We start from the raw sequence: 66,274 nt of genomic DNA on the forward strand, positions 1-66,274 counted from the left end.
GGAGGGAAGCGGATTGTTGGATGGGGGCGGTAAACTTGGGGGGTATTTCTGGAGAGAGATGAGAGGACTGGCTGGATAGACAGGAATGAAAGGAAAGGGGAAACAAAGATCAGATAATGGGGCCCAGGTGTGTGGGGGAGGGGAAGTGGGTCTAGGGGTTCTTGGGAAAGGGACTCTAGGATGAGTGAGGAAGAGAGCTGAAGAGAAAGATGAGTGATTCAGAAGTGGTGGCTGACAGAGATGGGAGAACGGTATACCCAGAATGGGAATTGGAATAAAGAGAGGCGAAGGAAAGAATGGGTGAGAGAGAAAAGGGAGTTGGTGACTATAAAGGCCCTTCTATGTCTAATCTGTGATGATAGGAAAAGAAATGTGAAAGGGGAAAAAGGACTTAGCTAGGGAAAGGGAAGCAAACTGAAGGAATGAAGATGGGGGTGGTATGGTGAACTGGGGCTGAGAAAGCTTAATGACAGATGAGCTTTGTATAAGGTTCACAAAATGATCTTTGGTGAGGTGCATAGTGCTGCCTACCGGAATACACTCTATATTCGGAATATACCAAATTGACCTTTGAAATTTGATTGTACTTTGTAAATTCGAGCAGTTATTATACTGTAGCATTTTTAACTTGAGCAATTTATTTTCCCCCTTTCCTTCCTTTTGTGTGTGCTTATTTTGTAAATGAATTATATGCCTAGGGTACCTTTAGGGTCCTTTAGTGGTAAGCCCCAGAGAAAATTAGCAATCAGAATAAAGAAAGTGGGTGGGGCATTAGTTGGCCATGTTGGAAGAAGAGAGAGAAATCAAAACTGAAAGCCTATTTGGAAATAGAAAGGGTATAAAAATAATAGTGAATTAAAATAACATTAGTTGGATATGATTTATAATACAATCATCCACAGTGCTAAATAACAGTTGGGATGTCATCTATACTTCACTGTGTGATTAAAGATGTTGGAACATAATTTTTATTTGAAGTAGTTTGCTATATATAGTAGAAATTATGCAGGACAGTGAATCAGAACGTTTGTATTCTAGTTCTATTTCTGCCACTAACTCATCTTTGTGTTTTTTTGAGGAAGTTACTATCTCTCTGAGTCTCCCGCTTTCTCATCTGAAAAAATAGATATAATAACCCCAACTCTTACTACTTTGTAAGATTGTTATGAGTATTAAATGAGATAGAAGTGAAGATGAAGTACTATACAAATATAAATTATTAGAACTTTTCATTTGCTGGTCTCATCATTGTTTTCTTGGGATTAGGTATCTACTTAGATTACTATTTTGATGGCTCACACTTGTGTTCAATATGCATATTTGGCCAACTGTGTTCTTCCCACAAAAACACTATCTTGGTTTAGTTAAGTCTGAGTTCAATTGTAATGAGAGTTCACCAAAAATTTTGGGGAACATTGGGTGGTAAAGCAAGTAATACAAATGGAATGTACTTGTTATCAATATGACTGCTATTGGTAATACATGCAGATTTTTCTGGTAAGTTTTATTGTAAATATCTTGTCTTAAATTCCCCAAATTGGATAAATTGCTATTTATTGATGGAGTGATGGCATATGATGGTTGCCTGATGAGGACATACACAGAACAGGTTTCTTACTATGAACTCTTGTCAAATTTTGTTTCTATTTTAGCTTTTGTGCTCTTTGCCTGCAACAGTGTCTGAAACCCAAGAAACCTGTGTGTGGAGTCTGTCGAAGTGCTTTATCTCCAGGAATCAGAGCTATGGACTTAGAAAAGCAAATTGAAGCAACAGAGGCAACCTGTAGTGGCTGCAAGAAAAATGTATGTGCAACAATCAATATGGAAGCATAAAGATGCATTCAACTTGTATTGTGCCTTTTTGAAATTCAGTTAATAAATAAGTGAGGGAGTTTATTCTAAGTGGTTACTAAGCTGTTCAATAATAATAAAATCTGATATAAAGCATTTGAAGGTTTAACACGGTACTTTCTACAGACTTGTGAGTTTAGGCAGTATGAGAATTTTATCCCCATTTTATGAGAGAAAAGACAACTAAATGGTCAAAGAGATTAAGTTGGCAGGTCAATCAGTAAACCTTTTTAAAGCACCTACTATGTGTGCTGCATTGTGCTAAGGGCTGGGGATTCAAAAAAGAGCCAAAAGACAACCCTGAGGCCTTAAGGAGCTCACAGCTTAATAGGGGAGAAAACAAGCTATATATGAAATACAAAGAAGATAATTAAAAGAAGGCTCTGGAGTTGAACATTAAGGGTCTTTTGTTGAACATTAAGAAAGGCTTTCTGTAAAAGATGGGATTTTAGTTGGCCTTAAAGGAAGCCAGTAAGAGGAGATGAGGAAGAATAGCATTCCAAACTTGGGGGATAGTCAGAGAAAATGCCCAGAGTTGAGAGAGAAAGAATGTCTTATTTGTGGAATATCCAGGAGGCCAGTGTCACTGGATTGAAGAGGACATGTTGGGAAGTAAGATGTTAAAAGACTGAAAATGTAAGGGTAATGAAGGACTTTGAATGCTTGATCCTGGAGGCAATAGGGAGCCACTGGAATTTATTGAGTAATGGAGTGATAGTAGTTGGACTTTTGCATTAGGAAAATCACTTTAGTGGCTGAATGGAGAATGGATTGGAATGAAAAGAGACTTAAGACAGGCAGATCCACCAATAGGCTATTCCACTAGCCCAGGTGTGAGATGATGAAGAGTACTCTGCATCAGAGTGGTGGCAGTATATCATAGGACAGAACCAAACTACATCCTTAACATAAATAAGGGTGTATTTGAGTGATGATTTAGAGATGAAATTGACAGGTCTTGGCAATACTATCAGGAGGGAGAGGTAGTAAAAAGGCAGAGGGACTGGGAATAGGGAAGGTAAGAAGGAGGTGCAGTTTAGAGAGAAAGATAAGTTCTATTTTGGACTTGTTGAGTTTAAGATGCCTACTAGATATCCAGTTGGAGACATCTGAAAGTTAGTTGGAGATGCAAGATTGGAGGTTAGCAAAGAGGCTGGGACTGAGAATCATCAGCATAGAAATAATAATTAAATCCATGGGAGTGGATGAAATTTCCAAGGAGTATAGAGGGAGAAGAGAAGAGGGCCCAAAACTGAGTCCTGAAAGATACCTATGGTTAGAGGGGCATGTTCTGGAAGAGGATCCAGCAAAGGAAACAGAAGGAATACCCAGGGTTAGGCAGCTAAGCTAGTAAGTGTGAATGGGAATTTTGACCCTCTTGCCTTACTCCAAAGGCTAACACTTTTGTGTTGCTTGCTTCTTGTTTTTATGGAGTAAAAAGAATAGTGGATTTGGAATTCATAGCTTTTGACTGATTTTGGGAAAGTCATTGTATGGATACGAGTTACTTTCCTCACCTGTAAAATAGGAATAATAACTCAGACTATATCACAGTGCTTTAATAAGGAAAATATTTTTAAGTGGAAAATTGTATAAATTTGAGTTATTATGCAAACAATAATAAAGATTTGAGGATCAATATCAGGCAAAAGAAAGTATAATAGTTGGACATCTGAAGAGATGCTAATACTTAACTTTTTTAAAAAGGACATCATGCCCATTTTGCAGAATCTACAAATTTAACTAGTTGATAATCATAAATTATAGTTAATTACATATGAAATCCAGATTTCAGATATTTTAGTGGAGCCTGAAGATGTAGTGGAAAGTACATTGAATTGAATATTAGAGTCAGAATTTGGATTTAAATCCCTAACTACTATTTACTACCTGTGTAACTTTGAGCAATATATTTAATCTTTTTTTGAATCATAGTTTCAGCATTTGTAAATGGAAGATTGTACTTATTAATTGCTTAAGTTTCTTCTCAGCTCTGAATCTTTAGTTCTCAGTTCTTTACAATCAAATATTCTCAAATCTCTGTAGGCTTTAAATATATTTCTGCTTTATGTAATGACCAGACTTTATAGAAAGGGCAATTCATAATTGAGTCTTAAAATTTCTAGATCTGTTGTTTGACAATCTGCATATTAATGTTACAAGCTTGTATATACTCCATCTTAAGTCCTATCAGATTTAGAAATCAAACTAAAATCGTGTTTAGTGGCCAAGTTTAAGTGGAAAAGTTAACAGAAGATTTACTGAGTCCAGAATGTGTATCTACAAGGCAAAGACCTTACCATAAGTTAAAAAATGACCTTTTGAACAGCCTCTTTAAGTTAATATTGTCATGGAATTATTTATTATGGAAGCTAAATTCTTCAGTCCAGTAAAGTGTTTTGATTAACTGAACCTTTTTAACAAATTAAAATCCACTGGCTAGCATAATCCCAGAATTTTAGAGATGGAAAGACTCGAAAAAATAAATATCTAGTCTAACTTCCTCATATTGCAAAGGAGAAAAACAGCCTCCAGAGAGGCTAGAAAACTTGCAGGTCACACAACTAACTCCTGGAACCTGGACAGACATTAGTTTAGAGGACAATCTACACAGATAGAGAAAAGATCTCATAGGCCTTTATCATTAGCTCCAGTTCTTGGATTTCTTCTCTATTCTACAGTCTTAATAATCTGTCCTCACTTTCCTGTCTACCCTATTAACAGCTGTTTCCAGCACTTCTCTTTAATCTCTTTCTTCTGCCATTTCCACTGCTGGAGGAAATCATGTTGTTCCACTCAAAATGGCCCAGGTTCAAATTCCAGTTCTCACACATTACCAGTGTGTTCTTAGGCAAGTTATTTAACATTTCTGGGCCTTCATTTTCTCATCTATAAAAACAAAGGACTTAGAATAGATGACCTTTTAGATCCCTTCCAGCTCTTAAGTCTGTGCTCCTCTGATTTTAAACCTCAACTAGGCCCTCATTGCTTTACTTTATAATGTAAACTTTTTAAGAACTGCCGTTATTTCATTCTTTGTATTTGTATATCTAGCACCTAAAAGAGTATCTGGAACATAATATAGGTTCTTAATAAATATTTGTCAGCTAATTGATATTATACCATCACTTATTTGTCTTCTTAGTCCTCAAATTCCATTGCCTTCTCCCACTCTTAGGTACCTTATACACTATTTGAATTTCCTCAGAATTTGACAGTAAACTTGTCTTTCCTGACCTATCCTTTTTCCAGTTTTGGAGAAAGAGGCACCTTCTTGCTAAAGCTAACCTTTCCACCAATATTCTCACTCTGTTCCTCTTTTCTGGAGCCTTCCCTTCAGCCCATAACCAGATCTTTTTATCTTTAAAAAAAAAAAATCCTAACTTTTTAAGCTATCTCAAGCTAATTTTCTATCTTCTTACAACTAAACTTCTAGGAGTAGCCTATACAATTATAGACTGGTAGCAACATCAACAAAGAGAAAATATTAAAAGGGGCAATAGAGCTTTTTTTTTTTTTTTAAATCCTTACCTTTCGTCTTGGAATCAATACTATATTAGTTCCAAGGCAGAAGAGTGGTAAGGGCTAGACAATGGGGGTCAAGTGACTTGCCCAGGGTCACACAGCTGGGAAGTATCTGAGGCCAGATTTGAATCTAGGACCTCCTGTCTCTAGGCCTGGCTCTCAATCCACTGAGCTACCCAGCTGCCCCAATAGAGCTTTCTGTTGATGTTGTTACCAGTCTATAACCCTTCTCCTTCACTACTTATAGCCAGACAATTGCTAAGTCATACTGATTTGTAAAATATCTTGTTTATGTCTCCCCTTTCTCACTCCCACTACAGCCAATTTTGTTCAATTTTCTATCACTTCTCACCTAAAGTATTATTGCTTAACTGATCTTCTTACCTTTAGTCTCTCCCTTTTCACATTCATTCTTTACTTGGATGCCTATATAATCTTTAACTGGTCACTTTTCCCCACTCAAAAACCTTAAAGTAACTTCTCATTTGTTCCTGAATTAAAATATAGGTCCCAAGTTCTGGCATGGGAAAAATGTCATCTGGTTCTAACCTACCTTTCTAGCATTACTACTTCACACATACTTTATTCTAGCAATACTAGCTTATCCTTATTCTTTGTTTGCCCTCTCTGGTCTCTATATAGCTACAGCCATCTTCCTAAAACAATTCCTCCCTTCCATTTTCATCTATTGAAATCTCTTCCCTTTCTAACTCTGGGGCCTGACTTTGCTCAGTCATACCTCTGTGGTAGCTCTCAGTCTGTAGATTTCTTTCTACTACCATCTTACCTTGAGAACATAGTCTGTGGCATGACCTTTCCTAAACCTCTTAAATTATCACCCCCCCAAAATATCTAGAATAGATTTCTTCCTCCTTATTCTCCCTTCCCCCCCCCTCCCCATATGTATTGAATTCCTTCCCTTCAAGGCCTACTTTGAGTGCCAACTCCTCCATGAAGCATCCCTGATGTTATACATATATACATATATGAAAATGATCCTGCCCTCCTCAAATCTTGAGGATTTTGCCTGGGCCTTTCCCTTATTACTCCCTTATATCATAATTATATGTGTATGTCTTTCTCCCCATTCGTTCTTAAGCTCTTTTACAATGGGGTTTATATCAGTATGTAGCACAATTTTTCACATTGTGGTTAATGATTGTTGAGCAAATGAATTGAATATAACTCTTTCCTGACTTTCACTCATTTAACACAGTGCTTTATGCTATATGTTTTAGTATAAGCTATATATTTGGTCCTCTTCTAGCTAGCCTTGACTTTTCAGGGGCTTTCATAGACAATGACACAACCAATTCAACCTGAGCTAGAAATAAGATTTTTCTGAAAAGAGGAGACTTAAGCTTAGTTAAATCAATTTCTATCTCTTGGTATTACTTTCTTCTACATACATTGTATTTGTTAAATTCTAACTATCCTAGCTCTTTTGTAAAGTGATTCTAGGATGGGCATCTCCAGTTGGCCAGTAACTTGAGGATTGTGAAGAAGCTAAGGCAAAAGACTTGTGTCAGACACCTTTATTTTTGACTTTTTGACTCCAATCGATTTCTCCTTTCTCTGTCTATAAGACCTCAATCCCTTGGACAAAGCAGGGATTCTTTCCCCTCTTTTAAACATTCTAACTAGCTCTTTCATATTGATTCTCTAGCTGGTTCTGTCAAAAATGCGTAACCATGTGGCTTCCTGTTCCAAGTATCAGAGCTACCTAATGGAAGGTGTTAAGGCTACTACTAAGGATATGGCACATCAGCCAAGGTAAATGTTACCACTCAACTACTCTTTTCCTTGTAGTTTCCATAAGTCTTATACTCTAATTGAGAATCATTTGAAAATGAACCAAAGGTGTTAAGACACTTAATAACTTCAAGAAGGGAGAAGTGTAAGCATTTTATTAGTTTTAGCTGGTTGATGTTTGTATTTTTTTTATTACTGGACTGGGAATTAGTCATGGGTTCTAGCTTTGTCTCTGTCACTAACTAGTTGACTGACCCTAACTAAGCAAGTTAGGCCCTTGGTAAATGTAAATGAGGGAGGAGGGGGCTAGATAATTTAATATTTTATGAGTTTGTTTAAGTACCTGTTAGGGTTTGCAAAATACTTTCCTCATTACAGGTCTTTGAGGTAGGTAATGCCAGTATTTTAATCCTTATTTTGTAGATTGAAGAACTGAGACTTAGAGAAATTAGGTTGCTTAACTTGGATTTGAAGCCAGATTTCCTCACTTCAAGCATAGCACTTTTTTCTATTATACCATTCTCCTTCTCAAATCATCTTTGTCATGTCACAGTAAATGAATTGTATAGCACATGATTTTTCTGAAATGCTTAGCATAGTTTCACATAATAATAGATATTTGATGTGGAGGCAGTGAAGTAGATCCATGGGTTGAGAGCAGGCCTAGAGATAGGAGTTTCTGGGTTCAAATTTGGCTTTAGACTTTTCCTAGTTGTGTGTCCCTGGGCAAGTCAACTTAATCCCCATTGCCTAGACCTTCCTACTCTGCAGCCTTAGAACTAATACACAGTATTGATACTAAGATGAAAGGTAATGGTTTTAACAGTAAATAAATATTTGTTGAAATGTAGCTTAGTTTTCTAATTGTGTGGTTATTGATTTGTATAGGTGATTTTTCTCCCCCTCTCTAGGAATATTCCTAACAGATTCACCTTTCCATGCCCTTATTGTCCTGAGAAGAACTTTGATCAAGAAGGACTAGGTGAACACTGCAAAATATACCACAGCACGGACACTAAATCAGTGGTAATATGGATTTTCTTTAAACTTAATTTTTCTTTATACAGAAGGTACCCAGTATGAATATTTAGATTGATGATAAGAGATAATTTAGAGGACACTACTTGACCAGCCTATTATGCCTTTGAATTTTTTCGAATATATCCAGATTTTCTCCATCTTACTGGCAACATAAATTAGTTTTTCCTTATAATAATTGGCAATTTGTCTCTTTAATTGAATGATGTCACCAGCTTTATTCTGGATTCACAATGGAGTAGTTTCCCTGAACAGTAGCTGTTTTGGGGGCTCTCCTTTGCTAGCACTTTCCCTCTCCTATCAATGTCCTCCACCTTTTTCTTTTCCTCATACCCTGTCTATATTTCAAGGCCCAACTCTTATCCCTTGTCTGTGAAGACTTCTGAAGCTATCACGATGTACAATGCTTATTTTTAATTTATTTTTTGGTATAGTGCTTTCTTGTTCCTATGACTTCAGTACATACTTCCTGTATACTTAACTTGGCAGCTTGTTATCTAGAACCTGATAGCATTTCTTGTATTATTTGTCTTGTGTTGCTACTTAATCATCAAGCATTCATTAAGCATCCATTATGTACTAGATGTGCTGGATGTTGAAAATAAAAGGTGTGTTAATCATGTTTTGGTGTGATGACTGTTTAGATTTTGGAAATTACATTTTGAGAGGCTTATATAATTCAGCACTGAGAAGAGCACTGGATTGGGAGTCAATCAGTAAACCTAGTTTCCCCATGTAGAAAATGGGTGGTTAAAACTAGATAAATAAGATCCTTTCACACTCATTTTCTAAAATTTTGTGATTCTTTTTGTTTTTCTCTTGGTTTAAAGGTCTGTCCAATTTGTGCCTCAATGCCCTGGGGGGATCCTAATTACCGGAGTGCTAATTTCATGGATCACATTCAGCGCAGACATCAATTTTCCTATGACACTTTTGTGGTGAGTGATACTTCCAAGCTGGAAATTTTTCCTGCCGAATTAGCTATACTCTTGTGAGGAAAACAATCAGGAAATCCATCAGGATTGTTACATGTTTAATATTTTCCCCCTAAGTATTCCATTAATGTCTCTGTTTTTAAGAACTATATTTCATATAGTATATTACTTCATGTGTTAAATTTGTCTTTCATTCCAAATGGTGCAGTTTTAAAATGTTGTGAATCAGGCTAGCTCTAAGAAATAGTAGTGCCTGAAATTATAATCACTTACTAGGATGAAAAAAAAATAGTAAAAAAAAAAGTTTGATTTACCCTTGATTTTTCTCAATTGTCTTTTGATGTGATCCAATATCTTTTGATATGTAAGGCTTCTACTCATTTTACATCTGAAAGTGGACATTGCTGCTATGGTCTGGAAGAATTTAGCCTACCTTAAGTGTGATTAATTGGTTTTAATTGGAAACCATATTTGTCTTCCCAGAGACCCAAATTAGGAAATCTAGGAACTTAACATATTGTCAACAAGGGCCAAAGAAAGAGTTAAAAAAATAACCCAGAGGATCTGGAAGTGGTTTTGTTATATTTTGATTATCTTAAAAGAAGAAAGGGAAGAGAATGTTTTAAAAAAAAACTAAAGAAGAGAGATGAGATGAGGTAATTTAAAAGAACGACAAGAAGAAGATTGTGGGAGGGGATGGGGCATTACTTGAATGTCACTTCTTTCTGAATCAGAGGAGAGAGTAGAATATACAAAGCTTAATATAGAAATAGATTGAACTTAGAGGAGAAAAAAGTAGTGAAGTAGAAAATAAGTGGTAGATTCAGGGAGGGATTAGTCCTAAGCAAAACAAATTATTTGACTTCAGGAGAGTAGATTGTAAAGATGGCTTTAAAAGGAAAGAATGGTTAAAAAAAAAGAACCAAACAAAAAGCCCAGTGATTTGGGCTGTAGGAGAGAAGAAGGGCAGGGGAGAAGCAGATAACTTCAAACTACAGCATGGGTGCTGAGCATACTCCTTTCCACCCTCTTTTTTGGTTAAAGAGATGAGCAGTGGGCAAGGCAAAAAGAGAAAGTCTAGAGTGTAAAATGGAGGGAGATACACAATTAATTAATAAATTGATTCCGTTGAACTCAACTATAAAATGGAAGAGAATAGCAGAATGACTCAGAAAATAGAATTCAGTGATAGATTCTTTATAAGAAATATACTCAAAGCATAAAGATTCATATTTAGGTTAAAATAGGGGATTAGAGAAAAATCTAACACTGTAGCTGGTATCAAGAAGAACTTAATAATCATGGTTTCAGGCAAGGCAACAGCAAAAGTTATATTATGTTTAAAGGCACCATGAATTAGTATCAGAAGTTAAAATGTATGCACTTAATGACATGTCATCGAAATACTTGAAAGAAAAGTTAAGTGACTTACTGGGAGAAATACAGAGTAAAAACCAAAGGTTTGGAGACCTCATTGTTCCCCTTTCAAAGCTAGACAAATCTGACTAAAAAAAGGCAAGAAAGAAATTATGGACTTGGACAGATTTTATTTAATTAAATTAAATTAATTTAAACTAAATTTTTACATACACTGATTCTCTGTGGTATGATTCATGAATAGGAGAAAGTATATATAATCCTTAGCATGATAGCATTACAAAAATTGTACTAGGACAAAAACCTCACAGACATGCAGAAAAAATTTTATCCAATTAAATCCAAAAAGACAACAGCACATTTCAATAAAGGGTCATTGAAGAAAGATTAAAAATTAACTGCACACTGAATAAATTAATCCTGAGGAATTGATGGATTAAAGAACAAATTATAGAAATAGTAAATGATTTCATCAAAGATAATGACAACCTAAAGATTTTAGATGCATCCAAAAGACTTTTTTAGCTCTAAATACTCTCATCAAGAAAAGAGAGAACATATTAATGAATTGGGCATACAACTTAAAAAAAACAAACCTAGAAATTAATAAATAAAAAAAAATTAAGCCCTCCAGTTAATTACTAAAATAGAAATTCTGAAAATCAAAAAAAGAAAATTAAAAGCAAAAAATCCATCAAAATAATAATATTAGAAGCTTTTAAAAATTTAATTACTAAATTTTATTTTTTAAAAAGGAGGAACTTGATATATGCAAATTTACCTTTAGTTGTATCATAGCACTACATGTTAATAACTGTTAGGTCCTAATGATAGGATAAGCACAGCAGAGACAGGGCAATGAAAAAAATCATTGAAGGGGGCAGCTGGGTAACTCAGTGCATTGAGAGCCAGGCCTTGATGGGAGGTCCTAGGTTCAAATCTGGCCTTAGACACTTCCCAGCTGTGTGACCTTGGGCAAGTCACTTGACCCCCATTGCCTACCCTTACCGCTCTTCTGCCTTGGAACCGATCCTCAGTATTGATTCTAAGATGGAAGGTAAGGGTTTATTTAAAAAAAAAAAAAAAAGCATTGAAAATAGGAGTCAAGAAACTTTGATTTGAGCCCCAGCTTTTCTACTTTGTTAATGTTTTTACTCTTTCTCTCCAAGACTCAGTTTCCTCATCTGTAAAATGGGGACAATTATACTTTTACCACTTCATGAGGTTGCTGTGAGGAAAACACTGTGTAAATGGTAAATTACGATAGATCTGTAAATTACTTGTATTTCAGTAATTAATAAAATTCCTGATGGATTCCTTTCTTGCCTAAAATTAGAAATGAGCCATGCTGATGTTACTAATTCTAGAAAAACTTTGCTGTTAGTGCCCTGCAACACTTAATGAATGCTTGTTAATTGGTTAATTCCATTCTTAAATTTCATTTGCCCTCTTAAGAGGAAAATTTGTACTTAACTAAGTATAATTTACGTCCATCCTCCCATCCCTCATCACTACATGATCATCACCAATTGTTGCTGAGATTTCATGTTGCACAATACTCTGTTTATGTCCTCAGGATTATGACGTGGATGAAGATGACATGATGAACCAGGCTTTGCTACGTTCCTTAATAGATAAATGAACTCAAAATTTGTTTCAGAGTTTTTTTGGATTATTTTTCCCATCCTAAGGTTTACATAGAAGAACTAGAAGCAACATTATCTTTTTTTTTTTTTTTAAACCCTTACCTTGTGTTGTAGCATCAACTCTTAAGACTGAAGGGCAAGGGCCAGGCAACAAAGAGGGTTAAGAGAATTGCCCAGGGTCACACAGCTAGGAAGTGTCTGAGGCCAGATTTGAACCCAGGACCTCTTGACTCCAGGCCTGGTGTTCTATCTACCATTTTCCTAACTGCCCCTAGCAGTATCTTTTTTTATGGGCATGGTTACAGCAAGGATCATGGTCAGAACCCCCTTTTTTCGTGGCCTTTGAAACTCTTGACTCCATCTTAGCTCCCTCTTTTTTGGGCAGGTTTTGGTATCTTGCACTTCTAATTTCTGCTCTACAGTGATAACTGTAGATATGTAGATAACTGGTATATTTTTTCTTTTCCCTCTCTTGCTTTTATTTTCATCCCTTCTAGTATTTACTGGTTACTTCCTATAAGCTGGTCACATTGTAAGTTGTAGCAAAACAGAGATAGCGAAAAGTCTAACTTCTTTATTTTCTTGTCCATGGAGCTATGATAAAGCACTGAATGTTTCATCAGACTTTGAACTAGGATGGCTTATAGAATTTGGCCTTATTTGCCTAAGGCTGGGATTAATTTTCCAGTAAAGTTCTTGAAAACCCTTTTAAGAGTGTTTAGTAGGGTTTATAGTGTTGTGAATGATAATTTTTTATTACATTTCCATACTACCCAAGCACACCTAGAATTCCAACTGATTCATAGTCTTAAATTTAATGCCTATTTGGTACTGCTTAGTACCAAGTACTGGGTACTGGTTAGTAATTGACCTCTTTTATGGGCATAAATAAATGTTTCTAGGATTGAATAGTAAAATTCTTAATCCTTGCAAATAGAAAGAAACATCTTTTTTTGAGGCCTGGTATTTTTTAGGTGTCTCACCTGATGTTTACCTTCCTTATATGGGGTCTTGTTACTTTCTTGGCCTATAGACCATGTAGCAAAGTGTTAAAATAACAATTTCAGAACATAAGAGCTTTCCAAAGGAAACTGGTGGAAAGAGATTTTTAAGTTCTGCTATATGACAGTAGTGTTTGGGTTTTTTCCTAAAAGTAAATTATAATATAAACTGAGAAATTTTTGTTTTATTTCTTGAATGGTTTCTTTGTGGAATCAGTTTCTACAGAGAAATCCATATAGAAAATGTCATTTTGAATTCATGAAAACAATTCATGAAATTCATGAAAATATAAGAACTCAGAATGCCCTCAAGTAGACCCTATTATCTGGAGGTAACATAGAAGCAAAGTGTTATCTTCCAAAAAAAAAATCTCCTAATATATAGAACGTTGTAAATAGAAGTTCTTTGCACACAGTAGAAAATGTTGTTTTATTAATCATCTGGATTTCAAGATTCTTATTTCCTTTTTTATTCCAGGAAACCTGCTTTGGAAACTGTTCAGGGAACTTGAAGTTCAGCATACTTTGCTAATATTAATAAGCACAAGGCCAAAGCGCTTTGAGCCTCTTCTGTAAGAGCTGAGCTCTGCTTGCCTCCTAATGAACAAAAGGAGGATGGAACCAGATCAAGTTGTGATCTCGTTCTTTAGATTTCATGTCTAACTGCTGGATTTAATCTAGTCAATGACTGATGTTCCAGGTAATCAGACATGCTTTAGGCCTGTATGCTGCTACCCTACCTTTCCTGATGGGCTTAAGTAGCATCTGTAAATGCCAGTTGATTCCTGAAAGCCCTCTATAACTCCAAATGCTAGTGTTTTGAGTTTATCTTTTTAGGCTTTCTGTACCATAGTTGGATCCCAGAGTTAAGAACGTTGTTGTAATATAAGTCCTAGAGAAATTTCAGTTTAACACTGTACCGAGCTATAATTCTCTAGAGGTTAGATAGGAAAAGTTATGCCTCAACTTTGGGATTTGAAGTTTTAACTAGAGTGTATCAGACTCACTGGGCAAAGGGATCAACTTGATTCCGATTATTTTCTTGTATTAATCTTAAGTGCACTTCATGTATTTCTTGTAAGAAGACCTTTCAGAAAATGAGAACTTTATCTTGTTCTGACTTTTAAAAGTCAACATACGAATAAATTTAATAATTTATTAAATTTTCGGCTTGTTTTGACTTACTATCTTCTGGGTGACTGGGGCTTTCTTCACTCACTTTTTAAAAAGTTTTCATTTTTTTCAGTTACATGTAGGAACAATTTTTGACAGTTGTTTTTTTGACATTTTAAAATTCAGATTTCCTCTCTTTGTACCCCACCCCAATAAGTAGTTTGATATAGGTTGTACTTATACTTTCATTTAATTCATATTTCCATGTTGCTTATATCATGATAGAAAGCACATATCATAAAGTAAGGAATTCAAGTATGTTTACTAGTTAAGGGCCAAAATGGTGGAGCAAAAAACATATTGGATCTGGTAATTAGTAAACCTGGCTTGAGCCCTTTCTCTGCCATTCTCTGCCTTCTGTGACTGATCAAATCAATTAAGCTTTGGGGACTTCAATCTCTTATAAAATGGCAATACTTTCCTCACAGTGTTGTTTTGAAGAAAACATTTTGTAAACTGTTTAGTGTATAAATTACCCTTCCCCATATATATGGAGGGTAATTTATTATCATATTTTATATTTATATTACCATATATTGCCATATATACATATAGGTGTATATATATGGAAAATGCTTTTTCATCTTCTATTTTCTCCTTTATCTTTTCTGTGTTCTTTCATTTTCTACAGAACTTATGTACACAATATATTAATATTAGTCATGTTGTAAAAGAAAGCACAGACCAAAAAATAAAACAAAAGAAAAATATATGCATTTAAAAAAAAATCTTGTGAAGAATGTGTAGTGGAAGAGGGCATGCTTTGATCTGTACTCAGATTCCAATCGTTCCTTCTTTGGCTATGGATAGCACTTTCTTCATGAGCCTTGTGATATTGGAGACTTGCTTTGTTGATAACAGTTTAGTTCTTCGCAGTTGATCATCATATATTTCTGTACTATATACATTGTTCTCCTGGTTCTTCACTTTTCATCAGTTCATATAAAAATCTTTCTGAACTTATCCTGTTCATTGTTCCTTATGGCACAATAGTATTCCATTAAAGTCACATACCATGACTTGTTCAGCCAATCTCCAGGTGACAAACAGTCCCTTAATTTCCAATTCTTTGACACTACACAAAGAACTGCTAGTGATATTTTGGTATAGGTGGGTACTTTTCCCTTATCTCTGATTTCTTTGGGATACAGACCTAGTAGTGGTATTGTATATCACAAGGATATGCACCTTTGAGCCTGGTTCCATGTTCTCCAGAGTGGTTGTATCAGTTCACAATTCCACCAACAGTATATTACGACTCACTTTTATCCTACACTAAATGTCATTTTCTGCCCAATATAAGCCTGTTTCTCTAACCATGCTTAATAATCCTCCCATCAAAGCCTTGCTGTGTTGCCTTGGGTTGTGGTGATCTCGGGTTTTCAGACTGAGTCAATACAGCATGATCTTTGGTCTCAGCAGAAAAGGGCTTTGAGCATGTCTCTGGCAACATTCTTGTCTGGACCAATCTAAGTTCAGAAAAGCTTATCGCTAGAAGGTTGGCCACCAGGTGATGGGCTGATTGATTGGCAACAATGGAAAACTTCAGCTCGAGTACTGTGCTGAAACAACAGAGCTTTTTTTTGAAGAAATAGTAACAGCTTTATGCCTTTCATGTAACCAATCTGTCGTGTATATTTGTGGGGAATGAGAGGGAGCAAGCATTTATTAAGTGCCTGAGTGCCAGGAACTGTGCTAAATGCTTTATAAATAGCTCATTTGATTATCATATTAGTAACCTTTTCCTCAGTTTGTAGATTAGAAAATACTCAGAGACACCAAGGCCATGTAACTCCCAAGTCCCTAAGGTCTTTTTTTAATCAAAATTTAAAAATCAGAATTATGATTGGTCATTGCACTAATCAGAGCTCTCTAGTCATCAGATGAACTGCTATCTAGCCATTTCTCCATTTTCTTCATTTGAAGTTGGCCTTTTGAACCTTATAGTAAGACATTTATCTCTATTAAGTTGACTTACTGGACTCGGCCCAATGTTGTAGCTAGCCTGTTAAAACCTTTTTCCATCCTGTTATCCAACGCATTCGCTATCTCTCCTAAATTTGTGTCATTTGTAAATTTCACAAGCATTCCATCTGTCCCTTCATCCAAGGCATTAATAAAAATGAGAAATAGCACATGATCAAGGACAAAACTCCAGGAGATTTTATTAGAGGTCTCCTTCCAAGCTGATGTCAAGCCATTAATGACTGCTCTGTTGGTCCAGCCAACAAGCATTTATTAAGGGCCTACTAAGTTCCAGACCCTTAATAAAAAGAATGAAACGATTGCAACTCTTAAGAAATGTACACTTAAAACAAACTGTTACTTTCTGTCCTAATACCTCTTGACAGAAGTGCAAGGGCTAGGCAATTGGGGTTAAGTGATTGCTCAGGGTCTGAGGACAGATTTGAACCCAGGTCCTGATTCCAGGTCTGACACTATCCACTGAGCCATCTATGTGCCCTGAAACTCACATTCATGAAGACAAATATGGCTAAAAAATACCAAATACTTTGTTCCTTAAATTTATCTTTAAACCATTAACCTTCCGTTTTATTTATTTGTTTATTTAAAACTCTTACCTTCTGTCTTAGAATCAGTACTGGGTATTGGTTCTAAGACAAAAGACCAATAAGGGCTAGGCAGTGGGGTTTAAGTGACTTGCTCAGGGTCACCCAACTTGGAAGTGTTTGAGATCAAATTTGAACCCAGGATCTCCTGCTTCTAGCCCTTTCTTCATCCACTGAGCCACCTAGCTTCCCCCTTAAATTTATGATGTGTTTAGGTTGCCTATATGTTTGGAGCTTATTATGGTGTACAGTATAAGAAGCTGTCTCCCTAGATTTCAGCTAAGCATTTCCCAATTTCATATAATTGTAGCTAGGCAAAGAGATAGGGGTTAAGACATATCTCCAAACTCCCTCTTGGAGACATTTGCAGAGTAAATGCAAAGCAGATAAATACAAGGTAATGAGGGAGAGAAGGCACTAGCAGCTGGGAGAATTAGGAAATGCTTTAGTTGGAAGATAGTGCTTAAGTTGTGCCTTGAAGGAAGAAAATGGTTCTGTGAGGCAGATGGGAAAAGAGTGTATTGCAGGCATGGCCAGCAGCCAGTACAAAGGATGGAGAAATGAAGTATCCTGTGTGAAAGACCAGAGAGAAGGCCAGTTTGGCTGGATCACAGAAGGTGGGAAAAGCAGCAATAGTAGAAGAGGCTGAAAACAGGTTGGAGGCCAGGCTTTAAGAGCTTTAAAAGCTAAAAAAAAAAAGATATTATCTTAGAAACAATAGGGAGCCACTGATGTTTATTGAGTAGGAGTCACTAAGGAAAGTGACAACTGTGTGAAGATGGATAGGAGTTGGGAGAAATAAGGCAAGGATACCAATAACCTAGCCAAGATGCAATGAAGGTCTGAACTAAAGTGCATAGGGAGGTCTGAGGCAATAGTTATAATAATATAATAGATAATATTATAATAGATGTAATGTTATAATTATAATAGATAAAATTATGTAATAATATAATAGATAGAAATGATAAAATTTTGGCACCTGATTGGGTCTGGGGTGAGGGAGATTGAGGAATCAAGGAGAAGATTTTGGAATTGGGAGACTGGAGGAAGGGTAGTGCCTTTGACAGAAACAACATTTAGAAGAGAGGTAAGTTTGGAAGAAACCTGTTTTGGAAACTTTTGAGTTTGAAATGTTTCTGAGGGATATCCAGTTAGAAATGTCCAATAGGCAGTTGATGATGTAAAGTTGAAACTCAGAAAAGAAACTGATTGGGATAGGAGTGGCCATAGAGCTACTACTGTGAGATGTCTGCAGGGAGATGACAAGTCAAGTATAACCATGAAAGCTGATGAAGTCACTGAGAGTGTTGAAAGATGTCTAACCCATGTCTTTCCTTGTCTACAACAATCTCATGAGAGATCAGCAAATGCTTTCCCTGATATCTAGGCAGATCATGCTCCAAATATGCAAGCAACCTGAATACATTAGAAATAAAATTTAAAGGAGGATGGGTCAAGTCTCCAAGATAACAAGGTTCCCACGATGAAAAATGCTATCCACAGCCAAAGAAGGAACTGTTGGAGTCTGATTGTGGATCAAAGCATGCCATCTCTCATTTGATTTCCTTTATGAGTTTTTTGTTGTAAGTAGACGTGTGTCTTCTATCATGGCATGAGGAATATGGAAATAGGTATTGCATGAAACTACTCATATAGCAACCACCCAGGTGAGTGAGGAGAAATGGAGGGGAAGGGAAGGAGGAAATCTGCATTGTAAAATGTCAAAAAAAAAATTGTCAAAAATTGTTTCTACCTGTAATTGAAAAAATTAAAAAAAAATTTTTTAAGCCTTAAACAAGAATGGAGCAAAGCATTTTCAGCTATAGTCTTAAGGAAAGAATTCATAACCACACAAGGAGCAGAAGAGATCACAGAGTACATCATTTAGATTATATAAAATTGAAAAAAGTTTTCTGAATTTGAAACTGACATTTCACCTTACACCTAGCAAAATGGTCTTTTTGAAATGGTAATGGAAATATTTGGTATTTGAGGGACCCTGAAAAGAAAGGCATACTAATTTATTCTTCGTAGAGCTGTGTAAATTGGTCTAAACGTTTCCTACTTAGACTTCCCACTACTGGGCATGTAACCCAAAAAGGGAAAAAAACCAACTTGGAACAATGCTTCTAATTAAAAAACAAACTGGAAAGAAAGGGGTTTCCTAACAACGAGGAACAGGTGAAAAAGCTGTGGTTCATGAAGAATAATTTAAAAATGATACATATGAGGAATTTAAAAAACATGACAAGGGGCAGCTGGGTAGCTCAGTGGATTGAGAGTCAGGCCTAGAGATGGAAGGTCCTAGGTTCAAATTCAACCTCAGACACTTCCCAGCTGTGTGACCCTGGGCAAGTCACTTGACCCCCATTGCCCACCCATACCATTCTTCTACCTAAGAGCCAATACACAGAAGGTAAGGGTTTAAAAAAATAATTAAAAAAAAAATAAAAAATATGACAAGACTTGTTTGAATGGATACTAAGAATAATATTTGATCATATCCACATTTCCAGTCTTTATCTCTTACCTGCTCCACTTCCACACCACCAGTTGCCTATTGGACATCTCTAACTGGATATATTTCAAATTCAACATGTCTAAAATTGAGTTGGTGGTTCAGTGGATAGAGAGCCAAGCCTAGAGTTGGGAGGACTTGGGTTCAAATTTGGACTCAGACACTTCCTAACTGTGTGACCTGGGCAAGTCATTTAACCCCAGTTGCCTAGCCCTTATCACTCTTCTGTCTTGGGACTGATGCTTAGTTTTGATTTTAAGACAGAAGTTAAGGGTTTAAGAATTGAACTCATCTTTCCACCTTGTAAAAATAATATTAGGCTAGCAATGCAAGGCACAAGGAATGCTAAAGAGACTTGTTTGTGAAAAATAAACAATTTATTTAAATATATATAAAAGAAAAAAGATTTCTAATTCTAAGGGATTCTAACTCCACCCAAATAAACTCCCAGGTCCCGAAAGGAACCACTTTTATGGTTCACAGGCTATGCTGATCCTCCCTGATCTAACTAACCAAATTTATACTATTCTAAATAAACCTAATCATAATAACTTTTTTTAACTTAATATTTTTTTAAGAAAAATTTTCCATGGTTACATGATTCTTGTTTTTACTTTCCCCTTCACTCCCCCCCCATATCCAAAGTGCATTTCCACTGGTTTTAACATGTGTGATCAATCAAGACTTATTTACATATTATTGATAGTTGCATTGGTGTGGTCGTTTAGTGTCTCCATCCCCAACTATGCCCGCATCAACCCATGTGTTCAAGCTAACCACTATACGCTTTTAAGTTATAAAGATAACCAAGGGCTAGATGGTTGAGTCTCCACAAGAATCAAGTTAGGACTCTGAGCCTTAACAGACTCAGAGTTCAAACCAAAGACCAGGTTTTATTTGTTTGTTTTTTCACAGTTTAACCAATCTATAGACAGTGACAGATAAATGAATAGTGTTTCCCAAGTTGGGAAAGAAAACACTCCACTCCTTCAAGTCTTTTCCTCAGACCGAGATAGAGAGAGGCAAAGATGTTACCTTCTCCAGTCCTGAGAGAGAAAGCAGCTGCGTGTGGCTCTGTCAACTGCCAGAAGCCCCTCCTGGAATGCCACACCCAGAGAGTGTAACTGTCATAGAAATAACGGTTATAACTGCCAACAGTTGAAATTAACACTCTCTCAGCTCTATTTGAAAATCCAATTCTTCCTCAAGCCAGCTTCTCTACTTCCTTATCTTTAAACTAATAAAACAATACTTATTTTCTAATATCATCCTTATAACCTGTACCCACTCCTCACATTTTCCTTCTCTCTATTCAGGGTATTACCACCCTTCATTGTTTGGCTGTTTGATAAAATTTACTTGTGGATCTACCTGTCATGGATTATTTTTTTTTCCAGTTTATTTTATAGCTTGTTCACTTAATTTTTTCTGACATTAAGTTATTTGAATACTCTTGTTTCTTCTTTTCCAATCTAAACATTTTCTCTTTTTGAAAGTATTCATCCCTTTCTCCTAAGCTATCAGTTTTGTTAGCATGAATTTGGTGTGAGAATGAGATTAAATCTAAAGATGGACAGGTTTACCCAATAAAAACCCTTTTTCACCCCTTACGTTGGGCAAAATAATTTCTAATAATTTCCTTTATTTCCTTTAAAAAATTTCTCAGCTCTCCATTTTAATTTGTGATATGAACAGTTTGGTGTTCTTTTTAAAAATCAATTTCCAAAATTTTTATTAATTTCCCAAAATTTTATTCTCTCAATCCTAAAGATTCTCTCAATCTTTAAAGTTTCTCAGATTTTTAAATTATTTAAACTATGGTTACACATAATAGGATTGCTGGGATAGGAAGATAAGCTGCCAATTGGGGGGAAAATTATATAAAATCCTTTTTTTTTTTTAAACCCTTACCTTCTGTCTTAGAATTAATACTGTGTATTGGGTCCAAGGCAGAAGAGTGGTTTGGGCTGGGCAATGGGATTAAGTGACTTGCCCAGAGTCACACAGCTAGGAAGTGTCTGAGGTCAGATTTGAACCTAGGACGTCCCTTCTCTAGGCCTGGCTCTCAATCCACTGAGCCACCCAGCTGCCCCCAGTTCAGCTCCCTTTAATTCATACTTTGTGCATTTGTGTATTAGACCTCTGAGGCCAGGAGTGCCATTGCTATCTCCTTTCTTGAATTTATCTCCTGTGAAAATCTTGACATCTCTCCTGCTAGTCTTGCCATAGTGTGTGTATTCTCTGATTTCTAGCTTGGGATATGAAGGGAGGCACTTTTCTCCATCCCTCTTCTGTTTCTAACCACCAGGGGGACTTCCTGAATGAGGCCAGGAGCTTTCCGATGATAACATGGACAGCTTCAACGACTGGCACCTGCCTGGTCCTCCAGCTCAGACCCAGGGACTGACGCAAACTCGTCTCTTCCCTCTTTGGCTCAGGCTGATCTCCTAAGCAACCAGGACCGAGGCTTTCCTCTATAGCATAGCTTTTTGGTTCGTGGTTTTGTTTTTTGTTTTCCCCAACTCAAGTATACGCAAATGAAAAAGGAAATTGAGTCAAGGGTTAGAATTTAGACTCTTGCAATTTGTAGGGCTCTAAAAATAACAAGAACAACCCATTCTATTTTTAGTTCCACCTCCGCCCCCTAGCCTGTGCTGGAGGAGAAAACAGTCTTCCCCTTTAAAATGAATGGAATCCTTTCTCCTTCTATCTCTGTCCAAACACCAGTGACAAATGCAAACAGATTGGATTTGATGACCCTCAATTTTTGGAAATACCAACCATTTAAACAGCAGGATCATAAAATTTAAAAAGCAAAACAAAAACTCCCAGTGCCGACTGAAGCAACCAGGAACAGATGAAGAAGAAAAACAGGAAGTGAAGGTACTGACTAACAAATATGAAGGAAAAAAACAAAACAAACAAAACCCCTAGCTTCTCCCTAGAGAGAGAAAGGGAAGAGTAAAAGGGTCATTACCATCTCATCCTCCTACTTCAAGCCTGATCTGCAAGGAAAGTCCCAATTTACTCTGGTCTCCTGATCTCTCCCTATACCATCTGCTCCTGCCTGAAATGCTTCTCAGATGACCTTTTCTGGCCCCTATTCATCACTCAAGGTGATCCCTCTATAATTGCACAAGACCTTCTTTCTCTTCCTCTCCTCTCTAGTCCTCTCCTCTCCCTTTCCCTTTCCCCTCTCCCTCTGCTCTCCTCTCCTTTCAACTTCCTACTGATAATCTAGAGCAGGAGTCGGCAACGTATGACTCTTGAGCCATATTTGGCTCTTTTGAGGGCCAGATAGGGCTCTTTCTGCAGGAGCCATAAAGTCATTTTTTTTCAGGAGCTGTTACAGGAGCGCACCCTGTGAGCACTATACGGCTCTCACGAAATTACATTTTAAAAAATGTGGCGTTTATGGCTCTCACGGCCAAAAAGGTTGCCGACCCCTGATAAGAGAATGAAGAGAAATTCCTGGAGCCCCTTTTTGTTTTCTTTTTGGAAGGACACCAACTTGCTCTTTGTGCACAGATATTAATCGCTTGACCATGGCAGAAATATAAGCATTCTGCAGGTCATTGCAAAGTTTTCCTTATAAAAAAAGTCACTTATTACCGGCATGACCTTGAATAAGTCATGTATGTTCTCTGGGTCTCTGTTTTCTCATTTGTAAAATGAGATGATTGGACAAGTTGGCCTCTGCAGCGCTTTTCATCTCTAAGCATAAGATCCTCTTATCCTCAGGGGTCTGGAGAGTTTCTACGTCAACCTGCTTCTGAAGGTTTTCAACTCTAGAGTTGTTACTCTCCTTACCTCGTTAGCACCTTCTTGCCTCTTTAGGTCCTTGCAGGCTAAGCACAACATTCTTCCCTCATTTTGATCATTTCTTATTGCCTCTTTCCCATGCCTTGTTTTGCCAACTTCCTCCTTCATTTCCTTCTCTTTTGTTTCTTCTGATAGTTGTCCTTCTCCTTTTATGTAAGCTTTTTTCTCCCTCATCTCCTTCAACTTCTACTCAAGTCCCTCCCAAATTTCTTTCTCCCACAATCAATCTCTGGCTTTCTTCACGATTCCAAAATCTTTTTCATATCTCTTCCCCAACTCCTTTTCCTCTTTTAGCAAATTCTTCTCCTTCAGCTTCAGTCCTTTGGATTTTCCTCCCAGCTAACGTCATCCTACCAGAGCATCTAGCTTGTGAGAGCTTGAACCAATATTTGAGCATGTGTTTCAATATAGATATATATTTACTTTGTTACAGGAAGGCCTCTGGTGTGAGGGTTTGTTGTTTTGAAAACCTCTTTTCAGGGCTGTTCATCCCCCCCCACTTTTTTTTAAACCCTTACCTTCTGTCTTAGAATCAATACTGGGAATTGGTTCCAAGACAGAAGAGTGGTAAGCGCTAGGCCAGTGATTCCCAAAGTGGGCGCCACCACCCCCTGGTGGGTGCTGCAGTGATCCAGGGCGCAGTGATGGCCACAGGTGCATTTGGGGGTGGTGAATCACTGTAAGGGGGCTGTGATAGTATGTGACAGGGGGTGCAAGTAATATTTTTTCTAGAAAGGGGGCAGCAGGCCAAAAAAGTTTGGGAACCACTGGGCTAGGCAATGGGGGTTAAGTGTCTGAGGCCAGATTTGAACCCAGGACCTCCTGTCCCTGGGCCTGACTCTTAATCCACTGAGCCACCCAGCTGCCCCCTGTTCATCTACTTTGGGTGCACACCTCCCACCCAATTTTTTTCCTGTGGCTCCAAAAAGCTGTACCATGCACAGGAGCCACACCAGGGCTAAATCAGGTTGAGGGGTAACTAATACACCTCAAACCATCAGTGATCAGTGAGGTAGAGGCTGTCTACCCCCAGCATGTGAAGAGAAAATTTGTTCCAATGACCATAGAAGTAACAGAAGCAGATGTTGTGGTGAGCTTGAAGCTTGGTCAGACATCAAAGACACCACAGAATCGAAGGGGATCTAATACCATAAAACGTCTGACTCAGATCTTAGAGATAATTTAGTCTGATTCCTTCATTTTACAAGTAGGGAAACAGATCTAGGGAGTTTGACTCACTCAAGGTCAACAATGAGTTATGGCATAGTTGGGGAAAGAATTGTGGTCTCTATTCTCTAGGTCAAGGCTCTTTCTCTTTTAAAAATAAATATTTTATAATCAAAACCGAATGCTATAAATGTATAATAACTATGCTTGACCCCAAAAAAGAACTATGAGAAGATCTTTCTCAGTCAGGGTAGGAGACTATGAGAATAAAATACCACATAAGACATTAATCCCTGCCCCCACCAAAAATGTTTGTTGGTTTTGCTGAACAATGGGTTTTTCTCTCTTTTTAAAAATTCTTTGTTAAAAGTGATGGTTCTCCTTTCTCAGTTCTGTTACTGACTCTTGAGACTTCTCCACCATTTCTTAGTATGACTTCTCATCTTGGAAGATCCTTTTGCCTTGGGGGCAGCTGGGTGGCTCAGTGGATTGAGGGCCAGGCCTAGAGACAGGAGGTCCTGGGTTCAAATCAGACCTCAGACACTTCCCAGCTGTGTGACCCTGGGCAGGTCACTTATCCCCCATTGCCTAGCCTTGACCACTCTTCTGCCTCCGAGCCAATACACAGTATTGTTTCCAAGACTGAAGGTGAGGGCTTAAAAAAAAAGGTGGCGGGGCTGAACTAAAGATTCTCTAAAAATTTGACTTTTAGTTATCATTAGGGTTAAAAAAAAAAAAAAAAGACCCCTTTGCCTCAACATCCCTTTCCTGTGACTGGCAAATTCCTTCCCAGATTCTCCTTCTTCTAAGAATCCATACTAAGTATCAATTCCAAGGCAGAAGAACAGTAAAGGCTAGGCAATTGGGATTAAGTGATTTGCCCAGGATCACACAGCTCAGTACCTGAGGTCCCATTTGAACCCAAGACCTCCCAACTCCAGGCCTAGCCCTCTATCTGCTGTGCTACCTCGTTGCCCCTCAGAATCTCCATTTTGAGGAAATGCTCTGACCAGCCATGCTCGCTCTTTTAGGACTTGCTCTCCTCCCCCCCCAACCCCCACTTTTGAGCTCCCTTTTATTTGTTGTCTTCTCCGTTAGTATGTCAGCTCCTGGGGGGATGGGAGGGGGGAAGCAGGCCCCGTCCTTCCTTTTGCTTCTGCTCACTAAGCACTTACTAAATGCTTGTTGACTTGGGAGGTGGAAAGGAAGCAGCATATATTGGAAATAGAAATGGAAAAACCGCCCTTCGAGAAAAATGTATTGGAATAAAATACCAGATTTGTCGAGACTTTATTTTTACTTTATTTCATTTATTTTTAATTGAACAATCTATTTAATGAGTTAATTTAGACCATTTCCCTTGGTTACACGATTCCTGTTCTTTCCCGCCCCTCCTCGTCCCCGCCTTCCATAGCCAACGAGCAATTCCACTGGGTTTTGCAGGGGTCACTGTCTATGGCTTCTTTAAGACCTCCCCACCACTCGCCAGTGCTTGTTTCTTCCCGGCCCTCCTGGGGCTGGATACCGGCTGTGGAGGCGTCGAGAGCAAAAGCTCGAAACGCTTTGGACCAGCAGAGGGCAATCACGTATTACCGAGGATGGAGCCGGCGGGAGCGTGGCACCTGCCTCCGGGGTCCCTCCGCCGGGCTCCGGGATGCTCCAGGAAGAAGCGACTTCTGGCCAGGCTGGACCAAAAGCGGAACTTGAAAGCGGCGGACTCTCACTCCTCCCCCAGCTCTGGGAAGCGATTAATTTCCTGTCCTTGGCCGTCGAGGGCCAACGACCGACCCTTTCTAGTGGATTCACCTTGAAAGAAAGTCAAATGGCCCTTTCCTCTTTCCCAGGAAGCTGTGAACTCGGCCCATTGTTAGGGGCCACTTTACAAGTATGCCATCAAAAGCCCGAAGGAGCTTAAGCCTCAGGTATCTAATCTTATCAGCCCCTACGGAGACTTTCCCGGCTGTCCACTCCCTAGACCCAGGGCTTGGGAACTTCAGAGCCGCGGAGGAGATAATTAGTTTTTCAATGATTCAATCAAAAGAGAATCTCCTGTTCTAGACTTCAAAGGGCTCCGAAGGTGAAGTGTGAGCCGGGAAGGCTGGGGGGAACTTGGAGTTCGTTTTTAGAAGGGTTTGAATTTACACCTAACATTTGGTAACACCTGAGTTCTACCAAGCAGGCCCTCCATACAACATTCAGCCCAAGCCCTGCATTTTTACAGAGGAGGAAGCCGGGTCCCGGAGAGGTGGAGCAACTCGCTCAAAATCCCTCGGGCAGCGAGTGACCAGGGTGGGAAGGTGGAGAGAGGGAGTCGCGAAGGGACTCTCTCCAAGTTCTCGGGCCATCTGAGGTGTGCTGCCTTTACTACTCATTTGTAATCCCAAGGACAGCGTTTTCTCTGAAATCCGACCCGCCACCTTCGTTAAATATGGTAGCTAGCTCTAAAGACTCCTCCTTACCTGTGCGGCCCTAGGAATAGCCATCTCTCCCTGGCCTGCGTTTCTCTTCAGGAAAATATTCAGGATGATCAAGGTCTCCCTTTAGCTAAAGAACAGAGATGTTAAGAATCCCAGGGCATGAGGGCCAGGGGCTGGTGGGTTAGAGAATGACTTGACCAAGGTCACACAGGGAGTAGTAGCCTCTCGAATTTGTATAGCACTTTACTCAGGACATCCATGGGAAATAAGTAGTGTAAAGATGATTGCCCTCATTTTACCAACTGAGGAAACTGAGTTCAGTAAAGTGACTCACCCAAGGCCACCCAGGGAACAACAACAACAAAAACAACCCACCTTTAGATGTTGTCTTAAAGGGGGGAGGGCGAAATCCAGGTGAAATTTTGTTCTAGTGTTTAGAATTCAGTTGTTAAGTTGATATACCTCAAACAACTCAACTCTGTGTCTGTTCTTTACTCTGTCCATCATCCCATCGTTGCTACTACTTGCTAGAGGTGGGACCATAAAATAAGAAGGTAGATCTCTAAGCACTTTCTGGCCCTGGTTACTTTACAGCATCTCAGGTCAAGGGTGTTGGAGTGCTTATCGTCCTGGGCTTGGTGAGATCTCAGCAGCAGAGCACCTGCTTTGTTTCTGGGGGTGGGATGGGAGTCGACTCTCAGGTCCTCCTCTATAAGCCCCCCTCCAGCCAATATTTCCTAGTCTAGAATTCTGTCCCCGAATTTTTGACTCTGGGAGTCCGAAGAGACCTTGGATGCGTCATCTTGCCTCCCTTTCCACTAGAAGACCTGCCTCACCGCCATACCCCCGCCCCTCACCACACAAGTGGGCACGGCAGCGCCAAGAACAAAACACTAACCTTCCTGTCGGAAGAGGGAACACTTCCCAGCTTGGGTTCTACCGGCACCCGTTTCTTTCGATCTTTCTCTGAGCCCGTTTCCTCCACTGCAAAAAGAGGGTGTGTGTTTCCTCCTGGCAGACCACATCCCCGTATTGTGAAGATGAGGTAAGAGCAGATGTGGGAAAAGCTATTGTAAACCTGAGTGGGCTGCAGGTTAATGGAATTATTTCCTTCCTAGCAGCCCCATTTTACAGATGGGGAAACTGAAGCTTCGGGACGGGAAATGACTTCCTCAGATGCGTAGTTAGCCAGAGTCAGAGGTAGGACTCCGAACCGGAACTCAGGGTTCCGGTTTCCCTTCTTTTCACTTCTCAGCCACTTGGTGCATTCCCACCTCGGTAATTACTATAACTATGTTAGTATTATTACGGCTAAATTCGTGACCGCGGGCGAGTCCTTTCTCCTCTCGGTTCAGCGGGCTCTATCCTATCCCACACCCATAATGATCAGAGAGGGTCGGTTGGACTCTATGTTTCCAGGTTCCTTCCAGTTTCTACTTTGTCATTCTAATTCTGGGGGCTGTGTGCGTGTGTTTGGGGTGGGGGTGGGGAGGCGGAGGGAAGGGAAGTTTCATGACACCTTCTGGGCTCCCTTTCTCTTTCCCCTCTCAGGAGAAGATCAAAGGCCCAATTAAGGAGGTGCTAAGAGCAGAAGCCGGAATTTTAGGTGTCAGTCCCCCGGGCTAAGGGAGAGGGGTCCCTGTGGATCGAAGGAGGGAGGGAGTTGTAACGACCCTCCCGAGTTGGGGGAGGAGAGTGTAGTGGGGTCTTGGAAAGCCTCTTGCCCTTACTAGCTGTGTGACCTTGGGCTAGTAGCTTTCCTTCTCTGAAGACGTTGCCTCACCTGTAAGATAGGAGTGGCAATACTTGTATTGGAGACTAGGGCTGTCGCGATGGAAATATTTGGTAAACCTTAAGGTAGTATAATGGGAGCGGAGCGGAACGGAGGAGAGCCCCAGCTTGTGCTAGGGTCGCCAGAGGGCGCAGCCGACTCGTTGAGGAGTCCACTCCGATCCACGCAGGGCAGCTTGGACTCTGCTGGGTTCTCGCCCGCTCCCGCTCCAGCATTTAATTAGGTCACGGACTTTTAGCCTCTCAAGCAGGAGTAGGGGATAAGAGAGGACATCCAGAAGGCGCGAATCCGGGCCCGTCGCCCCTCCCATGCACGCCCCAGAAGCAGAACTGGTCCACCCATGCCGCCTCCGCCTCCACCTGCCGGCTCAGGTGCTAGATAAGAGGTGGAGGCCGCGGCTCGGCGTGGGGGAAGGAGGGAGGTGCGATAGCCGCCACGTGTCGCGGTCCGGAGGACACTTGTGGACTCACGAGCCGCTTTTATGGCAAGAAGGAACACCAAGAGAATCAAGCTCTCATTGAGCAGCTGTCCCACCACCCAAGATCCCAGTGTAGTCAGAGGCCCGGCTGTGGCTCAGGCTGCCGGACCCGTGATCTGTCGCGAGCCACGCGGACCCCGCGGTTCCCTACTCAGCACCTGCCCGGGAGGCTCTGAGGGCGGGGCCTGGGAACGGCTAGGTTTCTGATTGGCCTAGAGGTGACAAGTGGGCGGGGCGATCCCTCCTCCTGCCACTCTGGGCTCAGATCCCCTTTATTAGGAAGTTCCCGGGGCTGGCGATTTCAGACTGGCGTGCAGGAGCGGAGTGGCTTCAGTTTGTACTAGCGTAGCCCAGGCGTAGTGGTCAGGGATTCAGCCCCAGCCCCGGAATCACCATGCCTCGCTCCTTTCTAGTCAAGAAGCATTTCTCCACCAGCAAGAAGCCCAACTACAGCGAACTGGAGAGTCAGACAGGTAAGGAACGGAGCTGGGCTGGGTAGAAGGGGAGGGAAGAGGTTGGAGAGGAACGGGACCAAACTTAGACAGGCAGTGGGCGAGTTTGGGGAGGGCTAAGTACCAAACCCTGGGAACTCCCGAACGCAACGGCACGGAAACATCTGGGCACAGCTGGATGAGCTCTGCGTGGGGACAGGATGAGCGAGTGAGAAGGTCCCGGAGTGACTTGAGGACAGGAAAACGGGGCCTTGGGAGTAGAAGGGTCTGGGGTGGGAGTGCCTTTGGCTAAGATGCCAAGTGGAAATGGGTTCCCTCAGATCTTTGGAGCTTGGGGCATCATTCAGTCTATCTGAGGGGAGAACCTTCTAAGAGAAGCCTATTGGGGAGGGCTGGGTGGAAGTGGGGATAGACCTGGGAGGAAAGGGTCCCTCCAGTTTGGAGAGGGTAGGGTGTGTCCTGTTTTAACCCCTCTTTCTCCCCCTTCCAGTGATTGTGTCTCCACACTTGTATGACCAGTCCTACCCGATGTTGGCCATTCCAGCACCAGAGGTCCTCAGTCCAGCAATATGTTACCCTCCACTGGTCTGGGATAATGGACTGCTCTCTAGCTTCTTTACCCCAGTGCCAGCAGCTGCTCCTGGACCCCCAGAAGAGCCCAAGGCCCTGGACCTGACTTCTCTGTCCAGCGATGATTATGACAGTGGCAAGGGATCGGATCCCCCAAGCCCAGTCTCCCAGGAAGAGGAGACAGAGAAGTTCTCCTGTGGTCAGTGCCCTGAATCCTACACCACCTTGCCCAGCCCTTCCAAACACCAGCAGCTTCAGCACAGTGAAGACACCCAGCCCAGAAAAGCCTTCATCTGCAAGGTCTGTGAGAAGGAATATGTGAGCCTCGGTGCCCTCAAGATGCACATCCGGAGCCACACACTCCCCTGTGTCTGCAAGATTTGTGGGAAGGCCTTCTCCCGACCCTGGCTGTTGCAGGGTCACATCAGAACCCACACAGGTAAGTGACCCAAACCGTGTGAGCTTCTTTGCCATCTTTTCCTTCTTCATACAATACACGTTTTAGGATTATAGGATTTCAGGTGGGACATTTGTAACACCACCAGAACCCTGAGGATGGGAGGACTCAGAGATAGATCCATTAACCCAACTCCTTCCTTTTTTCACATATGGGGCAAGTTCCACACTGTTCCCACTATAGTTTTGTGAGAATTACGTGGGACATATTATGTTAACCCCATAAATGAGGGGAGAAAGAGGCGGTGGAGGGTGGAGGAATAGAAATGGCTTACCTAAGGTCACAAGGCTTAAAGCCTTTCTCCTACCAGAGGTAACCCTTCATAAATACTCATTCATTCATTCATTGATCCATTTGCTCTTTGACTAGTATTCAGACCTTCTGAGAGAACTATGTATTAAGGTCCCAGAGGGATGGGAGGTGCTACTGGAAACAGGCCCGGCTCTAGCAACAACAACAAATTTATTAAGTACTTTCTGTGTGCAGAATTTCATGCTAGTGGCTGGGGAGAGGGAAAGCCATCTTCCATCCCTTCTTAATTTTGCCGTTTTGCCTGGGAGAGGCCCCCTTCGGGGAACCAAGTTCTCCCCGGTCTCAGCCAAATGGGAGAATGGGGTTCGGATGGGGAAGAGAAGTACTCTTTGGGAAGGGAGATCCGAGATGTTAGCCACCCACCTGGCCCCAATCCTGGGCTAGGTGCAGGGCCCAGACCAGGAAGTTTCCCCTCCTCATTGTTCTGGCTTCTCCCTTCTGGCCCATCCCCCCTCACCTGGGCTTTTATATGCAAAAAGACCTCACCCACTCCCGGCTTCTGGTCACTAGGTATAGTGGAAAGGGCTAGATGACCTGGGATCTGACCCATTATTATATCTGTAACTTATATAGCAGAGTGACCTGGAGTGAGTAATTACCCATCCTCAGATTCCTCATCCGTAAAATGAGGGGATGGATTCTAAGGAAGCCTAAAATCCTCCTGTCCACCTGATGAAGTCTTGGGTCCTTAGGGGGACCGCTCAGCTACTCTGAGGCAGCCCACTCATCCCTCGAGATTTCCCCTGCTCATTTTTTTTAAGGCCATGAATTCAAACTGGAAGCCAAAAATCATCCTACAAAAGCTGCATCATTTTGAACCTTGATTTTCATTGTCTGCTTTAATGGCAGCTTTGGGGAGGGTGGGGGACTATCGAGGGCTGGTGGAAGGAAGGGTGGTGAGCAGGTGCTGTAATGGAGCAATGTCTGTGCACCTGTTACTGTGGGCCGGGCAGCTGCTGGGCCCAGGGTGCCTTCCCCTTTTAATCCAAGAAGTATCACATGTACAATGCAGCCTTCCCCTGCCTTTATGCTCCACACAGGGCTGGGGCAGCCTTGCCGGTGCTGATTTCACACTTGCTTAACATGGTATAAAGATGTCTGAAGGAAGTTGGCCGAGAGGCGGAGACAAGCCACTGGGGCATAAGGCTCAAGCAGGCCACAGAAGAGGGGGGACCCTCCCCCCCCCAAAGCTTTTTCTTTTTTTGCAAGTCTCTTTCTGAATGAAGTTTGCTTGGAAAGTCCATGGCAGCTCCAGATTGATTCAAGAGAGCCCCTTGGATTCCCATTACAGCCCCCAACATGCCCTCCCTTCTTCCAGTTCTAAACCCTGTTTGGTCCTCCTGGAGAATTCTAGACTATCAAGATTTAGAAGTAGACTGGGGACCTTAGAGAGAATTTATTGTAACCCTCTCATTTTATTTTTGTTGTTCAGTCATTTTTCAGCCATGTCCAAGGCCTTGCCAATCCCATTTGGGGCTTTCTTGGCAAAGACCCTAGAGTAGTTGTCATTTCCTTCTCCAGCTCATTTTACAGATGAGGAAACTGAGGCAGACCAGATGAAGTGACTTGCCCAGGGTCACTACTAGTCTAGATTTTATTGAGGTGTAAAATAAGTCTCTTGTCTAAGTAAGCAGCTCTGCTTGGGTTCCTTCTTTCATTCAACAAATCTGGATTATGTACATCCCCTTCTTTGACACAGGATCGCACATTCTCCTGGGGGGTGTGGAGAAGTACTCATATACAAAGATCAATATAATTCTAAGCAGGGAGTGGGAGTGGGGGCTGGGGTGGGGCCCAGGATACTTCTGAAACAAAAGTATTCTAGGAGGATCTGTCAAAAGGAGAGAGCACTTTTAGATGGAGGTGATTAGGAAGGGTTTAAAGGGAAGGAGGTGTCCCTACAGCTGGACTCTGAATGGAGATAATGACTCCTGGGAGGGCCATGCTAGGAAAATGCACAGAAATGCCCTGAGACAGGTGACCTACCTGCTGGCAAAGGCTAGGGGTTTGTTGAATCTTATCACCAGGGCAAAAGGGAGCCATTAAAAGGGTTTTGGAGCCGGGTAGTGGTGTGGCACAGTGGATTTAGAGGGCCAGGCCTAGAGGCAGAAGGTCCTGGGTTCAGATCTGACCTCAGTTTTAGAGTTGCTACTTAGAAAGTAAAGATTTGAAAAATAGATAAATGAAGGTTTTTGAATCCAGGAGGAGGGCCATGGGCTTGACCTCTGGGAGAATCCTCCCCTTCAAGGTGACAAATACTGATTTTGTTTTAGTATCCCTGACTATAGTGAACCTCGGTTTCTCGGTAGAGGAGGTGCTTTATAAACGTTTGTTAATAAGGAAAGTTATAATGACAAGTGCCGAAAAGAGGTGGGAAAGGGCCAAGACTTTAGACGAGGAAAATTGTATTATCCAAGCAAGTGGTGATAAGGGAGGGTTTAAAGTAGGATAAGTAGCAGGTGGAGTGACTTGAATCCAGGACCTTTGACTTCAAACCTCCTGCTCTTTCCACTAAGCCTAGGTGGCTCCCTCCCTTTGGACTGTGATCTTTTCTTATTGTTTTTTCCTGATTTTGAGCTCCCTGATGATGTTTCCTTTAGTTCTTTAAGGGGGAAATAGTACTTACCTCCCAGCAATGTGGTGAAAGAATGAGTGTGATTATTTCCAAGGATGCTTTTACGGAGTTACTAAAAAAGAGCAGCTAGGTGGCACAGTGGATAGAGTGCCAGGTTCAAAGTTGGGAGGACCTCATTCAAATTTGGCCTCAGTCGTCTGCTTCTTACTTGTGTGACCCTGGGCAAGTCATTTAACCCCAATTTTACCCAGCCTTTGCCCCACTTCTGTCTTAGAACTGACTCTAAGTATTCTAAGAAAGTAATGGTTTTTTAAAAATGCTCCTAAAAGATAGTGCCTACTGCCTTGTCAGTCTGGGTGTTGGGAAGTTGAACATTTCCCTTCCCATCTGGGTTCTTCCATTCTTTGCCTACATGATCTTGGACAAGTCCCTTCCAGCTCTGTAGAAGAAAAAGATCTCCTAGCATTAGAAGGGGCCTTCCCTGTTATTGTTCTAGACTCTTTTCATTGAATAGGTGAGGAAATTTGTTCACAGAACTTGTGACCCGCCCCAGGTCCCACAGCTAGCTAAGGGGAACTGAAATCCTCTGACAGCAGAGGCAGCTGGAGGCAGTGCAGTGCCTTCTTTTCCCCACAGTTGTCTTCCTGGTCCTCAATTCTGAAAAACTATCATATGAGTTTAATCAGGACTCCTCTAATATCTTAAAGATAGTGCTGAAAAGGCACAATGGTCCAGATTCCTGGGCCTATTGGTCATGCCGAGGTTATCTGGGCCCCTCTGAAAAGTGCTGCTGTGGTAGTGGCAGTGGCAGTGGCAGTGGGTGGGTTGGCCTTGCAAGCCTGAAGGAAGAGGAGGGTTGATTTCTGACTCCGTTTTTTGCCTTCTCTCTCCCCAGGGGAGAAGCCCTTCTCCTGTACGCACTGCAGCCGAGCCTTTGCCGACCGCTCCAACCTCAGGGCCCACCTGCAGACCCACTCGGATGTCAAGAAGTACCAGTGTAAAACCTGCTCCCGGACTTTCTCCCGAATGTCCCTGCTCCACAAGCACGAGGAGACGGGCTGCTCGGGCTCCCGCTAAAAGACTCCCATGAGATCCCCCCATGCAGAAGTTGCCCCGGTGCTGCCTGGATTCTCCCTTTCTCCCCTGCCAGGAACCCATTCCAGTTTGTGAAAAAAGCCAAGTGAATATTTGCCATTATGATTTTCCAGGAAAAAAAAAAGTTTCTATAGGAAATAGCTCCCTCTGTGTTAACTCCAGCTGTGGAGCAACATTCCCTACTCTTCTCCCCCCCCCCCCCAATTTGCTGCTTCAGTCTTTAGTGAAAGGAACCCACCCCCCAGCCCCTTTGGGGCTCTGCCTTTTTTTTTTTTTTTTTTTTTTTTTTATTAAGGCCGTTCCGGCATTTCCTGACTGTAGTTTACAATTTGAACCGTGACAGTTGCAGCTGGTGTCTGAAAATGTCGCTTTACAGTCAGTCTCAGGGGGGTGTTGTCAGCCTCCTCCAGGACAGGGGCTGGGAGGGGGGGAGAGTGCTATTTTTTCTTTTTCTTCTTTTGGTGCTTTTAAACCAAGTGTGTTGGTGACTGTTCCTGTTCAGAATCCTACCGATCCCCACCGCTCCTTCCCGGGGGCCACTCCCTTCTCCAAGATGAAGGACAAAAAGGCAATTGCAAGGGGCATCCTGAGGAACCTCTCCCAGGGGGTTCTGGGGGTTCTGTCTGCTTCCCGGCTAGGGGAAGCCCCCCCCCCTCATGCTCTAAAGGTGTCCCTGGGCGCTGGGCCCATCCCGGTCCAGCCGCCAGCCCCAGTGATGGACCCTCGGGATGCCTGGGCCACGGACCACCTCCCCGAGAAGCATGAGGAGCCATTTCAAGTCCGAATCCCTCTTTCTAGGGTAGTTCTGAGCGGGAGCACCTGTTAATAGGACTCTTAACTGCTTTTCAAGAGAACTGTGACTAATAGTAAGCACTTGTCAGTCCATACAATGAGGGGGCTGTGCAGGGCCTGGCCCACTGACAGGTGTGTCCTCAGAGCTATTTATGGTGCCAGACAGGTGCACCCAATAGGCATCTCCGCCGGGTGGTTGTTGTTTTTTTTTCACATACTCAGAAGATGTTTACATTTCAAAGGTACACTGGTATTTATATTTTTATGCCACATTTTGTACTGATGAAACAGTTTTATAATTATATACACACGATTTATTGATATTCAATAAAGTGCTTAATTTATAAAATCAAGCAATCATCTGGACAGATCTGGCTTTGATTTCAAGACAGACTTTCAAAGGGTTAACGAGGCAAGGGAGTGTGGATTGTGGGGGGTGGCCAGGAGGAGGCGGCCCAGATGGAGATTCTGAATGAGAAGGATGGACCCAGGGTTCTTTTAGTGCTTAGCTTCTTGCCAAATTCAAAGAGTACAGGCAGCTAGGTGGTTCAGTGGACAGAGTCTGGAGGATCTGGGTTCAAATCAAAACCCCCTTTGCCTAGCCCTCCACCTTCTGTCTTAGAGTTGTTACTAAGACAGAAAATGGGAGGTAACAAAAAAAAATCAAATTAATGTCTAGCCCCCCTGTTGGCAGAGGAGTTGGGGCAGTAATGACTGGGGAGTTTTGTGCTTGCAAATGTTTCCCAAATAGGTGATGGTGGATCCACTCCTCCCCCACCCCCTTTCCTGCAGGACTCCAGGCCTAGGAAGCCCTAATCTATACCTTGAAAGGAAAACATACTGTTGACTTTTGACTTTTGGTGGCTACAGGAAAAGCTTTCCTTCCCCAGCCCCCACCCACGTCTCATTGGGGCCTCCTGGAATTTGTCTTCAGAAAGCCTGGAGTTGGGGGTGGGATGGGAAGAAAGGTCTATTATTCCCTGAAATCCTGTGTAGGAATGTGGTCTTCCCAGGAAGGAGGATGACTAGAAGCCTTTGCAGACTTCCAGCCCAAAGCAGAGCCCTTGCCTCCCTCTCTGTCCTCCTGAAGGGCTCCTGGTGGGACAGACCTGGGCTGACTCACATCCTGGGTGGTGATAGCTATGGAATGGCTTTTGTTGGGAGGAAACTGGATGGATCTGTGCCTGGAGGAAGTTGGGCCGAGTTAGAGGCCAGAATCTCCAATCTCCAGAGTGAAGAGAAGGGCTATCTATCTCCACTAAAGGAATGTATTTATTCCCCCCCCCCCTTTTTGTCTTTGTGTCCTTAGCACTACATTTTAAAAGGACAAATGCATTAAAAAGGGACAACTAGGCGGCTCAGTGGATGGAGAGTCAGGCCTAGAAGGGAGATCTTGGATTCAAATCAGACATTTCCTAGCTGTGTGGCGCTGGGCAAGTCGCTTTAGCCTAATTACCTAGCGGCTCCCTCTCTTCTTAGAAGTAATACTAAGAAGGGAAGGATTCACAACAAAAAGAAAAGCAGAAGGCGATGCTCTCCAGTGCCATTTCCACCGATAAAAGGTGCATCGTGTTGAACAACGTAGCAGAGCCGAGGACTTCCCGGTGATGAGCGCCGTTTGGGAAGCTTCCGTGGCTGTGACTGCAGCACTCTCAGAAGAAATGCCAGGCTGCCTCTCAACAAAAGAGAAGCCTTCCTCCGATGCTGGCTTTGGAACTGGCCTGGAATCAAGGCTGTCGATGGCGGGGCTTTATCATGCCCAGGGCTAAAGGGCTTCTCTGCCCATTGGGGGGCAACCATCCGCTGATGGGGATGGCGGCAAGGAAAGGGAACTCCACACTGATTGCTTCCTTCAGTGGCGGCTGTTAGACTAGACTACTAACAGCCCTGAAAGGCATGGCTTTTCCCAAGGCTCTTGGATTCCGGGTCCTGGCTATCTTTGGGATCTGAAGGGAGGTGGTGGTTGAGATCATGGCGGTCGTCTTGGTTCTGGGCATTTTCCTTGGCTATCCCCCCATGTCTGAAATGCTCTCCTTCTTCATCTCAACTTCCTGGCTTCCTTCAAGTCCCAGCTAAAATTCTACCCTTTATGGAAAACCTTTCCCAATCTTCCCCTTTTAAACAAACAAAATAAAATACAATAAAAGAGAAACCTTCTGTTTTAGCATCAGTTCTAAGGCAAGGCCAAGACAATGGGGTTAAGTGACTTGCCCAGGGTCACACAGCTAGGAAGTTGCTGAGAGCAGATTTGAACCAGGACCTCCCATCTTTAGGCCTGGCTCTCTATTCACTGGGCCACCCAGCTGGCCCCAAATCGGGGGCACTTAACCTTGGATTCATGAACCTGATTTGAAAAAATGTTTTGATACCTGAATATCAATAAATTTTGTTTTCCTTTATAATCTTCTCTTCACTTTCTTATATGCCTGTAAAAATATTATCCCCAGAAGGGGTTCACAGTCTTCTCTAGAGTGCTATAGGAGGAGGCAGCTGGGTGGTTCAGTGGATGGAGAGCCAGGCCTAGAGATGGGAGGTCCTGGGTTCAAAATTCCCACCTGTGTGACCCTGGGCAAGTCACTTCACCCCCATTGCCTAGGCCTTACTGCTCTTCTGCCTTGGAACCAATAAACAGTATAGATTTTAAGACAGAAGGGAAGGGTTTAAAAAAAAAAAAAAAGAATGCTAGAAGACAGGACCCAAACAAGAGCCCTGGGGCCAGATGATCTCTCAGGGTTCCTAACTCTGATCTTCTGCTCTCTCAAGCCCATTTCAGCCTCAGACACTGAAACACGGGGCTTCTGAATTTTCAGTTCAGTGCCCAGCACCAGTGAAACCAGGACATCTCATGAAGGGCCCACCCAGCTCAAACCGGTCCTCCCCTGGGAGTCTCCTCTCTCCTTCCCCCAGCCTTTGGTGTTTAGGAGAGGGAGGGGGAGGTATTTTTTTTTTCTTCTTCTTAAAACAGGAAACAGTGAAACACAGGCAAGAGGTAAATCTTAATGACTTGCACATTTCATCCATAAAAGCCCCCTGACTCCCCAGCCTTGGCCATTTGTGAATGAGGACCTCAGGAGAGGGGCCACCCTGGGGAGGGGAAAAGCTAGACGGACCCGGCTGAGCCTCTTGCCCAGTGGCACCGAACCTCGGGGCACTGCCTCCTGTCCTGGGCGCTGAAGCTGGGCAGGTCACCCCAGCGCCCATCCTTGCCCTCCGGGAGCTTTGCTTCACGGAACCGTAAAACATCAAGGGATGCCACCCTTAGAACGCAGAGGCGGAACCCGAGGACGCAGAATGTCAGGAAGAAAGACCTCGGAGGCTTCCTACGGGACACTTTTGCTTCGTACCCTTGGCACCAGGCATAGTGGCATTCTCTCCCTCCTCTAATGATCAGGCATCTGCGTATCTATAGATAATGTATAAAGAGAATATATGTGTGTTTATATGAGAATGTAGGCCCTTTGTCTTTTATCCCCGGCACCCAACGTTATGATTGGCATGTAGTAGGTGCTTAATAAATGCTGATTGGATTAGATTGGAAGGTCCTATCCCAGGACGTTTGACCAGAGAATGTCGGAGCTTTCAAGGACCTTAGGGATCAATAGCACAATCCCCTCATTTTATAGAAGAAACGGCAGACCTGAGAATTGAAGCCATGTGATAATCTAGTGTTCTTGAAAAATCAATTTACTGGGGGCAACTCCGTTACTCAGTGGATTGAGAGCCAGGCCTAGAGATGGAATGTTGTGGGTTCAAATCTGACCTCAGACACTTCCCAGCTGTGTGACCCTGGGCAAGTCACTTGACCCCCATTACCTAGCCCTTACCACTCTTCTGCCTTGGAGCCAATACACAGTATTGATTTCAAGACAGAAGGTAAGGGTTTAAAAAAAACAATTTACTTTTAATTAACAAATTGATTTAATCAACAAATGTATTTTTCCTCACACTCTCTCTAATTTGGAAAGATAAAAACAAAATCTTTTAAACAAATATATGTAGTTGAGTAAAATGAATTCCCTCATGATGTCCCAAAAGTATGTGTCACTTTTGCATTCTGAGTCTGTGGCCTCCCTGTCAGGAGGTGTGAATAGCAATGCTTTCTCATCAGTTCTCTGGAATCATGGGATGTTCATTGTGTTGATCAGAGTTATGGCTTTCAAAGTCATTTGTTTTTACATTGTCGTTAAAAATTTGTTCTGGTTCTGTTCACTTCACTTTGCATCAGTTTATGTCTTTCCATATCGCTTTGAAATCATCTATTTCTGCATTTCTTATAGTTCAACAATTTTTTTTCCCTTTCATTTTGTTTTTAAACCCTTACGGTAACTTCCTCCTTAGTATCAATACTGTGTATTGGTTCCAAGGCAGAAGAACAATAAGGGTAGGCAATGGGGTCAAGTGACTTGCCCAGGGTCACACAGCTGGGAAGTGTCTGAGGCCAGATCTGAACCTAGGACCTCCCATCTCTAGGCCTGGCTCTCAATCCACTGAGCTACCCAGCTGCCCCCAGTTCAATAATATTTCATTACATTTATATGCTACACTTTATTCTTCCATCCCTCAATTGATGGACACCACCTTAGTTTCCTTTTTTTTTTTGCCATCAGAAAAAGAGCTGCTATAAATATTATTGCACATGTAGGACCTTTTCCTCTTTTTTTTTTTTTTTTTTAAACCCTTAACTTCTGTGTATTGACTTATAGGTGGAAGAGTGCTAAGGGCTAGGCAATGGAGGTCAAGTGACTTGCGCAGGGTCACACAGCTGGGAAGTGTCTGAGGCCAGATTTGAACCTGGGACTTCCCGTCTCTAGGCCTGGCTCTCAATCCACTGAGCTACCCAGCTGCCCTCGACCTTTTCCTCTTTTGCTAGCTATAGACCCAGCAGTACATGGATGGGTCAAAGGGCATGCACTTACTAACTTGTTCTGAGTAAAGTCATTCTAAGTTGCTTTTCAGAATGGTTGGACCCATTCAGAGCTCTGCCAAGAGGGCATCAGTATAACTGTTTTCTCACAGTTCCTCCAACTTTTGTGATCTAGAAATAAGTGGTCCACCTTATAAATAGATTAGATGTTAGCATCTCTCAGATTGGTGAATTGAAGAAAAGTTCATGATGAAACAAGGGATAGAAAGAATCACAGAAGAGAAAATGGATCATTTTAAAGATTCAAACTTAAGGTTTTACACAAACAAATCCAATAGAGCCGAGAGTCAACGGCAAACAATGGAAAGAACGGAAAACAAATGAGAAATACCAAACCTCAAACTAAGCTACAAAGCAGTAATCATAAAAATGACTTGATACCGCTTAAGAAGTAAACAAGATCTGTTAGCTGAACGGATTAGATTCATGACATTCAGAAGCAAATATACGTTAGCGTTTGATAAGCACAAAGACCCCATTAACTGGGGTAAGACCTGACTATCTGATAAAATCTGCAGAAAAACCGGAAAGCCTTATGATATCTCATACCTTCTATGAAGATAATTTCCCAATGGGTAGATGACTTTAACATAAAGGGTGACATCAAAAACAAAAGAGAAGATCAAGGAAGACGTCTGTCTATTCAAAGGACCGGGGAAAGAGTTTATGACCAAACAAGGGATAAAAAGGATCAAAAAAGATAAAATGGACAATTTTGATTACAAAAAATTATGCCATTTTTGCACAAACTAAAACAATGCAGCAAAAATTAAAGAGGAAGGGAACAAGCATTTTTATACATCTACTATATGTCAGGCACTATGCTAAGTGCTTTAAAGATATTATCTCGGGGCAGCTGGGTAGCTCAGTGGATTGTGAGCCAGGCCTAGAGATGGGAGGTCCTAGATTCAAATCTGGCCTCAGACACTTCCCAGCTGTGTGACCCTGGGCAAGTCACTTGACCCCCATTGCCCACCCTTACCACTCTTCCACCTAGGAGCCAATACACAGAAGTTAAGGGTTTAAAAATGTAAAAAAATAAAAAAATAAAGATATTATCTCATTTGCTCTTCACAACAACCCTGTGTGGTAGATGCTATCATTGTTCCTATTTTTTGGTTGAGGAAACTTGGGATAAGTGACTTGTCCAGAGTTATACAGCCAGTAAGGGACAGAGATTAGATTTGAATTCAGGGCTTCCTGACTCCAGGCCCAGGGCTCTATCCACTATACCATCAAATTGCCTAGTGGCAGCTTAGAAAGGAAGCTGTAACTAAGGAAAATCTTTGTAGCACGTTTCTCAAAAAGGTATCATTTCCAAGATATATTTGGAACTGATTCAAATTTATAAGCATAAGATGCGTTTTCCAATTGATAACGTGAATATGAATAGGTAGCTTTCAAAGGAGGAAATCCATGTTATCTTTAGCCATACGGGAAAAAAAATTCCAAATCCATAGTAGAGGGATCCCTAAAACTAAGCAACACAAATTAAAACAATCCTGGAAATGTAAAGGGATGATGGTCCATTGGAGAATGGCTAAACAAATTATAATCTATTAATGGATGAATGGTTTTAGAGAAACCTGAGAAGACTCTTTAGACTGAGTGAAGAGAGCAGAATCAAACAATTTATAAAAGAATAGCAGCATTGTAAATACAAACAATAAATAACTTTGAAAGAATTAAGACCTGATCCACACAGTGACCAACCATGAGTCCAGAGGGCTGATGATAACATATGCTAGCTACCTTCTGAAAGAGAGGTGAAAGAGGGGATAGCTGAATGGCTCAATGGATTGAAAGCCAGGCCTAGAAGCAGGAGGTTGTGGGTTCAAATCTGACCTTGGGCATTTCCTAGCCGTGTGACCCTGGGCAAGTCACTTAACCCCCATTGCTTACCACTCTTCTGCCTTGGAACCAATACATAGTATTGATTCTAAGGTGGAAGGTAAGGGTTTAGGGAAAAAAAGAGAGAGAGAGAGAGAGAGAGAGAGAGAGAGAGAGAGAGAGAGAGAGAGATGATGGAGTAAGGATGCAGAATGAGACTTTTTTTTGGATATGGCCAATGGGGGAACTTGCATTGCTTGTGCTTGATTATACATATTTGTTATTGAGGGTTCTCTCTCTCTCTCTCTCTCTCTCTCTCTCTCTCTCTCTCTCTCTCTCTCTCTCTTTCTCTTTCTCTCTCTTTCCCACTTTCCCTCCGTCCCTCTTCTTTGTCTCCTCCCTTTCCCTCTTCCTCTTCCTTCCTTGTGGAAAAAATTTGATTATTTTTTAAAAAGCACAATTTCATAAAAACAAAGGGAAGAGGGGCAGCTGGGTAGGTCAGTGGATTGAAAGCCAGGCCTAGAGACAGGAGGTCCTAGGTTCAAATCCGGCCTCAGACACTTCCCAGCTGTGTGACCCTGGGCAAGTCACTTGACCCCCATTGCCTACCCTTACCACTCTTCCACCTATGAGTCAATACACAGAAGTTAAGGGTTTAAAAGAAAAAAAAAAAAAACAAAGGGAAGAGAGACCATTCAGGAGGAAAAGATGGTCAAGCAATGTCAGATGTTGCCATGAGGTCAAGAAGGATGAAGGCTGAGAGAAGGCCATTGGATTGAGCAATTAAGAGTACCTTTGGAGAAAAGTTTCATTTTTAGCTCTAAAGTTCTATCATGTATGTTCTACCATTTGCTTTGATGTCTATTATACACCAAGCCTTGGAGGAATCCTAGGATACCGGTTGTCAGATCTGGAAGACTATAGTCTATAGAACATAAAAAAGTTATAGCTGAAAGCACTGATAGAAATTATGTGGTCCGTATTCCCCTTTGTTATAGATGAGATAGGCAAGTAGAGAGCAGATGTTGTCATTCTTACTTCATTTTCAAGGAGGATCAATGATATTAAGGGGGTGATCACTTGGTATTAAGGGCAGCAGAGTTGTACACAGTGGTCAGCCTCACTTTCTCTTCCAGAATCTTCCAAATTGAGTGGCAAGATAAAAATCTGGACTCCTGGCAATGGCCAGGGATGCAGTGGATGACCTTGGCTTCCTCCAGGTCTGACCAAGCTCTAAGGGCTCCACAGCACCCGTTTCAGTGGCCTTCCGGGTCTTTTGGGACAAATTCTCACCTACCAACATGCCCTAGGCAAGACCATGGGGCTATTAAATAGCTCTAGGATCTATGGCTCTTGATGTCCACAGAATTACAGTTCTAGCGTTGGAAGGAACCTCAGCAACCATCTAATCCAATTCATACCTGAAAAAGAATCCCCACCAGATTTTTTCAGCAAGTGGTTATCCAAATTCTGCTTGAAGACGCCCAATGAGGGGCTCCTACCATCTCCTAAAGCAGACCGTTTCAAGTTGGGACCCCTTTTAGAAGTTTTTCCTGCCGTTCAGCTTAAATCTGTCTTTGTAGCTTCAGCCCACTGCTCCCTGTTCTGGGACAAACGGAGTCCGTCTAGTCTGTCTTTCAAACACCTAAAGACAGCTCTCGTGTTCTTCTTGGTCTTCAGCTTCCTTCAATATTCCAGAGTCTGGGAGCCTCCACCCTGAAATTAATAGGCGATCCCTATTGATAGTTAACCTATTTTCTCTCTGACACCAGGATCCAGTTTTTTTTTTTTTTCCATGTAATTGGACTTCGGTGTCTAATATTACTTAATAGGGTGAAGCCTATTAAAGTGTCTTTCATAGCTAAGGGCTGACTATGGTCTTGGCTGGGGGCCTAGAGGGAGGTTGGGGGTCCCGGCTGGGAGAGGCCATTAAATACTTATTCTTTTCTCTCCCCCCTCCCGACCTTTTCTTTTAAAAAGTGCAGGAAATAAACAGATTGTAAAGCATATCCTTGGGTGTTCCAGGCAGGTAGAGCTGGGAGCAGAAGAGTGGAAGGGAAATTCTGCCTTGTTGGACTGGAGGGCCACCTCTGGAAACATCTGGAACACATTAGCTGGCCCCACTAATCACTACCCCCCCCCATTCAATCAGCTGGACTCCAGGGAAGGGGAGGGGAATGGATCCTTCGATCTTAGGTACACATCATTGCTTTGTTTGGTCTTAACCCTTCCCACAGCTCCCTAAATCCAAGGGGGCTGGAGGAGGAAGACTGGTTTGAGCCTCCCAAAGTCTGGCATCTCTCTTCCAGGCCAAGGAGCCGCTAGGACCAATGGGAAGAGGCATTTCCTCCATCCTACCTCTTTCCCCAATCCTAATCAGAATCTGCCTCCCCCACACCCCCCAGCCTTTCTCTGGCCCCATTTAATTAAAGTGACCCTTCAGGCCAGAGGCTGCTGCTGCTCTTTGGAGAGGGAACAAAAGGGGACCTCAGGAGAAGGACCAGGACACAAAGAGGCTCAAGGAATGCTGGAGCTGGAAGGCACTTTAGAACATAGAATATCAAAATTATAAAGAATCTTGGAACCAGGAATGTTAGGCCTGGAATGGACCTGAGACATCTTCTAGTCTGGCAGTTTCTGTCCAACTGGTAACTCTGCTTTGTAAAGCCTCGAGTCTTTGGCTGTAAGAGCACTGCCTCTATCAGGGCCGAGATGGCTCATTGTCAGGCCCCCAAAGCGGGGACTGGGAGCTTCCGATCCCTGTCGAATTCTGTTCTCTCTCAAAGGGGAAATTCTTTTTTTTTTTTCATTTTTATTTTGAATATCTTCCCATATTTACATGTTTCATGTTCTTTCCCTCTCCCCCAATCCCCACTAACCTCCTCATAGCTGACACACAATTCCACTGGGTTTTACATGTATCATTGATCAAGACCTAATTCCATATTATTGATAGTTGGACTAGAGTTATCGTTTAGTGTCTACATCCCCAGTAATAACCCCATCAGCCTATGTGTTCAAGCAGTTGTTTTTCTTCTGTGTTTCTCCTCCCACAGTTCTTCCTCTGAATGTGGCTAGTTTTCTTTCTCATAAGTCCCTCAGCCTTGCTCTGGATTCTTGCATGGCTGCTAGTTGAGAAGTCTGTTATGTTTGATTGTACCACAGTGTATCCGTCTCTGTGTACAATGTTCTCCTGGTTCTGCTCCTTTCACTCTGCACCAATTCCTGGAGGTCATTCCAGTTCACATGGAATTCCTCCAGTTCATTATTCCTCAAAGGGGAAATTCTTCAAATTGCCTCCCAGAGAATATGCCCGATGAACCTAGGGACTGGGCATTAAGAGAGTGGGAGGAAGTTAGAGGAACTCTGAATCTGGGAGGGAGAGAGAGAACAAGCATTTATTAAGCTCCTACTATGTGCCAGACATAGTGCAGAAACCTGAGGAAGGCAAAAGAATGTCCCTGCGCTTTAGGAGCTCACCATCTAAAGGAGACAACATGTGAACAAAATGTAGACATAGGATAAATGCTAATAATCAAGAGAGAGAAGGCGAGAGAAGGCACTAGAATGAAAAGGAATTGGGAAAAGTTTTTTGTAGAAGGCAGTTTTTAGCCAGGACTTGAATGAAGCCAGGAGGGAGAGTGGAGGAGGAGGAAGAGTATTGTTTAAAGAACAGTAAGGAGGACACTGTCACTGGATCTTCATGGAAGGAAGGGGGTGTAAGTTAGAAAAAGACAAGCAAGGTAGGGATTGGGAGGGCTAGGTTAGGAAGGATTTGTGATGTTGAACAGAACAGAGGATTCCGTATTTAGTCCGGAGGATAGGGATAGGGAACCATTGGAGTTTACTGAGTAGGAAAGTGACATGTTCAGACCTGTGTTTTTAGGAAAATCGCTAAGTAAAGTATAGACTGGAATGTGGCCAACAGACCAAATTGCAACAGTCCAGGCGTGAAGAGTAGTACGCTGGATAGAGCACCAGGCCTGGAGTCAGGAGGACCTGAGTTCAAATCTGACCTCAGACACTTCCTAGCTGTGTGACCCTGGGCAAATCGCTTAATCCTTTTTGCTTAGATCTTGTGGCTCTTCTATATTAGAACTGAAACTAAGACAAAAGTTAAGGGTTTAAAAAAATAGCCAAAAAAACATAGAAAACGAGGGGATGCCCATTGATTGGGGAATGGCTGAACAAATTGTGGTATCTGATGGTGGTAGAATACTATTGTGCTCAAAGGAATAATGAACTGGAGGAATTCCATGTGAACTGGAAAGACCTCCAGGAATTGATGCAGAGTGAAAGGAGCAGAACCAGAAGAACATTATACATAGAGACGGATAAACTGTGGCACAATTAAATGTAACAGACTTTTCTACTAGTAGCAATGCAATGACCTAGGACAATCCCGAGAAACTTATGAGAAAGAAAACTATCCACATCCAGAGAAAGAACTGTGGGAGCAGAAAGGCAGAAGAAAAACATAGGCTTGATCAAGTGGTTCAATGAGGATGTGATTTGGTTTGGGGGCTTTAAATGATCTATTGCAAATATGAATAATATGGAAATAGGTTTTGAACAATGATACATGTATAGCCCAGTGGAACTACTTGTCAGCTCCGGGAGTGGGTAGGGAAGAAAGGAGGGGAAAAAAAATCATGAATCATTTAACCATGGATTTATTCTAAATTAATAAATAAATTTTAAAAAAATAGCCAATGTGTAACGAGATCAGGGTGGTGGCAGCATCAGAGGAGAGGAGGAGACTTATTTGAAAGATGCCAAAGAAGAGAAATTGATAGGCTTTGGCAACAGATTGGATATGGGGTGGGTGAAAATTATGATTGAGGATGATGCTTAGATTGTGAGCTTGAGGGACAGAGAAGATGGTGGAGTCCTTGAGAGTAATTGGGAAATTTGAAAGGGTAGAAAGTTTATGGGAAAAGAAAGTTAATATTTGGACACGCTGCTGGGTTGAGGATGTCTATTGGACATCTCATATCTGAGAGGTGGTTGGAAGTCAGCAAAGAAGTACTCTGAAAGTCATCAGCATAGAGATGATAATCAAATCCATGGAAGCTGATGAGATCACCAAGTGAAATAGCATTGAGAGGGAAAAGGAGAGGTCCCAGGGCAGAGCCCTGAGGGACACCCACAGATAACCTTGAATCCAAGGTTAGCAGGTGTGACTAGGATGAAGATTCAGCCACAGAGACTGAGAAGGAACGGTCAAATAGGTGGAAGGAGAACCAGGAGAAAGTGGTGTCTGGAAACCTGCAGAGAAAAGAATACCAAGGAGGAGAGACTGACAAAGGTTGTGGGGAAAAGTTAAGAAGGTCGAGAATATGTCAAGTGATTTCCTTGTGGTTTCACTTATTATCTCAGTCACTTACTGAACTAAAAAACCCCTACGGACCTTTCTTTTCCTCTTTGTCTCCTATTACCAAGGTAAATTCTTTGAGGACAAGGACAGTCTTCCATTTCATTTCTGTATTCTCCACCTTAACACAATGTTTGGTACTTAGTAAGTACCTAATACATGTAGGGGTGCTCAGGGAGGTCCAACCTCCATGATGAGGGCTTCCCCAGCCCCTTTCAGGGCTGCCTCCTCCTTTGGTGTTCACATGGAACCCAGTTCTCACTTATAGCTCCAAGAAGCACGTGTGGCCATGCCCTGGGAAACCATCTTAGCTGATGGACTAAATCAGGTTGGGAGTAACCAATTGGCCTCAAAGCCATCACTGAGTTAGGGGAGAGTCTGCCCCACGACTTCCTCTGGTGGAAGAGGCAGATGAGAACATTTTGATCCAATAGCCATGAGGGTGGCTGAAGCAGGTGCTGTGGAGTGCTTAGAGCTTGGACAGACACTGAGGACGCCAAGGTCATCCACTGCATCCTGAGCCATCACCAGTCATTCGACTTCTGTCTTGCCACTGGACTTCCATGAATCTTTGTGCTACTCTGCCTCACTTAAATCTAATTTATGGGCAAGTCCAAACACATCACCAGTGATCATGTTGGTCTTCTGAGTATGAAAGGGCAACAATCAACCATTCATTCAACTAATTTTCTTTGGTTCAAGACCCTACTTTACCTTTTATATCCAATCAGTTCTCAAATCTTGTCAGTTCTTTCTCCATCACATCTCTGGAATCCATCCCACTTGCCTACTTCCCATTGACACCTGCCTGAATTGTGGCTCTAAAGAAGGGGAAGGTAACATGCTTATTAAGTTATGTGCCAGGCACATACATATCATTTGATCTTCACAACAACCATGAGAGAGAGCTTTTGTTCAGTCATTTCAGTCATACCTGACTCCTCATGACCCCATTTGGGATTTTCTTGGCAAAGATACTGGAGTGGTTTGCCACTTTCTTTCCCAGTTCATTTTACAGATGAGGAAACTGAGGCAAACAGGGTTAAGTGACTTGTCCAGAGTCACACAGCTAGAAAGTGTCTGAGGCCAGATTTGAACTCAGTCTTCCCGAGTCTTGACTCACTCAGCTGCTATTATTATCTCCATTTTACAGTTAAGGACATTGAGGCAGACAGAAGATAAGTGACTTGTCTGGGGCCACACTGTTAGGAACTGTCAGGCAGGATCTGAATTCTGACTCCAAACCTAACACTCTACTCCCCTCACCTCTCAAAAGCCTTCAAGACTGCCCAAAATCAACTTCATGCTATCTTACTTCTCCAGGCCATAGTAGATCAAATTCATATCTTGTCTTGGGAATTCTTGGCTTGTTTGGAGTTCATTAGATTTGGAGATGAGAGAGAACTTAGAATTCCTGGGGTTTAACTCTAGTTTTACCAGAAACTTGAGTCAAGGTTGTGGTTAGTTAATAGAATCAGAATTTGAATTCAAGACTGACTCAATCCTATTAGCACATAACTGACTTGAAAGCTGAACTGCTTTTGTCTTTCTTTGTATTGCCAGGGTTTAGCAAAGTGTTTGGTATATTATAGGAGCTTAATAAATGTTTGTTGATTGATTGAAAAGTCAGTAGAAGGCAGCTAGCTGGTTCAGTGGATAGAGAGCCAGACCTGGAGATGGAAGGTCCTGGATTCAAATGTCACTTCAGACACGTCTAGCTAGCTGGGCAAGTTCCTTAATCCTAATTGCTTAGCCTTTTTTGGAAGTTGAGGCACAGAGGCTGAGATGAGGCTGTGACTTGCCCAGTGTTAGCCCAATAGGTGTCTGAGGCTAGATTTGAACTCAAGTCTTCTTGACTAGACCCAGCACCTTACCACCTACCTGCCTCACTATACATTTGATTCAATACTATTATGCTGTTAGAAATGAGGAAACGAGAGCTTTTCATGAAGAAGTAGGGAGTCTGGTTTGATCTGGAGGGCCAGAAGAATAACTCTTACTTTAATATCGATACTGTAAAAAACAAACAAACCCAATTCTGATAGATTTAAGAACTCTGATCAATTAAACGATGAACCATTATGCTAGAAGACCAACAAAAAAGAAGTGGCCTCTTCATGATGGAGAGAAGTTGGACTACCATGCAGAGTAGGAAACATTAGACCGATTAACAAACTGATTTTGTCTGATTGTGTTTATGGTGTTTGCTATTTCTTTTTATCTATCTGAATTTTTTTTTTTTTTTTGGTGGGGAGGGAGAAGTGGAAGAGAGTAAAAATAAAGACTTTAATGGTTATTTTGTATGGTATATTTGCTATACTACTCCTCCCCCTTTCTTTTATTATTATTTATTTTTAAAAGTCTTATAGTCTGTCTTGAAACTGATACTAAGTATTGGTTCCAAGGCAAAAGGAAGATAAGAACTAGGCAATTGGGGTTAAGTGACTTGCCCAAGGTCACACAACTAAGAAGTATTTGAGACCACATTTGAACACAGGACCTCCAGTCTCCCAGTCTGGTTTTTCATCCCTGAGCCATCTAGCTGTTCCTATCTCTTCCCTCTCTTTCCTTTCCTTTCCTTTCCTTTCCTTTCCTTTCCTTTCCTTTCCTTTCCTTTCCTTTCCTTTCCTTTCCTTTCCTTTCCTTTCCTTTCCAACCCTTACCTTTCATCTTGGAGTCAATACTGTGTATTGGCTCCAAGGCAGAAGAGTGGTAAGGGTAGGCAGTGGGGGTCAAGTGACTTGCCCAGGGTCACACAGCTGGGAAGTGTCTGAGGCCAGATTTGAACCTAGGACTTCCCGTCTCTAGTCCTGGCTCTCAATCCACTGAGCTACCCAGCTGCCCCCCACTCTTTTCTTTTAAATGTTTGTTACAAATTATGGCTTGCTGAGCAGAAGAGGAGGGAGGGATGTCTTAAATATGAATATTATGTAAAAATAAAAGAGATCAATAAAGTGCATTATAAAGCATTTTTGTCTCTCTTTTTTTTTTTAAGAAGGAAAATTATTATTGCAGCTCCTTTCAGAATCTTGTTTAGGGAACACAGTCTCACATAAAAGTCACAGGCTATTAGAGCTATATTTCCAATACTGTATTGTATCAGTCATGCTTCCTGTTTCAAAGCAAAGCCAAGATGATCACTTTGATAGTTATCAACTTGGAGGTTCTAATTTCCTGAATTTATATGTAGAAATCTTTGCCAGAAGTGTCTCTTCCTAAAAAAGGGAAATTTCCAAATGCTGGTTGAGTAAAAGAATGAAACACTTTATTTGATACTTTCATTATATAAAAGAAAACATTTTCCCTTAAAGTGAAAAAAACAACAACCCCTAAGAAGTAAGGGTTGATTTTTCTATAAATAGTATGTTAAGGTGGAAAAACAATTATTTTTATCATTTTAATGATACCCAGAAAGTTCCTTGTACAAATGGAATAAAGCTTTTGTATTTTCCCACCAAATCTTTCCTTAAATCATTCCAAGATAAGTTGAGTTCAAGATATCTACAGGACATCTAGGTCGCCCTGTCAAATTCAAACATAACAACTTTTCCATGTTTTATACTGAAGGACAAGTTCAGCCTTTGAAATATTATTTTAAAAAAATCCAAATTTCTGTTGATTTCTTCACAAAAGACATTCTAAACCAGTAGATAGCAATTTTATTTTCTCTAGCCCAGAAGAAAATCAACAGGACACAGATAAGAGCCAAGAATAGAGGAAGAACTCTATTGAGCTTTGGAATGTTGGTGCATTGGATCAACCTAGGATTACCAAATCTAAATCTAAATCTCTCATTGTAATTGGGAAGCTGAATGCCATTCCTTCCATAATATATTGTCCTTGATATGCCAAGGAAGCCTCCACTGGTCTTTAGTGTTCTTGCTCATCTATCATAGCTCCAATGCTGAGAGGTTTCCAAGAGAAGTCATAAATGATTCCTCTGGTGATGAGAGAAATTAGCTACCATCTCCAGGATTTACACCGTCCTATTGGAAGGCACGTGCTTCCAGGGTGACTTCTTTAGCTTCAGATAGGGACAATGAAGAACTGTAAACCAGACAGGTGTATTGTTTCCACTTCAGAGACTCAAAGGCTCTCCAGGGCATCCTCTTGACCTTTGGACATCCAGGAGTAGCTATAACTTGTTTTTACATTACCTGCATTTCCCAATGAATCCCAGTCCCTGCCTCTTCCACTTCCCAGAGAGCCAGGCCTTATAAGGAAGAAAGAAAAAGGTGGGGAGGTGGGGAAGGTCAGCAAAATGAAGCAACATTTCCAAAAACTCTGACACTCTCTGAAGTGTTCCACACCTGGTCTTTCTCCTCTACGATAAAGGTGGGGAGAAAGTGTCTCTTCTTTGAGACCCGTGTTAATCAGTATAATTTTATAGTATTCAGTTTAAATTGTTTTGTCCATGTTCTTTTCATTTAAGGCCTTATATTTTTGTATATTTATTTTCATAGTTCTTACTTCATTTGCATCCGTTCATATAACTCTTCCCATAATTCTCTGTATTCATCATTTTCATAATTTCTCACAGCACTATAATATTTTACTACATTCCCCATTAGATTGTAAGTTTCTTCCTGAGGGAACTTTTTTTTCCTTGAGGGAACTTTTGCCCCTTTTTGTAGCCCAAGTGCTTAGCTAGAGCCTAGCACATATTATGTGCTTAATAAATGTTTATTGGTTGATTGATCCATTTACCACAATTTGTTTAGCCATTTCCCAATTAACGGACATCCTGCTTGTTTTCCAATTCTTTGGTGTAAATGGACATCAGACTATTTGATGTGAAAACTGTTGCCATAAATATTAAGTTATATGTATACATATATACATATCTATCTATCTACATGTATGTATGTATGTATATATATATATATAGAGAGAGAGAGAGAGAGAGAGAGAGAAAATCTTTTTTGTGGGAGGTGCAATTTAGAAAGGATATTGTTAAACTGGAAAATACTCAGAAGAAGCCAATATGTGTCTGAAAGGGTCTTGAGATTTTGTTTTATGACAATCTTTAGAAGGAAAAGATGTTTGGTTTGGATTTAGAAAAATTAAATTGAGCCACAAGTCTTGTCAAAGAGCTGACCTTGCCCAAGGCTTTCCACACTTCCTTTATGAACCACAAAGGCAGTCTTCCTTCCAGAGTATATCTGTTGTTCAGTTGTGTTCCCTTCTTTGCACTGCATGGACCCTACTTCCAGGGTTTTGTTTTTTTTATAAGGAAAAGTTTCAACACTTCCTTCTCCAATGGATTAAGGCAAATAGAGGTTAAGTGACTTACCCAGGGTCACATAGCTAGTAAGTGTTTGAGGTCAAATTTGAACTTAAGTCTTTCTGAGTGGTACAGGGGATAGTGTGCACTGGATATGGAGTCAGTCTCGCCTCGGACACTTACTAAGCTGTGTGACCCTGATCAAGTCACTTAAATCTGCTAACCTCAGTTTCCTCATCTGTAAAAATGAGTTGAAAAAAGAAATGGCAAAGGAGTCCAGTATCTTTACCCAGAAAACCCCAAATGGAATCACAGAATCAGACACTAATGAAACAACTGAACAAATTTTTGACTCCAGGCACAGAGCTCTATCCACTGAGCCATCTAGCGGCCCCAGGGTAGATCTGGGTACCCAATTATTTGTAATTCTATGATGTGAGCACAAAGACTTTACCTTATCTAAACCTTATCTCTTCCATGCTCTGCATACAGTAGGCACTGAATAATGAGTAATCTAATAAAATAAACAGTGATTAAGCACTTGTTACTGGCCAGGCACACCGTTTAGCCTGAGGGATAGAAGAGAATTAATAAAACACACACCTCCATTTAAGGAGTGTATGGTCTCATTGGAGGGCCCAGCAAAAGAGATAAGAAAAGAAGGAAATAAGTATTTTATCTATTCCTACAATGTGCCCCACTCTGGGAGAGCTGGGAAAGCCAGGCTTGGAGTGGGGAGGACCTGAGTTCAAATTTGACCTCAGACACTTCCCAGCTGTGTGACCCTGGGCAAGTCACTTGACCTCCATTGCCCAGCCCTTCCTGCTCTGAACCAATACACAGTATTGATTCCAAGAGGGAAGGGAAGGGTCCAAAAAACAAACAATGTACCAAGCATCTTGCTAAAGTGCTGTATAAATATTATATTAGATTCTCACAAGCATCCTGGCAGGTACATACCATTATTATTCTCGTTCTGCAGTTGAAGAAACAGGCAAAAAGAGGCTGAGTGAATTGCTTGGGGTCACACAGCTGGTCAGTTGGGGGTCAAATCTGAACTCACATCTTTGTGACTCCAGGCTCAGTGCTCTACCCATGAAGCCACCCTTTGGGACTCGGCGGCACTCAGACAATTAAGATGCTGCGAGGAGGAGCATCTTAACAGGATGAGAAATGTGGAGGTGTCCACTGTCTTCCTGAGGAAAGTAAGAACCTAGTGAAGGAAGGGAGACCTTTGACCTCCCCAGATAAGGATAACCCAGGAAAGGGAATAACAAAAAGGGCAGCAGTCACAAGATACAGGATGATGAAGGCTCCGGTGAGCAGCTCAAAGTGGCCCAAGGAGAAGAGGAAGGGACCTTGCAGATCCTCTGGTCCAACCCTCTGAGACTCATCTGAGGTCGGAGCAGCCGACTAGGGGTCTCTAAATCCAACGTGCTTTCCCGCACGCCACCGTCTCTCCAGAGAGAGTTTATTTTATTTTATTTTTTTTAATCCTTCCCTTCTGTGTTAAAATTAATACTGCGCCTTAGTTCCAAGGCAGAAGAACTGGGCAGTAGGAGTTAAGGGACTTGTCCAGAGTCACACAGGTAGGAAGTATCTGGGGCCACATTCGAACCCAGGTCTGGCTCCCAGGCCACCGAGCCACCTAGCTGCCCCTTCCTGAGAGAGTTTAGAGAGAAGTCACAAGGCTAGGATGGCTCAGGAAGGAAGAGGCTGGACCCGAGAAGGGACCCGAGCTGGGCTCTGAAGGAGGGCTAGGATTTAGGGCCACCGAAAAGGGCAGGAGGGTCCTGGATCCTCGTCTTGAATCGGGAAAAGTCCCAAGTGGATGTGTAAGACAGGACAGAAGCGAGCCAGGTCCAACTGAAGGAGAGGAATAGAGGGAAAGGAGCCGGAATAATCTGTGGGGCCAGCGGGAGTCCTTGCGAATACTTTCTTGGCATTTATGAGGCGCCTAAACTTTGGGTCTCAGAGACCTGCTCATACTTGCTTCATCACAGAATCTGAACTTGGACGCTTGACCCACTTTGGTCTGAAGAGAAGGCCAAGAGCGCCCAGCTCTACCGCCTCTGACCAGGGGGAAGCTTGCCAGCCTTTCTGAATGATTCAATCAGGGTCCATGTGCCCAGGAAAGGGTCTTGACTCCTAAATCAATCCAAATCAATGAATCGATTATTTAAATTTGATTAAAAATTTGCTGGGGGAGCAGCTGGGTAACTCAGTGGATTGAGAGTCAGGCCTAGAGACAGGAGGTCCTAGGTTCAAATCTGACCTCAGACACGTCCCAGCTGTGTGACCCTGGGCAAGTCACTTGACCCCCATTGCCCACCCTTACCACTCTTCTGCCTTGGAGCCAATACACAGAAGTTAAGGGTTAAAAAAAAAATTGCTGGGGACAGAATATCACACTAGCGTTGGCGAGAGTTACAAACTCTAGAAAAGTCGGTCACGGGTCCAGTCCTCAGAAGCAGACAGCACACCACAGAGAATATGAATAAATGCTTCAGAGGAGATGTCTGAGGAAGAAAAGTTCATTCCTACAGGTATTGGGGCAAGCCAGTGAAGACCCTGTAGGTGACTGACTTCCTTACCAAGTTCTGATTTGCAGGATTTCAGTGGGTAAGATTGTGGGGAGAGACCTGATAGATAAATGTGAACAAAGGTCCAGATATAGGAAAGTGGGGACTCTTCTGGCAGCCCTATTGAGTCTAATTTTCCTGGAATGTAATGCTTGCTCAGCCTTTGCACACAATAGATGCTTATTAAATTTCTGTGGAGGATTTTATTTTTTAAATCACTTTTTTGTTCTCAATTCTTTTCTCTTTTTATTTTTATTTTATTTTTTAAACCCTTACCTTCTGCTTTAGAATCAATACTGAGTATTAGTTCTAAGGCAGAAGAGTGGTAAGGTAGGCAATAGGGGTGAAGTGACTTGCCCGGGGTCACACAGCTGGGAAATGTCTGAGGCCACATTTGAACCTAGGATCTCCCGTTTCTAGGCCTGGCTCTCATTCCACCAAGCTACCCAGCTGCCCCCTTTTCTCTTTTCAATATCACTCATACTTCCCAAAGGCTCCCTCTATAGTATCCTTCTATATTATCATTTTAAAAATGAGATTTAATTTTTTTAAATGAATAGACCTTTTCTTTCCTCTCTTTGCCTCTCCCACTATTGAGGGAGGGGGGTGAGAAAGACAAGAAAAACAAAATTCTTTGAACAGAATTCTTCTTTGTATCAAATAAATGACAAATCCATACGTTGGCCCTGTCTGAAAATGTATTTTTTATTCCATGCTTCTTGTTCGGTCATTTAGCTGAGTTTTATTATGGTAACATTTGGGGTTTTCTTGGAGTGATTTCCCATTGCCTTCTCCAGTTCCATAGTTGCTATGCATAGGGTGTAAGGGATGTTCAGGCAGGACGAGCACCTCTGGCGTGAGAGCTTGCTGAGCTCTTTTGAGGGCTGCTCTCTCCCTGTGGTGTCCACCCCATGCTCACCAGGGACTCCCAGAAGCCAAGGCATGCACACTGGCCACTCCCATTAAACCACCTCAACAGATGGGCTAACCATTTTGATGGTAACCAACAGCCTTGGAACCCATCAGTCAGGTGGTCTACCCCAGGGATGCGAAGCCTTCCCCTGGCAGAATGGGGGAGGAGAAAGCTTCATTCCGATGGCCATGAAGCTGGCTGAAGCAGGCTCCATGGAGTGCTTGGAGCTTGGATAGACGTGGAAGGAACCAAGGTCATCCACCGCATCCCAAGCCATCACCAGGAGACTTTTGTCTTGCCACTGGACTTAGACGACTCTGGAAAAGAGAATAAGTTGACTTTGGGGAATTCTGCCTCATTTCAATCCAGTTTATGCACAAGTCAAAAGACATTACCAGTGATGTCATTCTAGTCCTTTTCCAGTAAGAAGGATGAGCACCTTCCATTTACTTTTTTTTTTTTTAACCCTTACCTTCTGCCTTAGATTTAATACTAAGTATTGGTTCCAATGTAGAAGAGGGTTAAGGGGCTTGGCAATTGGACTTAAGGACTTACTCAGGGTCTGGGCAAGTGTCTGAGGCCAAATTTGAACCCAGGAACTAGGTCTGGCTGGCAACCCACCGAGCCAGCTAGGTGTCCCACCAACCATCAATTCTTAGCTGATAGGCGCTTCATTGTTAAATGATCTCAGACTGCATTGATTGGCATTATGAAGTCTTTCCACATTGTTTTCCTTTACGTTATCATGGTTGTGAGGGTCAAATATGATATCTGTCAAGTGCTTTTCCAACCTCAAAGTACCATATACGTGCTAGCTCTTATATTTCTTATTTCTAATGGCAGAATAACACCACACTCTGTTTAGCTGCTCCCCAACTGAAGAACACCTCTGCTGATTCCAATTCTTTGCCACCACAAAAAGGTATTCTAAACAATTTTTTTTAAAACCCTTACCTTAACCCTTATGTCTTGGAGTCAATACTGTGTATTGGCCTCAAGGCAGAAGAGTGCTAAAGGTAGACAATGGGGGTCAAATGGCTTGCCCAGGATCACACAGCTGGGAAGTGTCTGAGGGCAGATTGGAACCTCCCATCTCTGGGTCTGGCTCTCAATCCACTGAGCCACCCAGCTGCCCCCTAAACATTTTTTTTTTAATAGAAGAACCTTTCTCTCCATCTTTTCCCTCCATCACATATATGGTTAGTAGTGGTACTGCTGGGTCAAAAGGTGCTTAAGTTGATAGACTTTTTTTGCCACAGTCCTCATGTTGGGCACACATTGCCGATCCCCTAAAGGCACAGAAACATGGTAGTCCAAAAGGATAAGCCAGTGGGCAGTCAGGCATTCCCAAGGTCTCCAAGTTCCTGTGACTGATCTAGAAGGACTTCCAACTGAGGAGTGATAGTCATGAGGGACTGGTGGGGAGTGGGGAATGGCTCATCCCACAGAACTCCACACTGGACCATCTGAGAGTGGACCAGCATGATGATGGCTTATGTGGCAGCTACTGTCCTGATGTCTGTGAGCTAAAGATCAAGTTAGGAGAAGAGGAGAGTTTTTAACCAGATGCGCTAGAGAGGTGAGTGAGCTGGGTCCAGTTGGAGGAATAGGAAGCAGATCAGGCCCAAACAAGAGGGTGGTGGTGTGTAAATGGAATTAGCTCGAGCCCATTAATAGTCAAAAATCTACTCAACCTAGGCATGCTAATGATGTCACCCTAACCTCCCTTAGTGGGGAGGGGAGACGAGTTACCCACACGTGACAATAAGTAACAAATCAAGAATAAGGGACTGCGGGGGCAGCTGGGTAGCTCAGTGGAGTGAGAGTCAGGCCTAGAGACCTCCTGGTCCTAGGTTCAAAACCAGCCTCAGCCACTTCCCAGCTGTGTGACCCTGGGCAAGTCACTTGACCCCCATTGCCCACCCTTACCAATCTTCCACCTATGAGACAATACACTGAAGTACAAGGGTTAAAAAAAAAAAAAAAAGGAATAAGGGACTGCCCTTTGGGCAGTCCAAATCAATGTAGAAACTGCCATTTGTCCATTTGAATGAGAGGTGGACCACAGGAAGTGATGAAAGACACGATCTCTTTAAGTAAGTTAGTGAACTTCCTGTGGGGGCAGTTTGCGTCTCAAACTGAGAGCAGAAGCATCTCCTGAGACCACAGACAGCTTACGCTCTGTATTGTCACGTGGGTAAGTTAGGCTGACTTCCTTGGCCTAGCTGGGCCATTTCTAAACTCTGCCTATCTGGCTGTTAGGCCTTGCGGCTTGCAGCTTCATTTATTTAGCCTTTAACCTTCTCTCTCTGTCTTGGCTTTGGCCTGGACTAGCCTCTCCCTTTCTCCTTATTCCTACTTTTACCTACCAGATTGTAAATAAACTCCTCAACCCGATGCTGACTTGGGTCTGATTTAATTACGGAATCAACCTGAATTGTTGATTCCTGGCAGCCACATATTTTAATATATATCTATAAATGCCTAATTTTTCCTTCTTACAGTGGTGAATGAGAAGATCTAGCTCCAGTTCACAGTGTCATCTGCTATACCCCTTCCTCTTGTAGAGATGGACATGCTTCCCTTGACCTGTCTGACTACTTACTTCCTATTTCCTCCCCAGTCTAGTAGAAGGAAGGGTTGGGGTCAGAAAGCTGTTTGTTACCTCAGCTACCACTCAAAGCAAGGGGAATTCTGGAAGCTCTGTTCCTTTGATTGCTTATTTTTGTTTCTATGCTATGTGAAGCTATCATTAAAAATCAGGTGGCCATCTACCATGGAGTTGTTGGCCTATGAATGTATGGAATGGGATGGCTAGGTGAATTGAAACCTAGCAGGGATGAAAGAAACCCAATCTGAATGGAGGTCCAGTCTGAGAGACTAGGTTTGCTATTAAAAAATAATCTCCCAGGAGCAACTAGGTGACTCAGTGGATAGAGCACCAGACCCGAAGATGGGAAGTCCTGGGTTCAAATCTTGGATTTGGGATCTTGGGATACTTCCTAGCTGTGTGACCCTGGGCAAATTGCTTCATCCCCATTTGCCTAGTCCTTACCTCTCTTCTGCCTCGGAACCCATTCTTATTATCTATTCTAAGGCAAAAAGTAAGAGTTAAAAAAAATCTTTCAGAATGCATATGCATATTTAAGTAGTCATATAATATTCCTTCGCTATTCCAATTGAATGAGAAGAGACAGAAAAGAGTAACAGAAAAAGAAAGAGGCAACAAGATGGTGGGGGGAGTTTGATGCTGTTTTGCCTCAGCGTGTCTTGACTCTGAGGCTAAATCTTGATGGTGCTATTTGTCTTGCCAGATATTGAGATCTCTTAACACACACAGACATACAGACACAGATACAGTCATACACAATGAAGTTCTTGTCTTTAATGGGTTCTGCACTTTGGGGGTATCAGTTTATAATAATTCAGAGTTAACTTCCAGAAGAGTTGGACCAATTCCCAGCTATCTGGGGTGTATGGGGTTCAAGCAGGGTTAGCATCCCTGGTGTGAGGGCTTGCTGAGCCCTTTTCAGGGCTATTCATCCACCTCTGGTGTCCATCTGTCACTTCACTCTTGCCTGTGGTTCCAAGAAGCTACAGCTCATACAGTGGCCATCCCCTAGAAAACTGTCTTAGCAGATGGGCTAAGCCAGGTTGAGGTAAGAAAGGATCCACACACCTGTCAGTGAGTTAAGGGGATGTCAAGCAGATGAAGTTGTCCCCCAATGCAATAGGCTGATAAGAACAATTTTTCCCAAATGGCCATGAAGGTGGCTGAAGCAGGTGCTGGGCAGTGCTTAGAGCTTGGGCAGACACAGAAGATATCCACGTCATCCTCTGCATCCCAAACCATTACTAGTAGTTTTGACTTTTATCTTGCTGTTGGACTTTGATGATTCTGACAGAGAGGCTGACAGTCTGTGCAGCTCTGTCTCACCTAAATTCAATTCATGTTCAAGTAAAAACATCACTCATTTGGGATGGTTTTCTTGGCAAATGAAGGATGCATGACAGCAACAACCTGTAGGGCTGTCTTCCCAACATACTTCCAATACACCTTTGTTCCCTTTGTTATTTCCCCCAACATGGTGAAGATGAGGTAAGACCTCAGAGCTGTTTTAATTTACATTTCATTTGCTATTAGTAGTTGGTGGTTGATAGCTTATATATCATTTTCTGAAAATTGTCTGTTCATCCTATCCTTTGATCACCTATCCAGCAGGGAGTAGTTCTTGTGGAAGTGTATATGTATGTGTTTATATACTATAATTTATGTACATATATGCTATCATTTCACATGTAGTATAGTTTAGCTATGTTAGAGTTCATATATATTATTTATGTATGTTTAGAAACTAAAGTTCACATATAAAATATAACATGTACATATTATAGAAAATGTATATTACATATAATACATATACTTATGTGTATGAATTCTCTGTATTTTTTTATATCAAACCTGTATTTTTTGTCAAAGATTCTTTTTTCTCCAATTAGTTGCTACTCTTCTTATTCCAGCTGCATTGATTTTGTTCATGCAGAACAATGTTTCTTGTTGTGAACAGATACTAGTATGGGAGGAAGAAAGGGGTCATGTCTTAGGGCTAAGACAGAGAAACCACTTCTCTTCCTACAAATCTTATTACCTGGAAGAAATCTTCTCTGACTAGTCACCCCCAGACACAATCACTTTATAGAAACCTGGAATCTTAGAATGTCTAGGATGTTAGAGCCAGAAGGAGACCTCGAATGTGGGAACTGGATGAGAGCTAGAGCATAGAACAGAATGTCAGAGGATGTAAAACATTAGAGCTGGAAGGGAACTTGGAACATGACACATCTGAGCTGGCAGAGCCCTCAGAAAATAGTGCATCGAATGCCAGATATGCCGGAGCTAGAAATGACCTCAGAACAAAGAGCGAAATGGTAGGAAGGCTTGTAGGACATAGAATATCATAAGAGAAGGGTTCCATGTAAAGACATTTGGCAGTCAGGAGGCCCAGTCGATATAGTGCTTGGCGTGGAATCAGAAGGATCTGAGTTCACTATGTAACTCTGGACAAATCATTTAACTTCTGTCTGGCTCAGTTTCCTCAACTGTTAAATAGGGATCTTAAAAGTACCTACGGATCAGATGCAATAATGCCTAATAACCTTTTTTCTTCCTTAGAGACCAGTTATTCCAATTCCTGGTTTTCCAAAGGGGGAAACTGAGGACTGGAGAAGTTGAAAATGCTTTGCAAAGTACTATGTAAATGTTATTTTTGTTATTATTATGAGCTGGAGAAGGAAATGACAAGCCACTCCAATGTGTTATTATGTGCCCTAAAGTCACACGGTAAATTAATGGCTTGGTGAGGATCAGAACAGATCTCTGGACCATCAACGAAAGGATCTTTTTACTGAACCATCTTGCTTTTTGGTTCATTTTGTGTAATTAGAATTTTGTACCCTAGGACTTCATTTCCCAGGATCCTACTTTTGTCCCCACCTTATATACTTACATTTTGTAGATAAAAGTTTGTGTAATCCTACCTTTTTTTTTTTTTTTTTTTTTTTTTTTGCCATCTTGCTTTCTTCTCCTGCTATCGAGGCTAGGAAAAGTTTTCTTTACTCAGCTTTTTCTATTTCCTCAACTCAAGTGATTATTAACAAATCTTATGAAATAGAATACTTGGAGTTATTGGATATTAATTTTAATCTTACATGTTGTTCCTGCTAATCAGGGCAGGAGAACTTTCCTAAATCTTGTTCATGCACAGGTTCTATTCCCCAACTATGGAAACAACTTCCTCAGACAGGGAGCTAACCTTTCTCTTACCCTCCTTCCTTTTGCCCCATCACTCCCTCCACACATACAAAAAAAGTGACTAGGCAAACTCTGTCCATACGCCGGGGTTCCATGCCTAAAGGATTCCCTGGGCTGAAGCTGGCCTTTGACCATCCATAATTTGAAAGGTTCCTTAGGAATATTGAGGAAAATGCTCCTAGATGGTTCCCAGAGACCCACCTTTAAACTCTTTCCAGGGGACAGGATGCTGATAGTAGACTGGGGAGTGCAACTGTCCAGTCCACCTTATTTTTGCCTTGGCCAAGATTCTAGGCATCAGCTGGCAAGGGAATGGAGAGAAGATGGAGATGGTCTGAGTTATCCCAGGCTAGCATACAAGGTTCCAGGCCAGCTTTATATCAGTCTCTCTTACCTGCTTTAATAAATATCTCCCCTCTTGGAAATCTGGCTTGCTCCTATGTTCTAATCTGTCATCTTCCCAAACTCCTCCAGTGATTTCCAATTGCCCACTGGAAGAACGTTGCCTATTGTCTATGCATGTGATGTTATACGTGGATCTGCCTATGGCTTCCCATTTGTCTGGTTTCTCTTTTTTTTTTTCTTTTTTTTCTGTTTTATAGAATTATAGATTTAGAGCTAGAAGGGACCTTTGAAGCCATGAATTTTGCAGATGAGGAAACTGAGGCACAGGGCAGTTAAGTGACTTGCCTCTGGTCAAACACTCTGCAGGAGTGCCCAGTGGGCAAATTCAAGCTATCTATGAGTCCCTACATTAGCAGAGGGAGGAAATGTTTCCCTTGGGTGGCTGGACAGAGGGATGGAGCATGCAAAATATGTCCTCCATTGGGGAGCAGCTCCCAGAGTGCTGGCTCTGCAAGCATGCCACATTTTTGTCAACACAGCTCTAGGGCCATATTTAATTTCTTTTTCAGTTTGATTCTCCAAAATTTATGTAGCATATTTAATCCACTGGGCCACCTAACTGCCCTCTTCTTGATTGCTGCCACTGCTTCTACCACTACTATGATCTACGACAACCATGATCCCTCAACACTATTCTTTTTTATTTTATTTCTGTTTTTTAAATTTAATCTAATGTGTATTTTATTTTATTATTTTATAATCATTTAATTTATAGTTTATTTCTGTCCTATCCTTCTTTCAAACAGCTGAACAGAGCAGTGAATAGAGGACTAGGCCTGGAGTCAGGAAGACCTGAGTTCAAATTTGACCTCAGACGCTTACTAGTTTTGTGAGCCAGACACCATCTATGCCAGTGATTCCCAAAGTGGGCGCCACTGCCCCCTGGTGGGTGCTGCAGCGATTCAGGGAAGCAGTGATGGCCACAGGTGCATTTATCTTTCCTATTAATTGCTATTAAAATTTTTTAAAAATTAATTTCCAGGGGGCTAAGTAATATTTTTTCTGGAAAGGGGGCAATAGGCCGAAAAAGTTTGGGAACCACTGGTCTATGCCCAAGTTTTCTTATCCATAAAATGAGCCGGAGAAGGAAAGGGCCAATCACTCCAGTATCTTTGCCAAGAAACCCCCCTCCTGGGGGTCATGGAGTGACTTCCCTTGCCCTGCATACTGTCTCCTGGGTGTCCAGGGCCTCTGACACACTATCTGGCTCAACAGCCTCCCGGAGGGGTCTAAGTTTCACTCCCTAGACGCTGGATGGGGGGAGGACGGGAGGTAGGAATGGTGGGTGCTCCTTCCCTGGATCCCCAGGAGTGGGCAGGGCAGGGGCCCCGGGACGCCTGGCCTCAGAGCAGGGAGCGGGGGGCTCCTTCCTCCCTGGATCCCAGCCCTGTCGGAGCTGGTGCCCCCCAAAGGCCATTGGGTGGCGGGTCCTGCTTGCGGAGGGGCCCTGGGGGAGAGCGTGTTCCGGTCCTGGCTGCCGGGAGGGAACAGGGCCTGGGGAATGAGCCGGGCCGCTGGCTGCCCCCTAGGAAGCGGCTCACATTTCTGAGCGAGGCCCTGGCCTAATTATCCCGCCTCTCTTTCCACCTCCAAATTTTCCACGCAGGGTTAGCCCGGCGACATGCTGTCTGTACCCTCCATAAAGACGGCCGTGTTGAACATTCGTCTCGTTGGCTGACAGCATGCTTGGATGGAGGCGGGCAGGCGGCGGGGGGCCCTGGAGGCTGGGGCTGGGGGTGGGGGGAGCTGGGCAAGGGCCTGGGCTATGTCATGACTCAATTAGCTCTCTGCTTCCTTCCAGAGCCTGAGGACCTCCCCCCAAACCTCTGGACTTTGTGCCTCTACCCAGGGATACTGATGCCCCTTTCTTCCTGGAAAAGCACAATTTCCACCCTTGTTTCTGAGGAAATGCCTTGTGCCTTCTGCCAGTCATTGAACCAGAGAAGTGCAAAGGCCCTTAGAACATGGAACAACCTGAATGGTAGAACTGAGGGGGAATTTAGAAGGGGGGTCTTAGGACGCAGGAGCCAGAATGTCAGCCATGGTGTGGTTCTTGTAACCAGTTCAAGCCCATCATTTAAAAAAAAAAAAAGGAGAGGGGACGGCAAGGTGGCTCAGTGGATGGAGAGCTAGGTCTAGAGACAGGAGGTCCTGGGTTCAAATGTGATCTCAGACACTTCCTAGCTGGGTGACCCTGGGCAAGTCACTTAATCCCCACTGCCTAGCTTATTGTTCTTCTGCTTTAGAATACACAGGATTGATTCCAAGACAGAAGGTAAAGGCTTTAAAAAAAAAAAAAAGGAAAAAATGGGGTCTAGAAAAAAGGAAGTGATTGGCCTAGGGCCATTTTGAAGAATATAGAGGAATTATGAAAGAGCTCTGGAACTGCTTGACCCCGTTCTATGGTCCCTCATGGCAGCAGGAAAGGAAAAGAAGGTGGTTACTCCCATTTTACAGACAGAGAAACTGAAGAGAAATTTGTGAGGAAGGGAACTGATTTGGGGAAAAAAACTCAGGTTTCCTAAAGCCCATTAGACTTCCTCGCAATTAAAGAAGCAATGTAACACGACCCAGCAGGCCTAGAAGAAATGGGATCCACAGACCTTCTGGAAGCACGATATCCCTGTCTTAGGCGGTCAGATCTTTCTGGAGGGCAGACGTGCCCATGCTCTCTCCTTGGAGAAGCTTTGTACAGTGGGGAGGAGGTAGGAGGGGCGAGGGGGTGATGCGGGGGTGCCCATTAGGGCCTAGAAAGAAGAGGGACAAATCAGGGTTCTTGAAGGAGATGGGAAAGGGGGAAATGTGAATTAGAACTTTGTTGTGTAGGATCAAAGGAGGAGAGAGGTTAGCTGAAGGAAGGAAAAGGAGAGAAGAGAAGAGGGGACTCAGAAGCCAGAATTGCCATCCCTCCTCACCCTACCCCCATCTCAGACCATGGGGCCGAGGGAAGATTATTTCCAGTTTGATGGGAAAACCAAAGTTCTGCTTGGGGAGTGGGGGAAGTAGACCGGAGCCAACTAGGAGCCAGGAGAGTGAGAAATGTCTCACATTGTAAAAGGCTGTGGCCCAGGGCCCTCGCTTTAAGCCCTGGGACTGGAGCCCTGGAATAGCTCTCCGACTTCTGGGTTTGGGGGGAAGGGCTGGGCATTTGGCTTACTTTGGGCTGGATTAGCTGGGAAGAGCCCAGGGCCAGGAGGAGCCCAAGCATCCTCAGAGCCAGTCTGCGCATGGTGCCCCGAGCCTGGATGATGGCAGAGGTGGTTGGGGGCCAGAAGCAGTACTCCAAGGCAGCTCTCCCGACTTACAGAGCCCCAAGTCTCCTCCAGGGCACCCTGCTGCCCTGCCATGCTAAATGGAGAGCCCATCAGTTCAGCCCCACATGTCACTAAAGCCTTCATGATATCAGCTTCCAACACAGACAAAGCTATACAGATCCAATGGAAAACATAAATAACTGAGTGATACCTAGGGAACATGGAAATAGATTTGATTGGGTGCCACGGAGTGTACAAGTAAAAGCTACTTCTTCAATGCAGAAAAAAAAAATTTGTGTCGATGTCTGATGGAGTTTTTAGTATATTAACTCAATTTATCATATCTTTTGGGAATCAGGCAATAATCTTGGCAAAGACATAGGGCTGGCTTGCCATTTCCTTCTCCAGCTCATTTGACAGATGAAGAAACAGAGGCAAACAGGGTAAAGTGACTTGCCCAGGGTCACACAGCTAGTATTGTCTGAGGTCGCCTTCAAACTCGTCTTCCTGACTTTACATTCAGTGTTCTATACACTGGGCCCCATTAGTAATAGCTAATGTTTCTTTTTCTTTTTCTTTTTCCTTTCCTTCCTTCCTTCCTTCCTTCCTTCCTTCCTTCCTTCCTTCCTTCCTTCCTT

The 66,274-nt window shown here is 42.4% G+C and overlaps 2 protein-coding genes and 1 pseudogene across 2 annotated transcripts in view; 2 read left to right on the top strand and 1 right to left on the bottom strand.

Annotated features, from left to right (window-relative positions):
• Nucleotides 1-14,288, top strand: part of RNF114 (ring finger protein 114) — a 14,869-nt gene extending 581 nt beyond the window's left edge. The window contains exons 2-6 of the mRNA XM_044663823.1: nucleotides 1,653-1,803; nucleotides 7,043-7,149; nucleotides 8,040-8,154; nucleotides 8,997-9,104; nucleotides 12,055-14,288. Coding sequence (XP_044519758.1) covers nucleotides 1,653-1,803; nucleotides 7,043-7,149; nucleotides 8,040-8,154; nucleotides 8,997-9,104; nucleotides 12,055-12,120 — 547 coding nt within the window. The 3' untranslated portion in view covers nucleotides 12,121-14,288. The remainder of the gene's footprint in view (nucleotides 1-1,652; nucleotides 1,804-7,042; nucleotides 7,150-8,039; nucleotides 8,155-8,996; nucleotides 9,105-12,054) is intronic.
• Nucleotides 14,289-29,441: 15,153 nt separating this feature from the next.
• On the top strand, nucleotides 29,442-34,757 carry SNAI1 (snail family transcriptional repressor 1). Its single transcript, XM_044661103.1, has 3 exons — nucleotides 29,442-29,538; nucleotides 30,008-30,526; nucleotides 34,327-34,757. Exons 1-3 carry the CDS (start codon nucleotides 29,460-29,462, stop codon nucleotides 34,506-34,508), a joined length of 780 nt encoding a protein of 259 aa, XP_044517038.1. The 5' UTR covers nucleotides 29,442-29,459; the 3' UTR covers nucleotides 34,509-34,757.
• A 16,445-nt stretch (nucleotides 34,758-51,202) lies between these two features.
• Nucleotides 51,203-57,094, bottom strand: LOC123233547 (annotated as a pseudogene).
• Nucleotides 57,095-66,274: the final 9,180 nt, after the last annotated feature.

Source organism: Gracilinanus agilis, chromosome 2 (genome assembly GCF_016433145.1).
Source record: "Gracilinanus agilis isolate LMUSP501 chromosome 2, AgileGrace, whole genome shotgun sequence".
NCBI classification, from domain to species: domain Eukaryota; kingdom Metazoa; phylum Chordata; class Mammalia; order Didelphimorphia; family Didelphidae; genus Gracilinanus; species Gracilinanus agilis.

Coding starts and splice junctions, on each gene's coding strand:
- SNAI1 (XM_044661103.1), top strand. CDS start 29,460: ATGCCTCGCTCCTTTCTAGTCAAGAAGCATTTCTCCACCAGCAAGAAG. Junction 29,539..30,007: donor CGAACTGGAGAGTCAGACAG/GTAAGGAACGGA, acceptor TCCCCCTTCCAG/TGATTGTGTCTCCACACTTG. Junction 30,527..34,326: donor TCACATCAGAACCCACACAG/GTAAGTGACCCA, acceptor CTCTCTCCCCAG/GGGAGAAGCCCTTCTCCTGT.